Source organism: Cibotium barometz, chromosome 14 (genome assembly GCF_041138505.1).
Source record: "Cibotium barometz isolate CiBa-2024 chromosome 14, ASM4113850v1, whole genome shotgun sequence".
Lineage (NCBI taxonomy): Eukaryota > Viridiplantae > Streptophyta > Polypodiopsida > Cyatheales > Cibotiaceae > Cibotium > Cibotium barometz.
In genome coordinates, this window is record NC_141059.1 from 36,074,942 (window position 1) to 36,147,030 (window position 72,089).

The following is a 72,089-nucleotide window of genomic DNA, read 5'->3' on the forward strand; positions in this document are numbered from 1 at the left end:
GTGAGCAAAAAGTCCAAATCACAAATAGGGGTGTCTAACCATGTTTGCAAGCTCTTAATAATGCATCCTTCTTGCCCTTTGTGGGAGGGTAACACAATGCTTGAAGCCGTCCACACAAGTTAATGCTACATTGACACAAAAATACTTATTGATAATAAGCATGCAGATGATAATAAACGCTGTTAGATGAGCTTACACTATAATTTAGAGGTATTCCGTACTATGAAAGATTGGTTCTTTAGCTTTCCAGGAGGAGATAGTTGTGTTGTAGAGAAAATAGCGTTTTTGAACCTTTTTCACTAGAGCACAGTTTGTTAATGACAATTTTGTACTCTAATATAGGGCTTATACTTATTGATTGGGGATACTTTGACTAGTAGGCAAGACCCAAGATGTCCTTGAATCATCATAAATGTAGCAAAAGACTACTAAAATCATCATCCCCAAATGTCAATAGCTTAATTCATAGTGCAATTGAGGTCACGATACCTCAAGCCCCATATTCACCAACATGCTCCGTGAATAGCATCATAAATTTTGTGAAAAGGGCATTACCATCCCACCTTCAAACGAAGCTCCAATGAGGGAGTGGGGGGGGGGGGGGGCAGAACCATGGCCATCAAAGCTCGCTCCAACCGTGCTCAAACCATGTGTTAATGTTGGGAATATTTAATTATTTCCTTCATTTTTTCATTAATAGATTACCTTAGGTTAGGGGTAGCTTAGGAAATAAGATTCCAAATGGCATTGATGCTTTGATTCTCAACCATTTAATGCTATATATATTGTGTGCATATAAGAAGAGAGTAGATACAAGTTATTTAATTCTTCAGGCATGTCTTGTGTTTCATGATTTATCTATTACCTTGAATATTTGGGTGTTGTAACTATGATCATATTGCATGTTTAATCAGTAACCTTGGTGTTGGTTTTACCATAAACACTTTTGGTGATCCTGTTGTGTCAAATTTTTGGACATGCTCTAGTCTTTGTTTTTAGTTTCATGATGTGTTGCTTGCATGGATTTGGCTTTGGGTGGATATACCGTTCCCTTGTTTGTTTAAGTTATAGATTTTTCATTGTTTTTTAGGGTGTCCAGTTGTTCTTGATTGCTTTCTCAATCATGCCCTCATGGCGTTCATCTTTATATTTTGCATATCAATGCTTATTCCTTGCATGTCATCATTTCTTCACCAGGGCTACACAATAGCATTTTTCTAGCTTGTTCTTGGTGTTTCATCGATCATATGGAGTTCATCATGTTTTGTGGATCTTCATGCTTGGGTCTTGTAAGTTGTGGATAGACTTCCTTTTCACCCATTCAAGCCTTTTGTCCCTTGCATGTGGCTTTTTGGTCGCCTTCCCTCACAACGCCCCTTCTGGCATAGCGAATCTTCTCTTACTAGTGGGAGAGCATGGCAATGACTTTTACTAAGCCCCAGTTATCTATCATCTTGTTCTAAAGCCACGGTTTTGGCATACTAAGACTAGCACTATAAATCTCGTTAAGGTAATCATTCTCAAGTAGAGGAAAGCTTATAGATGTAGATCTAGGCAGTTATGGTGTGGCACATAATGTTGTAGTTTTTGGTCTCTTGCTAGCTAGACTTGGAATGGATTTGTGGATTCTAGGTCATCCACTACCTTACCTATTCCTCTAGAATCCTTAATCACTTCTTAGCTAAAAAACATTAAAAAGCCTCCCAAACCAGGCCAAACTAGCTCTTAGGTTGGGAGATGTGAGCCCACATTCCCATAAAAAAAGACGAGTCAACACGCGTAAACTTGGAGATGTGAGCCATGAGTCTAGAGGGGTAGGTATATGTAATATTAAACCAACCAATTATTATTGCCTTAAAGACTTAAAAGGCATACCTACTTGTTAGCATCCACAGGATCACACATGGAGCTATGGAGGATGAAATATCATCATAGTGGAGTGTGTAGGGGAGAGAGAGAGAGAGAGAGAGAGAGAGAGAGAGAGAGAGAGAGAGAGAGAGAGAGAGAGAGAGAGAGAGAGAGAGAGAAGTAATAGAGCTCAAGTATGAGAGAGAGATTGCACAACTTGAATGGTACTCATTGTGAGAATGAAGGACCCAAGTACATGCTTTTATAGGCACCTAGGCCTTATCTTAACCCTTAGATAGAGGTGGTTCACACCTAATGTGTTCACACCAAAAGACTCAATAACTCTTTCACACTACTGAAACTCTGTTGATTCCGACACTCCCCTCTCAGAGTGAAGGTGGTGAAACCCGAACACAAAATAACTAACCTCCAACTCCATCACATCACTACATAGAGGCAACCTAGCCATGCGCATGTCCTATGCCATAACTATTCTCTCAATCAACTTATTGCCGAAGCTGAGATTATTACTTAGTCAACCCCCGACTCATAACTGGGATAAGAATACATCTTTGATTTTTATAGCATCAAGGCTTTTACAACAACTCCAAAAGACATCCAAAATATTCAGATTTTGGGGGACAACCTGAGCAGAGAAACCTTGACTCATACAATAAATTAAAATAAAAAATAAAGGGAGAATCCCCCCCTCGATGACCAAAATGCTGATAAAGATCTCCTTGATGTCAATGTAGTCTTTGATCTTCTTCATGTCGATGTAGATCTTGATGTAGATGTAGCTCTTCATCCTTGATTTCATTGTGTGATGAAATCCATGTAGGCAAAGATAGATCATGTTCTCAATGTGTTCATGAAGCCTCACATGATGATGATGATGTATATCCCTTTCAGATGATAATGCATTAAATCTACTTAAGGGGGTCTTAGGCTTATCAATGGCCAGTATCTTGCCCTTGTACAATTGATTTATAAGCATGAGAGATGAGTTAGATAAAGCATTCAAGCTTTTAAAAATCCCATTGTCCTAAACAATGCTAATACAAATTTTATACCCAATTTTGGATTAACAAATTGACCACTCAAATCAAGGGGTAAATCTGATTTAATGCTTTATAGAGGTTTAGCAACACTTGAATGTGAGATATGAACCACTAATGGTCCTAAAAACCTCAGATGATTAGTACTAATCAAGGTATTAGTGAAAGCAATCCTCTATTAATTGAGCAAAAAATATCCTAATTTGTAGAGCACCGTCAAAGGGGCAAACCAAGGTGATTTCTCAAGATGAAGCTTAGGGAAGCTATAGTAGGTCCCTAATGGTACGATTGAACCCTTGATAACACCAATTAATGAATTGAATTAGCACTAATTACTTGTTTAGTGATAGAGGGCTGAAAATGATGATTTGCTTGAATCTCCTCCATCTTTGATCATTTTGTTTTAAATTTTGATTTATGAAGAGATTATACCATGATATTGAAGACTCTAAGAGCAAAGAGATTGATTCGAAGTAGAGGTGCCGATCTTTATCAATTAAATCTATGTTTTTTTATTTTTTTGGTCTACTCCTTTCGGCTTCTCCTGTGGACCAAATAATCTCAAACTTTATGAGATTGTTACTCTTACTATAGAGTAACTACAACTAAGAGCACTCGGGCCAATCCAAAGTGATAAAATGATGAATTTGCGATTAGTGTTAGCTTTGAGGTCCTAAGAGGTTTTGGCGAGATGTTATGTGTAGAAAGAGAACCAGTCAAATAACCAATAGGGGGTAAAGCTGCGTTTTTGCAACAAGAAAGAGGAAAAATGGTAAAAGGGTGATTAGTCACTAATCATGATTATGATATGTGATGAGATGAGGCTAATCAAGCTGAAGGAGAGTGGATGTAGGCTTTGATACCATGTTGGAATTCACAGGATCACACATGGAGCTATGGAGGATAAAATATCATCATATTGGAGTGTGTGTATTGGAGTGTGTGTGTGTGTGTGTGTGTGTGTGTGAGAGAGAGAGAGAGAGAGAGAGAGAGAGAGAGAGAGAGAGAGAGAGAGAGAGAGATTGCACAACTTGAATGGTACTCATTGTGAGAATGAAGGACCCAAGTACATGCTTTTATAGGCACCTAGGCCTTATCTTAACCCTTAGATAGAGGTGGTTCACACCTAATGTGTTCACACCAAAAGACTCAATAACTCTTTCACACTACTGAAACTCCGTTGATTCCGACACTCCCCTCAGAGTGAAGGTGGTGAAACCCGAACACAAAATAACTAACCTCCAACTCCATCACATCACTACATAGAGGCGACCGAGCCATGCGCATGTCCTATGCCATAACTATTCCCTCAATCAACTTATTGCCGAAGCTGAGATTATTACTTAGTCAACCCCCGACTCATAACTGGGATAAGAATACATCTTTGATTTTTATAGCATCAAGGCTTTTACAACAACTCCAAAAGACATCCAAAATATTCAGATTTTGGGGGACAACCTGAGCAGAGAAACCTTGACTCATGAATGTGAGATATGAACCACTAATGGTCCTAAAAACCTCAGATGATTAGTACTAATCAAGGTATTAGTGAAAGCAATCCTCTATTAATTGAGCAAAAAATATCCTAATTTGTAGAGCACCGTCAAAGGGGCAAACCAAGGTGATTTCTCAAGATGAAGCTTAGGGAAGCTATAGTAGGTCCCTAATGGTACGATTGAACCCTTGATAACACCAATTAATGAATTGAATTAGCACTAATTACTTGTTTAGTGATAGAGGGCTGAAAATGATGATTTGCTTGAATCTCCTCCATCTTTGATCATTTTGTTTTAAATTTTGATTTATGAAGAGATTATACCATGATATTGAAGACTCTAAGAGCAAAGAGATTGATTCGAAGTAGAGGTGCCGATCTTTATCAATTAAATCTATGTTTTTTTATTTTTTGGTCTACTCCTTTCGGCTTCTCCTGTGGACCAAATAATCTCAAACTTTATGAGATTGTTACTCTTACTATAGAGTAACTACAACTAAGAGCACTCGGGCCAATCTAAAGTGATAAAATGATGAATTTGCGATTAGTGTTAGCTTTGAGGTCCTAAGAGGTTTTGGCGAGATGTTATGTGTAGAAAGAGAACCAGTCAAATAACCAATAGGGGGTAAAGCTGCGTTTTTGCAACAAGAAAGAGGAAAAATGGTAAAAGGGTGATTAGTCACTAATCATGATTATGATATGTGATGAGATGAGGCTAATCAAGCTGAAGGAGAGTGGATGTAGGCTTTGATACCATGTTGGAATTCACAGGATCACACATGGAGCTATGGAGGATAAAATATCATCATATTGGAGTGTGTGTATTGGAGTGTGTGTGTGAGAGAGAGAGAGAGAGAGAGAGAGAGAGAGAGAGAGAGAGAGAGAGAGATTGCACAACTTGAATGGTACTCATTGTGAGAATGAAGGACCCAAGTACATGCTTTTATAGGCACCTAGGCCTTATCTTAACCCTTAGATAGAGGTGGTTCACACCTAATGTGTTCACACCAAAAGACTCAATAACTCTTTCACACTACTGAAACTCCGTTGATTCCGACACTCCCCTCAGAGTGAAGGTGGTGAAACCCGAACACAAAATAACTAACCTCCAACTCCATCACATCACTACATAGAGGCGACCGAGCCATGCGCATGTCCTATGCCATAACTATTCCCTCAATCAACTTATTGCCGAAGCTGAGATTATTACTTAGTCAACCCCCGACTCATAACTGGGATAAGAATACATCTTTGATTTTTATAGCATCAAGGCTTTTACAACAACTCCAAAAGACATCCAAAATATTCAGATTTTGGGGGACAACCTGAGCAGAGAAACCTTGACTCATGAATGTGAGATATGAACCACTAATGGTCCTAAAAACCTCAGATGATTAGTACTAATCAAGGTATTAGTGAAAGCAATCCTCTATTAATTGAGCAAAAAATATCCTAATTTGTAGAGCACCGTCAAAGGGGCAAACCAAGGTGATTTCTCAAGATGAAGCTTAGGGAAGCTATAGTAGGTCCCTAATGGTACGATTGAACCCTTGATAACACCAATTAATGAATTGAATTAGCACTAATTACTTGTTTAGTGATAGAGGGCTGAAAATGATGATTTGCTTGAATCTCCTCCATCTTTGATCATTTTGTTTTAAATTTTGATTTATGAAGAGATTACACCATGATATTGAAGACTCTAAGAGCAAAGAGATTGATTCGAAGTAGAGGTGCCGATCTTTATCAATTAAATCTATGTTTTTTTATTTTTTGGTCTACTCCTTTCGGCTTCTCCTGTGGACCAAATAATCTCAAACTTTATGAGATTATTACTCTTACTATAGAGTAACTACAACTAAGAGCACTCGGGCCAATCCAAAGTGATAAAATGATGAATTTGCGATTAGTGTTAGCTTTGAGGTCCTAAGAGGTTTTGGCGAGATGTTATGTGTAGAAAGAGAACCAGTCAAATAACCAATAGGGGGTAGAGCTGCGTTTTTGCAACAAGAAAGAGGAAAAATGGTAAAAGGGTGATTAGTCACTAATCATGATTATGATATGTGATGAGATGAGGCTAATCAAGCTGAAGGAGAGTGGATGTAGGCTTTGATACCATGTTGGAATTCACAGGATCACACATGGAGCTATGGAGGATAAAATATCATCATATTGGAGTGTGTGTATTGGAGTGTGTGCGTGTGTGTGTGTGTGTGTGTGTGTGTGAGAGAGAGAGAGAGAGAGAGAGAGAGAGAGAGAGAGAGAGAGAGAGAGAGAGAGAGATTGCACAACTTGAATGGTACTCATTGTGAGAATGAAGGACCCAAGTACATGCTTTTATAGGCACCTAGGCCTTATCTTTGACCCTTAGAGGTGGATTACACCTAACATGTTCACACTAAAAGGCTGAATAACCCTTTCACACTACTAAGACTCTAATTATTCCAACACTACTTATGTCCTTTGAGGATTTTCCTATTATATAACTTGTACCAACTACTACAATCTTCAAAAAAATAATATTTTCCTTTGTAATTATTAGGCATTAAAGCATAATTATTGACCAATAATTACACACCAACCCTATGATAGGCGCATTACATAGAAGTTTATGCCACAAGTAGGCATATTTAATAAAAATAAAATACATGAGCCTAGTTCATACAAAAAAGGTGTGAGCCTATATACGTGAACTTGTATACTCGAGTTTGGAGACATGAAACTTTATGCGTAAGCCTAGACACATAAGTCTAGAGGCATGAACCTAGAGACATGAGCCTAGCAAAAGAAAAAGAGAAAAAATAGCCAAAACACTTAAACAAAAAAAAAAACCTATTTTGTTTATAGCTTGAGCAAAACAGACTTGTCTGATATCCATTAAACACCTTCTTCAAGAGCATTAGAGATCTTTGATGAGATCTCAATATGGACTAATTTGTTGGAAATGATAATACATATGACTGTAGCGTTAAACCACATTTCCTCAAACCAACCAAGCCTTCAATACCAAAACAACAACAACTAGCACTCATTAGAGTGCTCCCCTATTAAGAAGGCTAAATTCCTTTAGATCCACCTCAAGAGAAAGAAATGAGCTAACTAAATGTAGACATGGGTGGAGAACCATCAGAACACTTGGAAACAGAAGCCGCCATGTTCCTCCAAGCTCTAAATTCACTAATTGTCTTTATAAACAATGCCATAAACTTCATCAAAAGAAAGCATTTCGTTCCAAGCTCTAGTGGAGAAGTGGAAGCAAGACCAGAGGAACCTCAAGGTTTTCTCCCTTTCGAAGTGATCAAACCATGCCCAACGCCACAATGTTTCAAACATTTGGTATTGATCTTGAACTAGGCTCACAACAATCATATTTACGGCATCAGGGCATGTCTCTTTTATTGTACCATTAGGGATAAGTATTAAAAAAAAACCCGATAGCAAGAATACACAATGCAAGCAAGAGTCCCACTTTCCATAGGAGCCAATTATAGACGCTTCTTCTCCACAATAGAACAAAGTTCTAGTACTTCTCTATTTGGACAAGGAATATAGAACACGAGGAAGGGTAACGAACAAATGTTTGGGACTACCTCAAGACCCATAAGGCCACATAACGTGTCCTCAGTAAGCCACACTGGCATAGGACAAGTGCCATTGAATACCAAACCCTAAAAATAGAGGGTTTGGTGTGCAACCACTCTCTTTACATTCCACCACCAACACCATGTGAATATGCATAAGGCATGCTTAGGATGGTGTTTGAAATGGGAAGGGAGTTTTTTACCGATAATTATTCTCTTCCTTTGCTCAATGAGGCCATATGGTTATCCGAAACCTTGAAACCCCATTGAACATATGTAACATGTCAGAATGGAGATGAAGGTACCAACACACATAAAGATGCACGCAAACAGAGATTCAAAAGCATAACACTCAAAGTAGATTGATGAGAATAAGTGAAGTGCAAGTGATGTGACATGATAAGCTCATTTACACATTTACTCATACAACCCTACTACATTTCACAACCAAGATTGGCCAGGCACCTTATCTTTGGTCATATATAGATGGAGCCCCTTTGCCAAATGGTTTTTAATTGAAATTACATCATGGGAAATCACCCAATGATTAATCGTGGTTGTAGCCCAACAAGCAACCCAACAAGCAACCCAACAAGCAAATGGTGACCAAAATGACATCAATACCTGACAATAGTACTCCTGTGAAGAGCACCACTATCACATTTAGGGTCGTAGGTGGGTGATCCTCTAAATGGGATGTAGATGAACCATTTGATACATCTGTTTATTGATAAAACTTTATGAGCAAGAGGCTATCAGGGTGCCTTATCTATCTATGAAATATGAGGCAAGACATTCAATTTGGGGTCTCCCAATTAAGCAAGTTTTTGCACAATCCTAAAAGTAAGCATTGGCAACAAGCTCCAAGGGAGTATTTTGATACTTACAAGGCACTCATTAGTCCCTATGGCTATTCTATATTAAGGGGAGTGATATTCAGCTTCATGCTTTCAGTGACTCCAATTACAATAGATGTTATGACACACGAGTGTGCTTTTATCTTGGTGATTCTTGTGTATCGTGACTTAACACGTCAATGATGGCCACTTTGAGTTATGAAACTGAGTGCATGGCATCTTTTACAACAATTAAGGAGTGTATATCATTGAGACACATTTTAATAGATCTTGGTGTTGGAAACAACAGCCCTCCCCCTACCTCCATCTCAGGGACCTAGTGTTTCATACTCAAAAGCACATTGAGGTGCATTATTATTATGCCATGAAGAGGCTCATTAGAGGAGAGATTAGCCATGCTTATGTTTCTACACACAACAATGTGGCATATATTCTCATGAAATCTCTCTCATAAGAGAAGCTAAAAGCTTTTTGCAAAGCTTTGGACTTATTTCTATTTGGGGATTGATCAACCTCATGATCCTTGTACATGTTCACATCATCACTATAGGGGGATTTGTAGCCATTTATATGGTAGTGATATGTGCTAGGGCACTTTTTTTCTCTCCTTAAGAGGTTTTTCCCCTCAAGCATGTGTACACACGATTATGAATGAGTGTGTAAGTGACCTTACCATGGCACGTCACTTGCACTTCACTCATTCTCATCAATCTACTTTGATTCTTAGGCTTCTCTTTATCCCGAATTTCTTATATCTTTGTGTGTGTTGCTACCTTTGTCTCCACCACTCTAACACATTACATATGTACAATGGGGTTTTAAGGTTTTGGATAAACATATGGCCTCATTGAGTGAAGGAAGAGAATTGCTTGTCCATCCATGTGACAAAAGCCTTGACGAATTGCTGATAATGTGATGGGCACTTTTTCTCTCCTTAGGAGATTTTTTCCACGAGCAAGTATGCTTTAAAGATCAAGGGCCTTGTTGAATCCCTTGGGTCCATCAATGTATCAATGGAAGATGATGATTTAGTGAGTGTCTATTTAAATGCGCTTGGCAAAGGGTACAAGTCATTCAAGATCTCCATTGCAATCAGAGAGAATATTCCCAACTTTCAGGACTTGGTGTCTATGCTCATCATAGAAGAAAAGTCTATAGGTGAGGACTCTTATTCACAAAGTAAGAACACATCATAATAGGCCTTCTAGAGGCAGAGGTGGAGGTCGTGGTCGAGGCAAAAGTGGTGGCCAACAAGGAAACCAGAATTCTAGACAACAATAGTCTAATGATTTGCAGCAGCCAGTAGTACCAATCATACACGTGGAAGAGGCCAGTGTAGAGGCAAGGGTAGCCAAAGAGGCCGAGGTGGTTGGCAAAGAAATTAGAGTAAAAATAGCATAGAGTGATATTATTATGGCAAACCAGGGCGGTTGGCAAAGGACTACTATAAAAAGTAGAATGACAGAGTAAAAGCCAACAGCAAAAGACCAAGAGAGCCAAGGAAGGAATAAAAGATCTTCATCAAGCAAAATCAAGGAGATCTTAAGCAAGTAGCAACACTGAGCAAAAAAGGAGCTACCAATCACTACCCTAACCTAATCAATGCATATGTTGTAAGACACCAAATGAGTAGGCAAGTCTATGTGTTGTAAGCACACTTTACCACCTAAGAGTAGCTAGAAGAGCACCTAGGGGAAGTGATGCAAATGTAAACACTCCTGATGACCACGTGAGAGTAGCTAATCAAGCACTTAGGGGGAGATGTTCCATGTCTAAGTGCCATGTCTAAGTGCAAATGTCAATCCACCTACCACCTACATTAAGGGGGGTGAAGTATTTGTAAACCTTGCATTTGACCACCTTGTAGTACCCTAAGAATATGGCACCAAGGGGGGGTGTTGAGAAATGTGGTGCAGCGAGCACAAGGAAAGGTAGGGAGTAAGTTGAGTAAGCCAAAGAAGACATTCTCCATCAAGAATCCACAACATGAGCATGTAAGAATTGTCCCATAAGGGGGGGAATGTGGTGCCAAACGAGCACAAGGAAAGGTAGGGAGTGAGTTGAGTAAGCCAAAGAAGACATCGTCCATCAAGAATCCACATGAGCAAAAAAGAATTGTCCCATAGAGTGGTGCAAATCAAAGTTGTACCGCTCTCATATAAAAGGGGTCATTTTTAAGCAATGAAATAAGAAGCAAGCTCTCAAGCCTCTCTATGAGTGCACATCTCAATCTTATAACGTAATTGTGCTTGAGTCCTCTATGTAATTAGTTTAGTATAGTTAATCATAATGTTTATACTTAGGTATCACCCACCTTAGCTTAGCAATCATAGTCTAATCAATGTAGGATTATTTAACCCTCACCATAGCCATGCACTCCCATGTTTCTCAACAGTACATCCCATATGCTTTTGCTTCATGTGCTAGTTCTAGCAATGACCTTGTGTAGAGCTCTGACATCTCACTTGTCATGATTTCCCCACTTGCAGTGTCGCTCCTTGTAGGCCCATCGTCGACCCTAATCTCTTCAGCACACACTTTCCCCATTAGTATCCATGACCTTGAATGAAAACACTCACTATGGCACTTAGGCCACTGGCTCCCACTTTCGCGAGATGACGATCGCACCTCATATGGGAGCGGTGGATCATCTTCATCAACCACAACGATAGTACCGCCACTTCCTCATGCATCCTTCCCATGCCATTCTCTTGGTCTTGAATTAAATTCCATCCTCTCTATGTAAGACCCAATTATAACGAGGGAGCTATGGTGGCCCTAGCCTACTTTGATACCCTTGAAATGATCTCGACATCAGATAAACCATGTATGTTATGGGCTACTGCACCTCCAAAGAAGGAACTCTATGCATTCACCTTTGGAAGAAGCAATAGAACACAATCGTCATAGGGAACTTACCAATGCTTTGAGCTCGTGTCCCTTGAGGTCTCCAAGCTCACTTCGAGAAGCTCAAATCCTCCAAGCTTTACTTCCATGCGGTCACCGTAGAGTCGCTCACACCACCACACAAGGTAATCTCTCTCTCTCACTTCTCTACACAATCATGCATGCATACAAGCATAGAGAAGGCATACAAGCATAGAGAAGGCACATGTACTAGAGTACTCTCTCACATGCATAGAAGCATAGAGAAGGCACATGTACTAGAGTACTCTCTCACACTCTCTCTCAAGACAAGGCAAGAAGTCTCATAACACAAAGGGGGATTTTCTCCATTCATTATATGAGAAAATACCTTATATACAATTGGCCCTTATTCACACTTGGGCACCCAAAACTTACTAAATAAAGACTTAGGTGGCCAATCTCTCATAAGGTTACAACTTTTATAGTGCCTTTGCATGACACTTATTAATGTCCTCAAGAGCATAATTGTTAATCCTAACTGGGATTAACATCCCTCCCTACTTGATGTAGGTTCTGTCCTCAGAACTTATCACCAAGGCCTAAAGACTTGGTTGCCGAACTCATGTGATGATAGAAGTTACGGTGTGATTGAAGCTTCTTTAGGGTTCTTCAAAATGTAGAGTGTGATCTCCAGAACTCGGTGTCTACCATATCTTTAAATGTTACGTGTATGTACATTGGTAAACACCTGAGGTGATGATAGTATAACATCATGCCTCTATCAGTGGGACCTTGGTTCATGTTGAATAGGAGTTGATCTGCATCATATCCATAATATCTCTCTTTGGGCTAGTCAATAAGGACCACGATCAACTTCAGCAATCGGACACTAGCCACAAAAGCAAGATCCAAGATGTGATGCCATGCATGTATCCAAGTTAGCAATTGCTTCATTTGCTATCCTATATTTGAAAATGTTGCTAGCAAAAATAGAGAAAAGTTGTAGCACATATATGAATCTTGCTGCTTGGCATCATGGAATTCCAATGGTGTCCATCTTTGTTGTAGTGGCATATATAATGGGTCCACTCTCTGTGTGGGCGGAGCACACATGTACTGGTGACTATATTCTGGAATTATCAAGTACTCTTGCCACCATGCTGGTTGTATACCAAAATCTTCAATTCTAGGGTTTGCATCCTTTGTAACAATTGTTGTATAGCCTCCTTGTGTATGGACTAGATGTGCCTTCCTCCACCTGTGGAAGCAGTAGCTGATCATGAATGTTACAATCCTAATTTCAAGTAAATCTGCCAAGTGCGTGTTAGCTAGTTTTGTATGCCTTACCACATTTAACCATAAGGTGCCTTCTCCAGTTAAGGGCAATAATTCTTCTAACTTCGGCTTTGGTGCTCGGAGAGGGTATGGTACATAAGGCTGCTTTGTAGGTGTATCCTCAGAGTATGCTTCTGGCAGGATCTGCCTGGTAGGTTCAAAAGGTGTTATTTGCACTAACACCTTAAACATTAACTTTAGCTTTAACAATGGATTCCTTGCACTGATGAATCCTTCACATTCTGCATAGCAGACAAAGACTCAAGAATAGTATCGTCAGTAAAAGGCTCAAGAGTATCTTGTGGTAGAGTGTGACTAACCTCTTGAGTTAGCTGTGGTGGAGATAGGTGGGGTGTCGGCAACTCCTCAGGGGCTAGAGTGTTAGTGGGAAATTCTAATGGAAGAGAAAGAAGACAGGAGAAAATGCAATCTTGTCAGTAGGAGGAATACTAGGGTATGGATTTAGTAATTTACTTGTACAGATGAAAACACCGGATAAGTTGGAAGATTAGATGAACTTGGTGTTTCCTCTTGACTCTCTCTAGAACTAGGGGGTGGGTAGGTGGGTTTGTTGAGCTTCATAAACTCTTGGAGGTCTATGACTTTCCGCAGGAGATATATCAGGATATTCAATTTGTATTTTATCAAAGTTATAGACAACTGTGGTCAGCATGGCTTCTAGATGTTTATGTATATAATGATACATTTTAAGAATGCCATAGGGATGGTAGAGGGTAGATTCATAGAGGCTTAAATGTTGATGTGTATTATACACTTCTAGCCATTCATGACTGATTATCCCACTGATGTGTATTATACACTTCTAGCCACCCATGACTGATTATCCCACTGATGTGTATTATACACTTCTGGCCACCCATGACTGATTATCCCACTGATAACGTCTAGCTACAATCTCGTAATTGGCCGGTGTAACAAGAATATCATCTGGTACAAACAAGTCAAGTTTATCGACACTCTTGTCCAAGATGTTCAAATTTTGCAGGACCCGACACCAACTATGTAGGTTGAGCACAATAGGGTGTAATGGATATAAGAATACATCTTTGGGATTGGTTAGTACTAGGTCCCTTTGAAAGATGCCCAAAATAATGGTAGGGTCAGCATCAGGGTCAACATCATGTTCTCTATAAGGATACATCTTTGGGATTGGTTAGTACTAGGTCCCTTTGAAAGATGCCCATAATAATGGTAGGGTCAGCATCATGTTCTGTATTTTGTTTAATTAGTGTCAAATCTCCTAGGCTTCAATCTTTAGACATATTTATTTCATATTGAAGTAAACAGAGTGTTAGTGTAGACAAAAAGAGAGTAAGAGTTTGAGGAGGGGCCCAAGGAGTCACCGACAACGAACCTATCTTTGAGGCTCACGCAAGAAGTAAGCGCAACTTGTCGGTAGGCTCCTACCTTTCACTTCCTTCCCGGATCACTAGTTGTCACTCCAATTCTTGTATCCTTGAGTCTTTGGTGGTTAGAAGTTCTGAAATGGCCGTTTCTCTGACCATTCTTGCTGCATCTAATTCCTCAAATCTTCTTGTGGGTACCTTCTTGGGCTCGTTTAGCCGAGGCTTCCAACTCTTGAGTATCTGCAATCTTCTAAAGCCTTTCAGCATGCCAATGCTTAGTTGGCTTGGAGTTGTTGGGTAATCTGTAGCATTTCCTATTTGTGGGTATTAATCAGTGTCTCCATCTCTAAAGATTTGACATTGATTATCTCATTAGGAGCCCTTATTTTCTCTGCATTGGCTTTGTTTGTTTGTTCCCATTCTGTCTAAAGCTGGAGCAATTTGTGATCAGCATCTTTGAGAGCTATAGATATAGATGTCAAGTTCTTTTGTTATTCGCGTCGTCCTTGGCCTGGAATGTACTTTGGACCTCCTGAAGCTTTTGAGCATGGATGCTGGCTTGTTCCTTAGTGTGTGCAACTTCTCTTTGAATCTATTCTTTGGCTTACTCCATTTGTGCCTTTAGGTCTATATTTTCTTTAATTCTTTGTACTAGTGTCTAGTAGAGAACTAGATTATTGCTTTCCAGTGTTTGGTACATTACTTCTTGCTATTCGGCAGCCTTTAAGCTTTTTAAGATCACATCTTGATAAGTTGATTCTGATGCTATTTAAGTGTTCCTAGAGTGTCTGAACTTGGTTTGTGGCGTCTTGGGCCTGTTTCCATAGTGTTGCATTTCTATCTTGAAGCATGTGAGTGGTCAGTAGATGACAACGCCACACTCGCTATTCTTATTCCCAAATAGAGGCATTGGTTGTAGCTGTGCCTTCCAATTCATAGTTTGGTAATTGTAATAGAATGTCCAGGCCCTCTACAGTCTCATTGAGTAATTGCTCATAATTCAAATTATGTAAGAAGAACTTTTTTGGAATTCTATCTGCATCCTCCAGCCGATGTCGTTTGTTGGGGCTGGTTGCTTCCTCATTTCTCTTTCTCTTGGCTACATTCAGTCTTTCTTCAGGGACCTCTACAAGTGTTGAGGTTGCCTCTTCGTGGCTTTGGTGCCCTTCTTCTTGCAACTTCTCTTGTTCTGTAGCTTTTTTTGTACCCAACTCAACTGATGCATGTGGATCTGATGATATAATGGAATTCCAAAGTGGGGAGAGGTTTTTGAAAATAGTTTGTGATGGGCTAGGAGGTGGGGTTTGTTGATGTATTTCTACTGCTGTGCTTACTGGAGTTTCTGATAAACTTAAGCCTTTGGCTTCCCTTTGCTCCAATACTTCCTGATAGGTAGCTATCTCTTGGGCCAGTTCTGCTTTCTAGGCATTGTGACTCCTTTGCGACAGCAGGTATTATTCCATGCATCTTCCTATCGGTTTTCTTCTTTCTACTCTTCTTGAGCTCCTTCATGATTTCCTTGGTCTCTTTTAATAATGCCTGCCCTTCCTGTAACTCTCAAGAGGTGAGTGCTGGTGGTTCTACTTGTGCTGCTTGCTGTTCCTGCTCTTCGTGCACTGGATCTCGAATAGGGAGATGTGCTACATGATTCAGCACCTTGGTCAGTATAAGTAAGGATTATAAACCTTTGACTGGTGTGTCTTTAGGTAGTTTTCCATCTCCCTATGAATGTACCATGCCCAATCATCTTCCTTTTCTTCATGCACCTTGGCGATTCTGTTAAGGGGAACCCTGGTGGTGGCCACTAGTTTCACCTACATCATGAGAGACATGGCTCTGCACGCTTTCTCTGTCACCTCATCTCTGATATTTTCATATTTTGCCCCGTTGGAATTGTAAGAGCTTTTCTTCATCATTGTGTCCAAGGGCATCTTCTCGAAGTTGTGAGAGTGGATCTTTATAGATGGTGGTAACTGAAGGCTTCCCGGATCAATTTCTCTGAGAGTAGGACCTGTTCTGTGGTTCCATTTGCTTTGGTAACATTTTCTCTCTTCGTGGCCTTGTCATAGGACTTTAGATACTCCGCACACAATTCTGGATTGAATGTACCGGGGAGACACTTTGCCATTCGTCCCAGGCTTACTTTCTCTAGTTTGTCCTTGACTTCAGATTCTTCCAAGATCTGCAAGCACTCTGGGCTGTGGTACTGCAGAGCTATCTTCCCATGGGTAGTATTGCTTATGAGATTGATCCATGGAATGCTTGTGCATACTATCCCAAATAGCTTAGTTTTGGGCCACAGGTTGGTCTCTTCTTCCTGCTTATATTATAGGTGACCCAGTTGCACTAGCTTGTGTGACTGTCGGAGTCTCCTCGACTTTCGGTTCAGAGGTCGCGGAGGTTGACATCTGTAATAATGATAAGAACGTCAGTCATACTGACTGGTGAGAGCACGTGGTTGTTACCTCTTTTCTCTTCTTCTTCTTCTGCTTCTTTAAAAAAAGAAGACATGAAAATGAGTGTGTGTAAGTGTTATATTCGATGAGGTGTGTTAGTGGTATGAGAAATAACAAGGTACGAGTCTATAGGCGAGAAGGTGCAAACCGTGAGAATGTAGGTTTATGCACCGTGAGATAGTAGGGTACGAAACCGATGAGATGGCTAAAACCATGAGAAGGGTTAGCCGCCGTGAGGTAGTTGAACCGTGAGATGGGTTGAAACCGTGAAACAGTTAATCTGTCAGAGTGCAAGTTTATACACCATTGTCGCATTATATGGTAGAGTGATGTGTGTGAATACATTTAGGACCGTTGGGGCACTTTTTCCCTCACTAGGAGGTTTTTTCCCTCGTGCGTATGTACACCCTCTTATCTACTCATTTTGGGCTATGTACTTATCTTTTGTATCCGGCACACATTTGTTTATTTTAATCTAGTGAGTTTGTATGCTCACAAGCTTCTCTATCTTGTGTGTGTGCATTGTTGCAACCCTAACCCTAATTCCAACAATTGGTATCAGAGCTAGCTTCCTTGACACTTGATCTAGTAGTCTGCCTCCCTCCTCACACGACCCTGTTTTTCTATCTCCGATTGAAATACCCTCTTTTAGGAGAAGAAGGTATATACTGTAATGTGATGTATACGAAGTATACAAAGTTTTCAGGGCCCATGGCACGATTAGGGCACGTTTTGAGCACTGTAAGATTTTTGCAAACGTTCTGGAGAGGTGTCATTTTGGATTGGTTTTGCTCGATTTTGGGTGTTTGGGCTGTGCAGCGGGAAAGATTTGGTGTGCAGTAGCATCTACAGTGTCTTCACAACAACATTGACCATCATAATTTTGCCAATAACACTCTATTCTCTACTCTGTGTTATTTTTCATACACTTTGCAAGCGATTTAGTCAGTTAGTAGCCATTCGGAGTTGCATTCAGTGAATATTGAGTACTTGTTGGAGTGTGTTGAAAGATTTTGCATTTGGTAGGCAGTCATGGCTGGCAATAGTGATGTATTCAACATGTTGTTTGATGAGGTCAAACTTGATGGACTGACTACCCATTATGGTCCTATATGATGAGGCATGTACTGGTTGCTATAAAGGCCTTTGGAATGTGGTCAGTGGTAGTGAAACTCATCTTGTTTCACAACTACCAGTCAACCAGGTGTTGTAGGTACATCTGAAGTAAAATCTCATACAGATGTGGCTCCTCCACATGCACCACTAGTACCTCCCACTACTGCTCAAACGAGATGGGATCGAAGAGATGCACAGGCACATGCATTGCTTGTACTTTCTATGAAGCGAAGCATTATTCCTCATATTCGGTCATGTAAGACTTCAAAACAGCCATGGGATGCACTTGTTGCATTATACCAAGTGTGAAGCACGTGCTGCATATTTGCGCAAATAGTTGGAGTCTAAGCACATGAATGAGGGAGACTCAATGGATAGCTTCTTGACTAAGATCAAAGATTTTAAGGAGCAACTCATTAGTGTGGATGAGATATATCCTGATAGTGCATTGGTGCCCATAGTTCTCAATGCATTGCTGGATTCTTATCAGAGTTTTGCTTCTACCCTTAGACTCATGATGAAGGGAAATCCAAATTTCCTTACATTTGATGAGTTGGTTTCAGTACTCTTGCAAGAGCAGTCTAGGCAAAATAGATCTGTTATGCGAGTTGGTGACCAAGCTTTTGTTGCCAGTCAGAAAGGCAAAGGTAAAGCTTCTTTGCATGGTGGCTATAAGCCAAAATCAAAATCCTCAAGTAAGGATGTAGAGAAAGAAGGTGATAAGCCTAAAAAGAAGGTGATAAGCCTAAAAAGAAGGGCAAGTGTCACTATTGTAGGAAACTAGGGCACTACATAAATGAGTGCAAGAAAAGGCTAGAGAAGGAGAAAAAGAAAGAATTGGGCATGGCTGTGTGGCTGATGCATTTGCACCAAGTGTAGAGATGAAGGAATCTACAAGTTTTGCTCAAGATGATTGGGCATGGACTGTACATTGCAGTTATGACCCTTCTATTCATCACGATGTATGCATGTAAATGGTAAAATTGGATGCTTGGTACTTTGAGAGTGGTGCTAGTAAGCACATTACTTCACAAAAAAATTTATTCTCATCTCTGGAATCTGTCCCAAGTGCAGGAACCGTCACATGTATAAATGGTTCCTCATATCCTGTCAAAGGAGTTGGTAGAGTTGTGCTCACTACGCTGTAAATGGGGGCGCATTTACTCTTTCTAAAGTTTTATATGTGGCTAGGTATTAAGAAGAACTTGCTGTCAATTTCAGCCTTAGCCTTGTCAGGCTTGATGGTGAAATTTATGGATGACAGATGTACAGTTAAGGATAGAAATGATGGTTATTCTATCATTGTCTCAGGTACCTTGTTTCATGGCCTATATAAGATGGATGTATTTGAGAAGTTGTAGCATGATGCTTGCTCAGTCTCCATGACTCGTGTAATGAGTGATGTAGAATTATGGCATGCGCGATTTGGCCATTTGAATTATGCCAGTTTGTTATGCCTTTAAAGGCATGATATGGTGTTTGATTTGCCAACTCTTGAGACCCCTTCTAGTAGACATGTATGTGAGGGGTGTATTCTTGGTAAAATGCATTGGGCATCATTTCCAAAGGATGGATCAATGAGAGCTGTTAAGAAATTACAGCTTATACATAGTGATGCATGTGGTCCTATATGAGGATACCATCTATTGGGGGATATCTCTACTTCGTCACTTTTATTGATGATTACTCCAGATATAGCTAAGTGTATCCATTAAAGTAGAAGTTAGGGTTTTTTATGTGTTCTAGGCACTTTGTATCCATGGCAAAAAATGTACGTGAATGTAAAGTTGGCACCCTTTGTTCAGATCCAGGGCGGGAGTATATGTCCAAGGAATTTCATGCATATATGGTTGAAAAATGCATAAGGCATCAATGTACAGTGCCATACACACCTCATCAAAATGGTGTGGCTGAGAGGAAGAACAGGTCTCTCATGGAGATGGCACGATGTATGGTGAAAGCCCAAGATTTACCTCATGGTTTTTGGTTAGAGGAAACTATGTGCGCAAAGTATGTGTTGAATGCCCTACCAAGGCCTTGTAGTCTAAAACTCCTTATGAAGCTTGGCATGGCAGGAAGCCTTCTGTGGCTCATTTGCATGTTTTTGGTTATCTTGCTTATGTTCTTGTACCTGAGCAACAATGCAGTAAGCTTGATGATAAGGCAATTAAATACATATTTGTGGGATATAGTTCAAAAAGCAAGGGATATAAACTCTACTATTCGGCCTCAAAGTGGATTTTGGTAAGTAGAGATGTTGTTTTTGTGTCGAAAACTCAATTTAGTACATGCTTTCATGCGAAAAACAACAGAATGTATGCTCACAGAACATGTTTGATTCACTCCTACCTTTGTTTAATGGAGGGCCGCCATATGTAGAGCAATTGAATGCTTAACCAAGTGCTGAAATTTAGCCTTTGCAAGTGCAAAATCAGCCTTTTGATGAGGCAATTATTGAGAATGTAGTGGATGAGGAGAGAGCAGCCGTAGAAGAATCTAGGCGTATGCCAAAATGGCTTATATAGACATTGAGGGATAGCAAGTTGGCAGCTCCTTTACCTACTAGCAGAACTCGTACAGGTTCTCATCATGCAGATATGCTCTCATTTCTACTTTATGTAATGAGGAGGAACCTGTTTCCTTTGAGGAAGCATAGGATGATGATCATTGGATGCATGCTATGTAGGATGAGTATAAGTCTATACTCAAGAATGACACCTGGTATTTTCCAGATCTACCTCATGGCAAGAAGGCCATTAGTACTAAGTGGGTTTACAAGTTAAAATGCAAAGCAGATGGTAGCATTGATCACTATAAGGTTAGACTTATTACAAAGGGGTATGCCCAACAACAGGGCATTGATTATGATGAGACCTTTGCACCCACATCTCGTATGACTACCATTAGGTGTCTCATTGCTTTGGCAACACATCATGGGTGGAATGTACATCAGTTGGACATTAAGACTGCATTCTTGAATGGTGATTTACATGAGGAGGTGTATGTATTGTAGCCTCCTGGTTTTGCATTGTGAAAGGAGAAGAGTCTAAAGTATACAGGTTGAAAAAGGCCCTTTATGGCACTAAGCAAGCTCCTAGAGCATGGTATGAGAAGATTCATGCATACTTGGTTGCAAATGATTTTTGCACAACAGTCCAACAAAGAGTACCCTCTATGTGAAGAGGAGTAAGGACACATTTTTGGTCATCGTTCTATACGTTGCAAATGATTTTTGCACAACAGTCCAACAAAGAGTACCCTCTATGTGAAGAGGAGTAAGGACACATTTTTGGTCATCGTTCTATACGTTGATGACATGCTGCTCACGGGACCCGATATAGATCAGATTTTAGTCTTTAAGGCTGCAATCATCGTTTGATATGTTAGATTTGGGGTCCTTGCATTACTATTTGGGGATTCAGTTTATGCAGAGCAACAATGGCATTGTTATGCTGTAGTCTAAATATATACAGAAGCTATTGAAGAGATTTAATCTTGAAGATTGTAAACTTGTGGCTACACCTATGGATACAGGTGATCGACTTAGTCTTCAAGATGCACGAGACTCTTTTGATGCTAGTTTGTATTAGCAAGCTGTTGGATCCCTTCTTTATGTGTACAACACGAGGCCAGATATACAATATGTAGTCTCACAGTTGAGAAGGTTTATGCATAGCCTAGGTACGAAGCATTGGCATGTTATTAAGTAGGTTTTTTACTATTTAAAGGGCACTCAGTATTTTGGATTATTTTATCCAAAGGAGGGTGAGTCACAGCAGCTACATGCTTTCAGTGATTTAGATTGGGCTGGATGTTATGATACACAAGTGTCCACTAGTTGGTTTTGCTTTTGCCTTGGTGATTCATGTATATCATGGCTTGGCAAGAAGCAGCCTACAGTGGCCACTTTCAGTTGTTCTGAAGCTGAGTATATAGGGCAGCTTTTACAACTATAGTTGAGTATGTGTGGCTCAGACGTCTTATGGTGGCTGATTTGGGTGTTGGATAGTCGTCTAGCACTATGATTTTCACTGACAGCCAAAGCGCATTAGCAATTGCAAGGAACCCAGTGTTTCATGCTCGCACAAGCACATTGAGGTGCATTACCGCTATGTTAGGGAAAAGACTCTCTAAAGCAGAGATTATCTTGGTCTATGTGCCTACACATGACAATATGGCAGATTTATTCACGAAGGCTCTTCCTCGTGAAAAGTTCAAAGCTTTTCGTAAAGCTTTGGGCTTGCTGCCTTTCAGGATTCATCAGCCATACCTTGTACATGTTCACATCATCACTCCAGGGGGGATTTGTAGCATTATATGTTCACATCATCACTCCTCCTCCAGGGGGATTTGTAGCATTATATGATGGTAGTGATGTGTGTGAACACACTTAGGACCGCCGGGGCACTTTTTCCCTCACTAGGAGGTTTTTTCCCCCGTGCGGGGTGTGCTCTCAAGGTTCTCTATCTTGTGTGTGTGCATTGTTGCAAACCTAATCCTAATTCCAACAACTGTGAGATAGCAGGATATGAAACCCGTGAGATGGCTAAAGTCAGCCGTGAGGTGGTTAATCCGTGAGATGGGTGAAACTGTGAGATGGGTAAAACCGTGAAACGGTTAAAACCATGAGAGTGCAGGTTTATGCACCGTGAGATAGTAGGGTACAAAACCCATGAGAGTGTAGGTTTATGACAAAGTCCTGCTTGTAACTTTTGTTTTTTGATCATTGAGAGTTAAATGGTGAGTTATTATCTTATGTTTGAGTGTAGAAAATAGGATCAACACCACACGTATGTAGCAATCATAGTTTGGGTCGTTTGCAAGAATTAATCATGACATGCAATTTGATTACTTAAAAGAAGGAAAGAAACAAAAAGAAGAACACAAAGGCAAGGCACAAGCTCCTACCTCAACTCAAAGATGCCAAATACGCGGGCAGACGAGCACTTGGGAATGGAGAGAGGGGAGAGGCAATGCTTAATGATGCACACGATGAACTTACTTGCAAATGTGGAATGTACAAATAAGGAAAGAATTTGATTTTATGGCGTAGTCGTCGGACTGGGCGGCTCTTTAATGAAGTATGCCACATAGCATTCCATGATTGGTCAAGGGAAGGTGACCGTTTCACGCTGTGAAGTAATAATGTGGTTCACGACGTGAACTGTTTTTTGGACTGTTTCATGGCGTGAAACGTTTTGGACTGTTTCACAATGTGAACTGTTTTATGCTGAGTGCATGCAAGGTTGATACCCTATGTTCCTTTCATGCTCAAACACTTAATCATGTAGTCAAAAGTTGGTTGAATGAAGCGAATGATCATGTTTCATGGCATGAATATTAAACATTTTTACCTTGTATCCATTTTTGAGCAATGGATACCTTTATGCTTCCTTTTTGTTTATTGCCACAGAAACCAATGTGGTACTTTGGCACTTTTGGGTATTTGTTGTTGTAATCATTTTAATTCTGTGTGAGAGTGCTTGATCTTTCCCTCCATCCAACTGAAGAGTGCCTCTACTAAATCTTGTTGATTTGGATTTGTCTCCGTCTCAATTGATTGCACTTTTTCTGTTTTCTTCTCATTAACTTTGTCCAGCTCTTTTATTTTGGTGGGTGCAGTTGGTAGGAGTGCTATCTTTAGTTCACTGTGTTGAATCGGCTTCTTTCTCCAAACCAATTTTTGTGCCTTCTTAGCATTTGTTTTAGCTAGGAATTGGCTTTGGTTGCTCTCACTGTTCCTTCCTATGTTTCTGAAGGTATTCGCAGTAATGAACTTTGGGTGGGATTTTGGCACCCATATTGTTGTATTACCATGGTAATAGCCTTGTGTAGCTAGCAAATCCCTTTGAATCCGTTGCTTTTGAGTGCCTTGTGGATGGTGGATTTGTTTGGAAAACTGTTAGCTAACATTTGAAGGCCATCTCTGTCCCTTGTCTATAGCTCAAACTTTTTGCCATGATTCCTCAATTACTTCTTTTGCATCACAGTATATCTGGGCTCGAAGTTGATTCTTAGGCACCCACTGCTGAATTATTGGTGATTTTGGTTATTTTTCACGTAGGGACTATGGGGTGGATGCTTTCTCTGGTACACGAGCTGCTTTTACTGCCATTGGTGTTTCCATACCATTAATCATAGCCTGCTTTCCCTTGTTTATTGGACTCCATAAGGGCATGGTAATGACATTGTTGCCCTTGTCCAATTGTGCCACCCTCTTTTCCCATGGATATTACAATTACTGGCACGTGCAAATCCAAGATCGTCCAAGGATCATTTCTTCCTCCATAGATCTTGCAGGCATAACAAACACCTTTCCAACCAAGAGATTATTTCTGATGGAAATATTAACACTTAGAAATCCCAGAACTTTGGTAGTTGACAAGTGCACACTTCGTACTTGTGCATTGGTGGCCTCAAGGTGTGGTTTGCCTAGAGCTTCCCATGTCTCATAAGAGATAAGATTATGACTTGATCCCGTATCTATTAGTGTAATGCTCGTTGCATGACTTTTAGTCATAGAGACTTTCACCTTGAGACGTGCTGGCTCAATGTCTAGGTCATCCTCATATCAAGGAGGGTTAGTGAAGCCATGTTCACATGCAATACTCTCTTTTGGAGTATCTCTCTTGCCTTGGCTTCTTCCTGAGCTTGCTTAATTTTTCCTTGCATAGCTCTTTCTGTTGTTTTAATAGATGCTCTTGCACGAGTATCTCTTGGGTCAGTGGTCCGTAATGTTTTTTAAGCTTACTTACATTGATGTAACCCTCCATTTGTATGCCCTTATTCGTTTCAATTCTGATTGACCCTTGAGGTGTGATTTTGGACACTCGAAAGGGTCCTAATCCTTTGTACTTGAGTTTCCTTTTTCTGGTGCTTCCAACACCATACATGAGAATGAGGTCCCCTGTTTTCAGTAATTTTAATTTTAGATTATTGTTAAACCAGCGCTTCTTTTGTAATTTTTCGACCCATAAGACCATGTGATGCAATTAGTCGAGTTTCATCAAGTTTCTCTAAGTCAACCAACCTTTTGGCTAATACATTCTCAGTTAATCGTTCTTGCACCACAGGTACTCCATAGGCATTACTGCCTCAATGTCATAAGCTAGACGAAAGGGAGTATATCCCATTGCTACCTTATATGATGTTTGATATGCCCATAGAGCTGCAGTTAGCTTATGTTCCCAATCTATGTGACTTTCTTCTAATGTTTTTGTCAAGATAGTACACAAAATCTTAGTTGTACTCTCTGCTTGACCATCTCCCTGTGGATAATAAGGGGATGACTTCCGGTGGACTACAAGGAATCTAGAACAAGTAAGTGATCAATCACCTCATTAATGAAGTGTAAACCACGATCACTGACTAATTCTAATGGGCATCCGAATCTCGAAATAATTTGTTCATATAAGAACTTAGTCATTGTTTGTGCATTAGCTCGCTTAGAGGCTCTGGCCTCTGCTCGTTTTGTGAAATAATCTGGGCCACGATCAAATATCCGGCTTGTGATGGATGCACAACTTGACTAATAAGTCCAACAAAATCAATTCTCTATTTCTCAAAAGGTTGTCTTACAATAATAGGGGTAAGTGGCATCCTACCTCTTTGTTGCAGAGAATAGCAAATCGTTGACACTCTTCGCATCTTTTTACAAACTCCATGGCATCCTTGAATAACGTTGGCTACCATAGTCCTGCTTGAAGCACCTTGCGAGATGTAATTTCCCAAGTGAAGTTTCCTCCAGCTATTTCTAAGTGTGCTTCATTTAATATTGTGACAAATTATCTTCCCGCACACATCTTCTTAACACATTGTCCTTACCTAGCTTGTATAATTCACTAGCAATTAATTGATAAGATGCAGCCAGCTTAATAAGTCGACACATTTTATCTTTTTTCAAGGATCATTCTTTGCGAAAAACTATAAGCTAGATAATCAAATATTTCTTTGCTCCATTCAAGCACCATGTCTAGTTTGAACAAACAAGCATCTGAGAGGTCATCTTCATCGACACCAATTGCTGGTTCCCCATTTGGAATTCTGGACATGTGATCAGCCAACACATGCTGTGTTCCCTTTTTCTGACCATGACCGTGAAGTTGAATTCCAATAGTAATAACAACCAGTGTCGTGTGATTCTTCCCGTGGTGCAAGGCTTATTCACCAAGTATAATAAGGCATGATGGTCCACAAAGAATACAAATTTGTTAGCCCCAATAGGTAATGTCGATACTTCTTGACAGCATAAACCATGGCCAAACCCTCTCATTATGTGGTGGTATAATTCACCTCTGCATTATTCAATTGGGGATTAGCGAAGTAGATTGGGTAGTCTAGTTTGAACTCATCAGGCTGTGCCAGTACACATCCTATAGCGAAGTTCGTCGATGTGTACATGGAATATAAGATTCCAGCTAGGTGGTCTCAGAATTTTGTGCACTAGCCAGTTCTTCCTTCAATTTGTCATATGCTTCTTGGCATTCTTCAGTCCATCAAAGACAATGAGTAGCCTATATAATGGTCTGGCAATTTCAGCATAAAATACTATGAAGCAGTGATAGTACCCAACGTGGCCCATAAAGCTCTGTACACCTTTGTAATTTGTGGGTGGGGGTAGTTCCAAAATCAATTTGACTTTGCCTTCGTCAGTGGATATATCATTCTTAGAGACAATGTGTCCCAAGATCACACCGTGTTTAACCCAAAATTGGCATTTTAAAGGGTTTAACGATATACGATACAATTAACATCGTTCAAACACCTTTCTCAAGCAAGACAAATGGTCTAACCATCGGGAGTGTGCACATAGATCATCAATGAATACCTCCAACCACTTTTGCAAAGTAGTCTTTGAAGGCTCTGTGCACATTAATCGTTGGAACGTTGCTGGGGCATTGGTGAGATCGAAAGGCATAACTTTGTAAGCAAACGTTCCCCACATTATATTGAAGGCCATTTTATGCTGGTCCTTGGGTGCTATAGACACCTGATTGTAACGTGAAAATCCGTATGTAAGCTTCTTCACCAGTTACTCTCTCAAAAATGTGTTCCATATAAGGCAGTGGGGTAATGGTCCTTCCTAGTAGCTACATTGACCTCTTTGAGATCCACACAGACCCTAAGTTTCCCTTTCTTCTTTGGCACTATCACGATTGGTGATAACCAATCGTGATAGTGCCATATAAGGCAGTGGGGTAATGGTCCTTCCTAGTAGCTACATTGACCTCTTTGAGATCCACATAGACCCTAAGTTTCCCTTTCTTCTTTGGCACTATCACGATTGGTGATAACCAATCTGTATGTTCTATCTCGTAGATGAAGTCCGCAGCAATGTGTTTGTCAATTTTCTCCTTTACAATTGTTGCATATTTAGGATTCATCTGGTGGGGTAATGGTCCTTCCTAGTAGCTACATTGACCTCTTTGAGATCCACACAGACCCTAAGTTTCCCTTTCTTCTTTGGCACTATCACGATTGGTGATAACCAATCTGTATGTTCTATCTCGTAGATGAAGTCCGCAGTAATGAGTTTGTCAATTTCCTCCTTTACAATTGTTGCATATTTAGGATTCATCTGGTATGGTTTTTGCCTAGTTGGTCTTGATCCGTCCATGATTGGGATCATGTGTTGTACCACTTGAGGTGTGGTACACCCTTCATCTCTTTGTAGTTCTAGGCAAAACAATCCTTAAACTCCTCAAGGAGAGCAAAAAGCTCATTTTCTTCAGCTGGAGTCAAGTCATTCATGATATAAACAGGTTTGGTTTCCTCCCCTGGCTCTGTAATATCAATTTCCTTGACCTCAATTGGGCCATCGATTGGACCACTTTTCGTTCATCAATTGTGTATGTCTTGAAATGGACTGGCACACTGAAAGTAGGTCTGGTTTATCCTCATCCTCGCCTTTTGTTTTAGCCATCACCTTCTTAGCCTTAAACTTGGCTTCCGCCAAAGCCTTGTTTAGTTTTTGGCGCCCAGCTTTTGTAAGCTTAGGCGTTTCCAGTTCTTGAAGGGTGACTTCCTCCCTATGTTTCCCTTCAAGGGATATCTTGCTTAACTCCTCACCCCAATTCTTAGAAAACTCATCATGTACCTTAGTAGCTTTAAGGTATCTCAGTCATTGGGTATCCGTGGTTTTCTTCGTAGTAGGGCATTTCGTCGAGTGATATACTGTTTATGCTTTTGCCATCTTCTAAGACGTTGGGCGCACTGGTACCGCCTTGTGATCCAGTCACTTCTATGCTTGAAGCTTTCTCCTCTGATTCCTCTTCAATGGGTTGCCAATTGACCATATAGACAGAGGTAGTAGGAACATTCCTAGATTCAACGTATTGGGTTCCTCAGGGTTGCATAACATCTATGGTGGCTAGCACACGCATCCAATTTTCACTGAAATTTGGAGGAGGTAGTGATGCATACATTTTTGCTTCCTCTTCTTCCTTTGAAAATTCTGCCGTGGGCTAGCATACTTGTACGGATGTGGTTCACTCGGTTGTGACCGAATCATTACCAAATAGTTGCCCTTCCATGGGGTGTGCTTTCCACGTTCGTAGATCTATCTTTAGGATTTGTGAGTCTCTTCAAACATACACATGATCTAATGCCCATTCGTGTACCAATTTGGATTCCCTCATGACAGGTCTCCCCAAGATTATGTTATATAAGTTTGGTTGGCCGCAGAAAGTCCATTACCACAAATGTATGATGGTAGCGGAACATAAAGAGTTTAAGTCGCACATTCTCTAAAAGCCCAATGGGTCTTAAAGATGTTCTATCTACCATTTTAATGATAAGATTCGCTCTTTTCAGATCGATTTTTCCCAATTTTCCAACATCGTTTTGTGATGATGTTGACTCCCGCCCCACCATCTAGGATAGCCAATGCTTTGGTATCTATTTATGAGGATGAATTGGGATTGTAGCATTAGTGTCGTCACTTTTGTAATACTGTCCCAATTGACTAACCGATATCTTGACGAATCTAGGCATTCTTTCCCCTGCATGTTTTAAGTTTCTTTCTACTAGAGGTGATTGGATCTCCTCTGCAGTGGGGCTGTTGGCTTTAATCTGCCCTCTACCCATTCTTTTATGTCCACCCACAATGTTGGTGAACTACGTAAGTAGTTGTCCCAATGGCATTTGTACGAAAGTGGATAGTATAGCTGCGAGACTGCCTATGTCTCTGGGCTTTCTAGGTGGCGAGTGAGGGTTCCTTCCACTTGTGCATCTCATATCCATCCCTAGGGAATGAATGAATGGACACATCCTACTCAACCTCCTCAAACATTCTTGACATAAGATTTCCTTAAGATCCTTCTTCAGACTCTTCTGGAATTGGAGTAGGCACGCCCCAATTCTCTTTCCCTTATCAGTTCATTTCTTGGATATATTGTATCTCTAGCCTGGTTAGCCCGTAATTTGGCTTCGTGAAGTTGTTGACACTCTTCTACTAGGGCCCTAGCTTCATCAAGCTTTCTTATCTCTTCTTCAGCATTTGGGTATTCACCAATTCCCTTAGGGGTTTCTGGTTTTTCTCTTTATGCCTCTTGGTTAAGCTCATCTGATTTGGGCATTTGATCACTCTCTTCTCTTGATTGAGTGGATCTGATGTTGATAATATCTTCTTCAGATCCATCCTGAATTATGACCCTGGTGTCACACCAGCCTTCTCTTGGCAGTTCTAAAAGTGGTGGCCTCTATTGGGTTCTTCCCTCCCCTAGTTGGGCTTGGGCTCGCGTGTTAGGACATTTAGTGGCGTGATGTTTCCAGGCTGCACACTTATGGTCTTAATAGTGGCTTGGTTAGAAGTGGAAGCAGAACCACTTGCGCGGTATGGGCCGTCTTTGATCAAACGATCAACCCCACATTTAGTACAAGTTAACACTGGTATGTCATTAGGTGGTGCAGTCATTTGCTGAGTTTGATGCGTGTAAACCACATTCTTGTTAGGACATTCTGCTATTCGATGAGGTCCACTGCAACCAAAACATTGTAGTGGCGCCCTTCTCATATTTGCATTTATGTCCTTACCTTTCCAGTGTACCATGGTTTGGAACACTGGTATTGGCGTGTTATTTTGTAAGATATAAAATTCTGGTGCAATCTCTGTAGCTTTCTCATAGTACTCACCATTGATTTCTACCTTACACACCATTTCAACTTCCTTTGATGGCTCCTCAATTAGCACTTGGTTGATTTTAGCGTGGTGGTTGTGGCGGTAGAACAGGTGGCGACAGAGGTAATGTGTCCTATATTCAAAACATCCCCCTAGATAAATAGGATGGGTTTGGCTATCTTGTAGTTGTCGCAGTGATTTGCACGGCTGATGCTGGTAAAGCCAGTGGTGCCTCTGGGTGTCAGTAGTTGTGCTATGGCTTGGAATCTCGGATACTTGCACATGGAAGTGTCATGGTTCCCTAATTTTACACAATGAGCACAACAAAGTAATGGCCTTACTCTTATTCGTGGGCATTCAGTGGTAGTGTGATTCATTCAGCACATAGAACACCATACCAAATCTCTACGCGGGTAAAGATGGGTATGCCCATGCCCTGATGCTTCTCTTCCATCCTTCACCTTCAATTTATCCAGTAGGGCATTACTGAGTTCATCCACAGTCATGTTCCCAACTTGATTGCGAGTTCCTGTTTCTTGGTGACTTAAAACTCGCGAAGTCGTTGTTTGGTGAAGATGCCTTGACATCTTTAGGTTGTGGCAATTCATGCATATTGTCTTCATATTCGATTGCCAACTTACAACATGCATCCAGAGTAGCCGATCGGGCTAATACTAGATAATCATGCATTTTGTGATCTCGGACTCCTCTCCGGTAGTAGGGCAATAACTGATCTCATCAGTTAGCCTCTCCCATAGTTTACATCTTGAATTCAAGTGCTTTAGCTGGGATACATAGTCTCACAACATAGACTTATTTTCTTTCTATTTGATATTATGCAGTTGTGCCACAGGACTCCATCAGTCACCACTTTGGGGGCAAAGCTTGGCACAAACACATAATTGGTGCCAGTGCCGAGGAGGCATGGTAACCTCCATACCGCTTGTGGTAGCTCTTTTGCTCCCTGGCACTGGTAAGGAGGTTACCAGCGCTGAGGAGGCATGGTAACCTCCTTACCACTTGTGGGGGCAGCTCTTTTGCTCTTCAAGTCCTATGTTCTGCCATTTTCAAGCTCTTCAAGTCCTATATTCTACCATTTTCAAGCTCTCTGTACATTTCGTGTAGAGAAAAGTTTAGATAAGGTGTGCATTGAGGAGGGTTGAAGGTGTGGATTTGAGAGCATTTTTTGTTGCTTTTTATTGTTTTGTTTATTTGAAGTGTTTGGTTGTGTGTTTTTTGTGGCATTAAGTGATTAGAAGTATAATTTTGCATTCTCATGTGTTATGAACCTTGGAAAAATATCATTAAATAGGTAAAATTAGCTGTTTTATTTACATTTAAATTTGGATTGTTGTTGTTTTTCTATTAATTAGTGCATTACATAATCACTAGTAATTAATTAAGCATTTTTCTTTGCATAATGATGCACACTAGCTTATTTTTCTCATTACTCACTCAATTGAGCTCCAATTCAAAATTGAATATAGATCTGGATTTCCTTGTAGCAAAACAGTGAAATTGAGTGATTCCTTACATCAAAACACCAAAAACGTGCACTTGAAGTCTTGATAAAAATCTAGTGTATTTTTTACATTAGTTTTTCATTTCTGCTAATTTCTCTTGGTTGGTGTTTTTGTTGCAAATTTTAAGTTGATAGGTGAATAATCCCTCATGGCCAATCCTTCATTGTATCATCATTTCTCATTGAATTTGGTGAATAAATGGAAATTTTGGGTTGAGGTAGGGAAATTTGGGATCATTTTTACATGGCTACCACTCATTTTTCCACACCTTGGATGTTTACCCAAATTTATTCACCCTTGCTAGGTTTAGCTAAGATCTTATGCATGATGAGAATTCTACCACATTTGAATGAATCTTTTGAGCAACTTGTTCTTGTTTACCCAAATTTATTCACCCTTGCTAGGTTTAGCCAAGATCTTATGCATGATGAGAATTCTACCACATTTGAATGAATCTTTTGAGCAACTTCTTACTAATTAGGGTATGCTCTTGCAAAAAAAGTATCTTATGATCAATAATAAGTAAAGAGAACATTTTAATGATAGACGGAATCAAAGAATGAACCGCAATTAACAATGAAAACATAGCCTTCTTATTCATCATTTCTTTAGTCTCCCACATATTTACTTTATTAAACAAGAATTTTTTATAAGATATGCCATTTATTTATGTTTGTATTACTTATTTTCATGAGAAATCATTAACATTAGAGATTTTACCACATTATTTATGAATCTTGACATTGACACATGAATCTTGATAGAAATCCTTCAATCTTCCATGTCTTTTGCATTAAAAATCACCATAGGAATATTATTTTGTGTTTACTTAATCACTCAAAGCAAGGGAATGAATGTATATTCCCTCAATCACTTAAAGCAAGGGAATTAATGTATATTCCCTCAATCACTTAAAGCAAGGGAATTAATTTATATTCCTCACTTAATCATGCCAAGAATGACTAAAAATAAGAATTCTTATGTCTCACAACCTCCATTTCATGTGAAAGGGTATCTTATGGCATATAGTTTCTTGGTCATCGTCTTGTACGTTGATGACGTGATGCTCAGGGGCCCTGATGAGGAAAAAATTTTAACTTTCAAAGTTGAATTCCATTCATCATTTGAGATGTCAGATCTAGGCCAAGTACATTTTTATTTGGGCATTTAGTTCTTACAACGTGCAAATGGCATAGTCATGCTGCAAGCAAAATACATATAGAGATTGCTTAAAAGGTTTAATCTTAAGGATTGTAAGCATGTGTTTACACCAGTTGAGACAGGTGCGAGGCTTAGCATTCAGGACTCTGGAGAGCCTTTTGATGATCAAAGATTATATCGGGCAGGCTATTGGTTGCTTGATTTACTTATGCAACACGAGGCGAGATATTTAGTTTGGGGTTTCTCAGTTGAGCAGGTTTCTGCATAGCTTAGGCTCCAAGCACTAGCAAGTTGTTAAACGGTTTTTTTGCTACTTACAAGGCACTTAGCACCTCGGATCGTTCTATCCCAGGGGTGATTCATAGTTGCATACCTTTATAGATTCGGATTGGGTTGGATGTTACAATACCTGAGTGTCCAGTAGTAGTGGCTTTTACTTTTGTCTTAGTGATTCATGTATATCATGGCTAAGTAGCCAATAGTAGCCACTTTCAGTTGTGAAGATGAGGATAGGGTAGTTTTTACAATTATAGTTGAGTGCGTCTGGCTTAGACGCCTTATGGTTGATTTGGGTGTTGGGTAGTCTTCCTCCAATACCATTTTCACTGACACAGTCATAGTGCATTGGCAATTGCACAAAACCCAATGTTTCTAAGCAGCACAGTAAGGTGCATCATCACTATGTCATGGAAAGAGTCTTACACGAGAGATCAGCTGGGTATATGTACCTACACACAATAATCTGCATATTTATTCACAAAGGCTTTTTCTCGTGAAAAGTTCAAAGTTTTTTGTAAATATTTGGGCTTATTTTCCTTTGGGAATTGATCCACCTATCCCTATTGTTAACCCATTCCTAGGGTTAACAAGAGCTACCACCATTATCTTATATCAAGGAGTCAAGGTAGATACACCAAAGGGTCATACATTCAAGATATGAAGCAATGGTGTCCAAAGCTACAACTTGGACGGGCGCTCATAATGGTGTGAAAGAGTATTTATGGTAATTACCACTGCATGTAGGATGAAGTCCCAAGTGATGTACTTCATGGATATATTATGAGAGTAGTCATTGTAATAGCATTACGCCTCTTATGAGCCTCAAGTGCCCGACCGGCCCCACAGTTTAAGTGAGTGTGAACACTTATGGCCATGTATATAAGTGAATTTCTCTCATAATACAACACTCTCCCATTGTGTAATTGAGTCTCTCTCTTTCTAATCCTCTTGCTAATATCTCTCTCTAATGCATGCTAGTGAATGTGTGTGAGTGACGTGAGGTGAGAGGAGAGACGAGTACCCGTAGTGCAATGCGATAGTGTGTGACAACACTCTTGCACGGGAGGTGCAGTGGAATTGCTTCTCAAGGAGTTGTAGAGCTTGGAGACCTCAAGGGTTACGAGCTCGGCCATTGGAAAGATCCTCACGACAGTTGCGGTTCACCAAGTAATCTCTTGTTGGATGTGTTTCAAGGGGGGTTAGGGTGAGCTATAACATTTTTGGTGCCGTTGCAGGGGAGCCATCCCTTGGCTCATCCCTTGGCTTTTTCCATCATTTTTTTTTCTAATCGACAAAACATTGAAGTTCCTGGTGGTTACTTTAGCAAACAATCGGTGAAGATGTGGAATTTACATTCCATGTTACCCTAGATTCCCTTAAGTATGATGTCGTCCTTGGTGGAACTTGGATACATGACTCGTTGCATTCAATTGATGAATCCATGCAAACAGTCACTTGAACACTCTTGCAGGCATTGTACAATTGCTTACGGGAAGAAAATACCTTGGAGGAGCTGGAACTTCCAACATATCTTACTGAAAAGATCCCTCAGATTTTGGTTGGATTGGAACTTTCCAATAAAATCAACATAGCTCAAGCACATCTTTATCCAACACGAGAACACAATCTCATGACCCTTGAGTTATGGGATTTGTTAGGTCAACCAACCCTCACGGCTCATCATGGAAAGAATTCCCTTTAAACAAGACTTGAACATGCCATGTTTGGGTTACTTTGAACATAAAATGTATATTGAAACTAGCCCCCTTACTTGCAAGTTTTTTGTGGTTGAGTATGTGTTGGAAGCAGATTTAATCTTGGGGGCATAATGGACTATTGCTATCCAAGTACCACTGTGCTTTGACAACGATAGGGTGATCATGATGGTCAATGGCACAAAGTTGATAGTACCATATTGCAAGGAAGAGGATCCAACCCTAATGGATTTCTATGATGCTAAACACAAAAAGTTACAAGCCTCTTTCACGAAAACCCCTCTACACAATGACCGACTCCGATAAAGCATCTGCTCCTTCAACCCCATCCTCACCAACGAAGCTCGATGCTAAAACCTCTCAGTCAGCAGCTATTCCTCAAAAAGTTCCCCACGCGCAACCATCTGTCTTTTAACAAGGAACTCAAAGAAAAATCCCCGGAGCCAATGCCTCTTTATTAACAAACCTCACCAAAGGAGATGGCAATATGCTCAAAACCCTCATCATCGAATGCCACTCTGCAAGAGACTTAGACCTCATCATCAACAATGCCCATGAGTCTGAAATCTACAACCTTAGCACCAACTAATGTGAAGGAGGGCTCACAATCTCCCACTTTAACCAAAAAGAAAAATCCACCAAGATAACAAAAATCAGGGTATCTTAATGGTGTCAAAATGTGGGTGGAGAAGCAGCTATTTGTTACTCAAGGCTACTCGAAGGTGCTAATCAAAATGTGGGTAGAGAAGCAGCTATTTGTTGCTCAAGGCTACTTGAAGGTGCTAATCAAATTTGTGCCTCGACAATCAAAGCCTCTTCCTCAACGCAGCACTTAGAGGCCAAGGAAAAAGAAACATACTCCACCACACCGTCCACAAAAGCCTATGGGACTTCCTCAAAGAACTCTGCCAAGTTAACAAGTGTGGGTGTCGGAAAGATTACTACAAGCACAAGGGTACTACCAAGATAATACCAAAGCTCGGATTCCCAAGCGCATAAAAAAAGTCCCCTCAACCTGTTCAAAGAAACAAACCTCAGCACTAAAGGCATCAAACACCAGTTTATAATGTACCTCAAAGATGGGTGCCTGTGCATGGGCTTCAACAACAAGGATACTATGATGGTAATCCCATCATATGGTTTAGGGTTTAGGGTTTAGGCTTATGAGCACATCAAAGACAAACTCACAATGCTCTTTTCACCCCCTCTGGATGTGAAATGCAAGTGCAAAAGCTACGCGCGGCAGACATGAGAACCTATTCTCTCAAAAAGGAGATTAGCCACAAGAATCTCTTGCTTGCAAGGTGGTAGTAAAAAAAAAAACACACACAAAAACAAGGGAGTAACGCATATGGCAACTCCCAAAGGATCTTCAATAGCCATTATATCTTGTTGAGCTTATTGCTTACTAATCTTTTGGCTATGTTAATGTAAACTACTCCATGAGTACATATCCGCACTCATGCACTGGAGGACATTTGCACCAAAGCCTCACCATTGTAAACTTCTAGTAGGTACATCTTTAGATGGGGGGCCATGGTGGACGAAAGATTGGTTAATGGTACAACCCATCGCTTGAAATTTTTCTTCAAATTACAAACCTCTCCAAATGACGCTGCCATCTTCACAATTCAATGATCCTTAATCCTTAGTGAAGATATCTATATTAGCCTTGTAAGTCGACGTTATTCTTTCAATCCTCTCCACCAAGTGGCTACTTCAACACAGAGCAGTTCAATAAGAGTCTATATGACTCACTTCTTGTGCTTCATGTATATCTGCTTCATAAAAGCATGAAAAACACATGGGAAGAAGCATGCAGGAATAGGTCCTACTCAACAACATTTGACAAGAATCCTGCCACACAAAGGGACTTCATTTCTTCAAATGATGAATGTCGCTTCAATGAATCAAATGAGAAATTGAGAATCACCATCTCGTTCTGATGATTATGTCTATGTTCCTTCGGATCCTTCCCTCTCTTCTCTCCCATTATTAATGTCTCTTAGCATTCCCACTAACACAAATCACATGTAACCTTGCTTATGATTTCTAAAAACAAAGTAAGCAAAAAACACCCAAAAAGAAACATGCTCACATAAATATTAAAATGCAATCATTTATAAAAACCCCACCCCGCCACCCCGTTAGGAATTCCCAATAAACCACTAACCTTTTCATTCACTAACTAGCTTTTCTTATTCCTTCCGGAGGAGCAAAGACCATTGAACATTACTCAACATCAAAGCCATCGACAAAGCTTGTCCATTCTCCCCACACAAAAGTCTTCAACGCGATCGCCATCAAGAAGGGGGGAATGTTAACCCATTCCTAGGGTTAACAAGAGCTACCACCATTATCTTACATCAAGGAGTCAAGGTAGATACACCAAAGGGTCATACATTCAAGATATGAAGCAATGGTGTCCAAAACTACAACTTGGATGGGCGGCCGTAATGGTGTGACAGAGTATTTATGGCAATTCTCACTTCAAGAGCATGTGGTAGCATGTAGGATGAAGTCCCAAGTGATGTACTTCATGGATATATTATGAGAGTAGTCATTGTAATAGCATTACACCTCTTATGAGTCTGAAGTGTTCGGTCGGCCCACAGTTTCGGCCCACAGTTTAAGTGAGTGTGAACACTTATGGCCATGTATATAAGTGAATTTCTCTCATAATACAACATAATCTCCCATTGTGTAATTGAGCCTTGCTCTTGCTAATCCTCTTATTAATCTCTCTCTCTCTCTCTAATACATGCTATTGAGTGTGTGTGAGTGATGTGAGGTGAGAGGAGGGACGAGTACCCGTAGTGCAATGCAGCAGTGTGACAATGCTCGCGGGAGGTGCGGTGGAATTGCTTCTCAAGGAGTTGTAGAGCTTGGAGACCTCAAAGGTTATGAGCTCGGCCATTGGAAAGATCCTCATGACAGTTGGGGTTCACTAGGTAATCTCTTGTTGGATGTGTTTCAAGGGGGGTTAGGATGAGCCGTAACATTTGAATCTTTCCTAATGTTAGGTATTATGGAATTTAAATTACAAATGTTGAAAATAATGGATATTTTAGGTATTATTATTTTCTCCACGCTTGACATGAAGTGTCCTAAAAAATAACTTCATGATGACTATCTTATTAGCCATATATCATCTACAAGGCCATTCACCTTATGATTCACAATGTGGGAGATAGAGGAAGGACTAAGGAAGTGTACAATAGAAAAGATAAATGTCTTAGCATATGGCTTGCAATTACTTGTAATTAGAGAAAAGCGTGGCATCGCCGCTCCAACTATACCATATATCAACACATTTTGATTTTGTGTGAGTTTGTCATTGAGGTTAAGAGGGAGGGTGCCATCACTGTAAGGGTTACAAAATATAATCCATGTGTATTGTTGGATGACTAAGTGCAAGTATTCTCATGTTGTCTTGGAATGCTATTGTTATTAGAAGTAATACTTGTGTGATATACTATGTGCATGTTATGATGAGGTGCTAGTGTTGATTGTGCTTTTTAGTGAGGTTTAGGGTTTTGTGGTGTCATGTCATGTCATGTAAGAGTGAGGGTGTGAGCATCATGATGAGGAATAACTACCCTTCTAGATTGGGATTTCTTTGTGGGATATAAGCAACGGGAGAGCTCATGAACCAAGATGAGTCGAGCTCCCTTGGGTCTTTTTACTTCCCCAAATCAGCAACTCCCACTCTTTGTTGTAGCTTGGTGGCACACGAGGTAACCTTATTTATGTCAATGTTGTTTCTCCTAGAAAATCCTGCCATTGATCATGTCTTATTTCCCACTAGTTGCCCTTACTCCACAACATAGACCAAGAATGTGCGTTATGGCTCTTTGGATCCAATTTAGTTCTCCTTGGTATCGCTCATTGGATCCAATTGAGCTCTCTTGGGTATCTAGCACATGCACAAAATATTCATGTCTAAACTTTCGAGCGTGCACATGAAGGTTTCTTGTCTCAATAGAGCCTATTGTGGACTTTAGCCTTGGATAGATCAATTTCCCACCAAGAAATAATTTCTTAATGTGGTAGGTAATCAAAGATGGAAAATAGAAAAAAGCTCATAAGAAATGGTGTTTGTCTTCACCTGGAGATTATGTACAAGTTGAAGAGGAGCCTTTGCCTTGTTGGTGCTTCTTGCTCATTCTACAAATATGCATTATGTATGAGAGGGTAGGGAAAATAGAAAGGACCTCATAAGCAATAATGTTTGTCTTCACCCAGAGATTATATACAAGTTAAAGAGGAGCCTTTTCCTTGTTGGTGATTCTTGCTCATTCTACAAGCCGCACAAATATGCATTATGTATGTGATGCTGGGATATACACCCAATATTCATGCCCATATTCTAAGGTTATTTGGGGCACATAACACCTTGGCTTTACTCTTGTAAAGGGCCTCATTTTTGCCTAAAAGAAGGTGCCTATTTTCCATGCATCTAGGAGACCACCAATGTTTGACTCTGGAGAGCATCTAGAGAGAATGTAGGAAGAGGGCCTTGACATCATCCATGACTCATTCCATGCCTTGTACCCAGCCTATTTAAGAGGCACATCTTCATGAATGCTACACACCTGATTACTCGTACCTTGATGTTGTGATTATGCTAATTATGAGTGTTTAACATAGTGCTCTTGATTTACTCATAATCTCCCTTCATTATGTTCAACCATGAGCTTTCTTGTGGTCTATGAGCCTCCATGATTATTCAACACGAGAGTATTCAATCAACTTACCTGGCTACATTTTGCAAGAGTTTTGAGTCCAAAATGCTTGTTGGATGGCTGGTTCTTCAAGCAACGAAGATCAAAAGCTCAAAGAAGCTATTAATCTTTGGACCATGACTCACGTTACTCTATTTGAATCAAACAGAGACATGGCGACAAGAAGTACGAAAACAATTAGAAAATGCTGGCCTCGTGCCAATCCTGTGGTGGCCAACAGACCATGGGCAGCCATGGCCTCGTTTTATTCTTTGGTGTCTTGTGATGCCCAGTAGGCCTTCATGCCCATCATCTTTTTACTTTTGAGAAGCTTCGACACAACAAATCACTAATAATCACCATTCAGCCTCCTCGTTGGTTGCTTGCCTACCACCCATTGCTCTCCGGCATTAGATTTTGTGCACTGGTGAGCTTTCGTGTTGACCAAAGAGGCAATCTATGCCTCTTTTTGGTCCACCGCAAGTTGGTTTCCTCTCTACGGCTCCAAGGTGAGCAAAGTTACAAATGCATTTGCCAAGGAGGTAAGGTGATCTACAAAAACCTAAAGTGAAGAGAGACTATTGAATCGAATGGCCATCCAAAGGTGATTTCTTAGTGGGATCACCAGATGTGATCAGTGAGTTGTATTGAGAGCAACCTTTGCTTCAATACCAAGTGTGCTCCTCATCTACCTTCCTACGCTTGATCATAGCTCAAGGAAAGTGAAAATAGGTTTTCTTCATGGGAGGGGTGTGTGTGTGTGTGTGTGTGCGCGCCCGCGCCTCATCTACCTTCCTAAGCTTGATCATAGCTCAAGGAAAGTGAAAATAGGTTTTCTTCATGCGAGGGGTGTGTGTGTGTGTGTGTGTTGGGGGGGCGGGGTGTGGTTAGGTGCTTTGGTGTAGGACGGTTCAAGCAATCACCAACCACTCCGAGAAAAACCAGCCAGTATGTGCAGAACATACAAAAAATGAGATACCAAGCCCCGTAGAAAGGAAGAGTTCTGAGTGCAAGAACTGGTATTGATGCAAAATGTGGTAGGGTTACGGAGACCCAAAATGGCAAACTTAAAAGAAACAGGTGGGCTTCAGATAAACAAGCTAGCTAGTCCAAAATAGACTGCGTACTCCACAATCCAAATTCTCAACCACCTAAAATATTCCATGCATTGCACAAAAAAAGGGTATGGAGGCAATTAAAAAGCCATCAAGCGGCTGATTCCTTGGGGGCAAGAAAGTAATGAACTATCACACATTTTCATTTCACCATTTTCCAGCTCTTCAGATGTCCAATCAGATTTTGACCCACAAATTTGGGTCAATGAGTTTATTGGCCTAGCTTCTAAGTAAAACCAGGACAGCCCTCTTGCTTGGATGAAGCTTTCCTTGGCCAACCTGCTCGCTCACACTCGACCACGTATACAATCTCCCCCATCATGTGAGCTTCGGGACATCAGTTCTTCATGACAGAAGGGATATGCTCAATTCCACATAAGGGCTACACAAACTTAACCTTTCAGTCACATTTTTTTTTGAATAATCCTTCCTGCTTTTGTTAAATTAGCTGCATACCACTGCATTACATGTGAACTGGCATGCCCCACATGAAGAGTTCCATGTCGTGCTTGTAGAAAGATCAAATATGCTCTGAAATAAGTAAGCGAAAGGGGACCTATTTCACCAGAAAAGCAGGCTACATATGATGCAAAAAATTGCTTTCATCATACAGACCAAAAAGCCTACATAACTTTTACTTTTTGCTCTTTGTAGGGTAGGCAAGACATAACCCACCCAATAATGCTCTATACAGGTGAAAGTCAGAATGGGAACCAACCAGGGTAAACCCCCAATGGACAGAGCTGCTTTCCACAAGCCTGGCACATCAAATGGCCTATGGATCAACTTCAACCTTTGGTCTTTTCTTTGGATGTTCCGATTCTTGTGAAGACCCAGTTTCCTTACTTTGAGATGGCGGTACTCCTGTACTGAGTGTTGCCGTCTGTTTGCAAGAGCAACAAATATATCTCATATTAAACAACACACAATAATTTGATCTTGATTGGGTGACAGGTCAATTCCCGTAAACAAATAAGGCCAGACGCATGTACCTTTTTGGAGCTTGTAAGTACCGATGAATCACCAGGCTTTCCCAGGTTGATCTGAACAGATATAGTAGCTTGGGCCAAATCTACCCCCGAACTTTGTAATGCCTGTGTTAACGTGTCTAGCAACCTGGCAAATAATGCAGAAGACCAAGACTGTCTTATTATATAATCACTATCTTCACAAGTGCTACCATGTAAGAATAGGTACTAACTGAGTTGATAATGTGCACGAATCAACTGCAAATTTAAGCACAGCAACAAACCCTTGTGAGTAGACACTTGATATGTTGATCATGCCACCAAGGATAGCAGGTCGCTCTTGGTCATTTGCCCGAACCTCACCTTTGTGCTCTCCTTTAGGTCCATCAATAACACCATGTACTGGCCTACCATGATCTTTTCCATCAAGACCATGTGCTGGTCTACCGTCATCCTTTCCAGATTCCTTCGAAGTAGAGCCAATGTCAGTTTGGTACATGTCTATTACTTGACTTGACCTCAATCGTTCTTCCAGTTCTTCGTCTGGCCTCCTATGGCCTGAAATGGGCGGATTACGCTCGGGGCTTGTGAGCTTTTCATGGTCTTGATCAGGCACATAAGTAGAAGTTTGAGGTGCCAATAGGTTGCTCGGTTGTTGCAACTGTGGCAAAGCTGTGGCTTCTACTTTGTTGTAGACAGAACATTTGGCTTTGATTGCAGCCTGTTCCTCCTGATGAAGCAGATGGCCAAACATTGTTTGCCCTTCAGGCATTGATTGTGGGACGCTGTGAAACATGGGGGTAGGCGCTCGTTCTAGTGTCGAGATAGCCAGAGGTTGTGTGAAAGTCAGTGGTGTGGGCTTACTGACTAGAGATTTGCTCTCATAGTTTGAGAGGCAGGCTGGTGCCTGCAAAAGCCTGTTTGTGAGTGTAGAAACCTGCGCCATGCTGGACATCAGTTCCGAGCTGGTAATGCCGTTTTCACATGTTACCCTCAATGGACTTGACCGGTTTCTCATGTAGCCATTTGAATCGAGGGCTTCCTTGGTATCATAAGTGACCGTGGACACTAACGGAACATACGAAGCATTTGCCGCCCCATCTCGGCGTCCAGAATTCCTCTGTGCAATGAACAGAGAAAGCTTCAGGACTACAAGCCCTCACCTTTCGTTCTATAGAAAAACTTAGACATCATTCAAATCACCAGCATCTACAAATGTAAAGGTCTTTCAAATATATTACTACCATACAAACTAAAGTTACGCACATCCCATGAGATAGTTTTTGTCCTCTCTTGGTGTTGCCCCCCGTGCTCTACAGCCTCGTACTTTTTAACCTTTTCGTGCAGCATTTGTATGTATTCAATAACCTGCTAAAGCAAAGATTATGAGAGTGTTGATATATCACTGAACGGATTGAAACATCTCAAAAACTGATGAAATGAACCAGACCCAAACCTCTAGCAAGAAAGAAGCTTTATCCCTTTTTTGGTCAGCATTTGGTAGCAGTTGTCGCAGCATTTGAAACCTGAATAGGTAGCAAAATTAAGAGGGTCACATGCAACTACACTACTGGGCGGGGTTTGGACAAGACCCAAGGCTAAGCTGGACAAGGCCTAAGCTGGTCCACTGGGCTTATGGTGGTCATACGGGCATGCCCATTCGTCCCTCTTACTTGCTGTCACAGGTGTGCTTGAACTACTGTTTTGTTGAGTTCAATAAAGCACCATGATATTACCTGTCATTAATTTTGCTGCGTCTGCGTTGTTCTGTGGCTGAATGTTTGGACCTTGGCGTAATCCCCTTGCTATCCATACTTTTCCCTTCCAGCTGCTGTGTTGTATCACCTGCAGATGTTGAAAGTATTAGGTGGATATTCGCAATCTAGTCTTGAATATTCAAAAACTTTCACATGCACCAAGAATCAAGTGGTATAATATACATTTTTGGTAGTGGCTTTCTTTCTTTGGATTATAGCCATGATCAAGTGATTCATCATCCTCATCGTCATCGTCTTCGGACAGGACTCTTGCGAGTCTTTTATTTCCATCCAGTCCCTCTAAACCACCTTGCTGCTGCTGCTGCTGCCAGTGCCTTCAGCATGGTAAACATGCAAAACTTCAATAGTTGGGATATCATAAACCCACATTAAGACCAGGCAGTTTTCCCACATGAAGCTACTGTAACAACATAAAAGGAAAGAGATCTGGGTCATACTTGTTGATGGGTATGCCAGGCGGAACATGGGCTTTTGCAACATAGGTCATATCAGAAGACCTATACTTTGACTGAAGATTTGATGGTAGCTCTAAGGTTCCATTAACAAGAGCATAAGTAGTCTGCGGGCCAGCACAGTAATCTCCACTATTTGTGTGAGGTCTGGTAGCACCTAGTACAAATCCATGTGGCAACAGATTGCTGCTACCAGGCTTTATGCTTTTCTGCAGTGGCTGTAGAAGATCTTGTGTAGTTACAGAAGATTGTGATCCTGCCACAGGACCAAACATGAGCACAAAACAAGTGATAAGGAGAAGGCGTGCAGGGAAAAAAGAGAAAAGAGAACGCGTGCGGGGAAAAAAAACGGAAAGGGCGCAGGGGCGGGGGGGGGGGGGGTGTGTAGCGCACAGTTATACATATATAAATACAAATACTCACACATACATACATGTAAATGCACACAAGATATCAAGCTCACATACACACTTAGACATGAGTTCATACAAACTCGCAGACACATGTACATCAGACCCAAACACATATGACACCGTACATCAGGCCCCAAACACACTTCACGACGTGTCATAGATACAAGTACATCAGGCCCATACACATAGATATGAAAACTGCACATTAGGCTCATATACACATATCTAAATGTACACTCACATCACTTGTGCACACACATGAATATACCGCACATCCAGGCATGGAACATAAATTTTGAAAATTTTGTCTAGATCAAACCACATGACAGTACCATTTTTTGTTACAGTTACAATAGAAGATGTGCTCCCACTGCCGCACAGCGACAAAAAGTCGTGAATTGTTGCTTCCTTTCCTGATACAAGGATTTTTCATTTTACACAAATTTTGAGGGATAAAAAACAAGGTTGCATATCAAGGGAGAGGGCCTTAAAGAGAAGTAAAAGTAAGCATGATCTGGTAACCTTCAGTGGCAGCAGGTTGCTGCAACTCGCGGACCTCCAAATCCAAGGATTGTTGAGGCAAAGGAGGGGGTCCTTGTTGTTGAGAGCTGGGAATCCCAGACTCTAACTGAGCCATGGCAGCCTCTTTGGTACTCTATCCAGCCTAGTATCGCCCTTAAGTTTCCTCAGAAGAACATGGTGTTGGTATAGGACCCTTATTGTATAGACATGGAGTTTGCTCAGAAAAATTACCAAAACCCATCGGTATACGACCCATACTTTGAGGTTACATACTTGATTTACCTGCTGGGAACAGCCTCTGTTTCAGCTATGGAAGGTGCCAAATCTGGGGACCCAACGTAGACTAGAGAGCGCCCACTTCGCAGAAACCAGAGATTTGAGGACCCAAAACGGAAAAATGCAGACCCAAATCGCTAGACAGCGTAAATCTGGATGGCAATGTGCACACAGAGAGAGAGAGGGGGAGGAGAAGAGAGCCGGGCAGGCGCACGTGACCGAACCGGTAAACCGCCAGCTGGCGGGTGCCCCTTCCGCCTGGCCGCTCACGCGTCTGTGTCCTGCCCATCACGTGGACCACCTCGCTGCAGGAACCGGTTGCCGCACCCACGTGCACAGCCTGACGCGAGCCGCCCCCGGCCACCCGGGGCCCCACAAGTGCACACTGCACACATCCCATCGCTTTATGACGCGCACGCACGTGCTGTTCACCTGCCTTTTCACGCACCTGTGGGCCCCCCGCCTTGCAGTGCAGCGCAAGACCCTATAGGCTGTTATCCTGGCTGCCTCCATCATGTGATTCATGTGTCCCGACTCCCCTTTGCATCATCATGCATGATTCATTGACCCATGATGTGGCTCAAGATTCCCCTTCCACACGCTTACAAGAAGGTAACATCTTCATTTTTTGGTTTCATATAGGGGCATCCCCTGGCCACCTTCCACACCCTCACAATGCTTCAAAGACCGGTCTCTGTACTAACTTTAGGCCAAGTCTTCAAATCTATTGGATTTCACCACACTCCAATGCATGGCTAAGACAACCAGCTAACGGAAGGAAACGGTACGATAGCCCATCCATGACATTCAATTTTTGGCCCATCTAGTCAGGAAATGTGATGTGAGAATAGTTTAGTAATGGCATTCAACTTTTAGCCCATCTAGTAAGGAAATGGTGACTTGAGAATAGTTTAGTAATGGCATTCAACTTTTAGCCCATCTAGTAAGGAAATGGTGACTTGAGAACAGTTTAATAACACTAGAAGCCAAGAGTACTTCCCAGATGCATATTGTGAATTGGATGTCATTTGAGGCTCAAAATACCTAGCCTATATATAGTATAAGAGTGTCCAAGAAAGTTTACCACTAGGTTAAAACAATAATTAGATAAGTCTCTCTCTCTCTCTCTCTCTCTCTCTCTCTCTCTCTCTCTCTCTCTCTCTCTAAGTCCACATGCCCTCTCCCACCTTTTCCATCCCTCCCTCACAAGTCACGTGGTCACTTGAGACCTCCCTCCCCTACCTCTCCCTTTCTAGCAACTACCTCATCATCACACCCATGTTCAAGAAGAGGTAGTTGTAGGTGTTGCTTCCCCACCCTTGAACACTTACAAGAAAGGAACTCTTTGCTCACCTTGAAAGCACCACATACAACTATTATTAATGCATCTCTAACTAGCCTTCACCGTGTTTGTGCACAAGCCCCTAGCCCCCCTCATGATATTTTGTAAACAATTAGTCAATCTTGGTGCTAAGTCTTAAATTTTGGATAATTTGCTTAATCGATTGACTACCTTACCATTTACCCCACAATTCTTAATGCTAAGGTTTACATTTATGCAACCTTCTTATGCTTCATGGGTACTTGTTCATAAGATGTTTAGCCAAAATAAATATTTAAGTTAAATGACTATTCGTGTTATTTTATGCAAACATGAAAATCTTGTATATTGCAAGTACAAACTTTAAAACATTTTTAATGTTTCAAAAAATTATATATGTTGATTCAAGATCAAGAGCATGCATATTACTTCTATGAAAAACATACGCAAATCAAGCTGTGGTCACAACTTTACCAAATGAAGTATCTTGTTATTTATGTGTTTCTCTCAAATGAAAGCATTAATACATGGGTGTGTTGTGGATAAAGATAAAAACTTTTCACATGAAGGTGACTTAAATTCTCAACATCCTAGGTTTGATGTATGATGGTGGTCAACGTGCATAGCCGACAAGACATGGGATTAAACCTCAACATGTAGCTCTTTAACTACCTTTGACAACCTTATCAAGATTCCTTATTATTAAATGCATCAAGGGGGAGGAATAGGGAAGAGTAGATAAAAATTATATGATCAAACCATACACAACATGCTTCAAGCTTCCAAAGCCACTTTAATGGTCCTCATGTGGGTTTCATGTAAAGATAAAGCATCTTAATACTACTAACAAGGTGGCAACTTCCATAGTCACACTAATCATATGATAAAATCCCACCACATATTTAGGAAACACTTTAAGTAAAATGTGACAGTATATTTTAATGATTGTAGTCATTTTTCTTGAGAGATTTACATACACACCCATACATATTTTGCAAATCTATGTTTAAAACTTAGGATTATAATAACATGAATTTACACTGAGCTATCATCCACATTATAAACATATAGCAAAGGGGCCTTGACACCTAAGATTGACAAGTGGATCAAAGGTGATACCCTAGCCACATGTTATGGCCATTGAAGGAGCCACCTACTCCCACTCCTTTGGCCCATTTCCTGTTCCCTTTCCCATGGGCCACCACTCCTTACCTGTAAGCCTCTCTCTCTCTCTCTCTCTCTCTCTCTCTCTCTCTCTCTCTCTCTCTCCACACACACACACACACATACAAATGTGTGCATGCATGCACACACATAGGTGCATGTGCACATGCACACACACACACATGTGTACATGCATGCATGCATTTATGTATGTATGCATGCATTTATGTATTATATTTGTGTGTGTCTTTATGTGTATATATGAACTTAAAACCCTTCTTTCATGTAGGAATTCAAGGGTAAGGGGGTTGTGGAGCTCATGACAAGTGTGTGTGTGAAAGAGAGAGAGAGAGAGAGAGAGAGAGAGAGAGAGAGAGAGAGAGAGAGAGAGAGAGAGGGTATGGAACATCAGGAAAAGTAGGGCTTGGTGGAAGGAAGTAATCTTATAGGGCTGGTGGTCTAAGATTCCATATCAAGGGAAGGTGTTCCTATGATGCATGCTAGTTGGAGGCCTACCATTGGGGGATCAATTTGCGAAAGCGACAAGTTGCTTCTAGTAATTGTGTGTTTTGTACTACATGCTTGGAAACATGCCTGCATCTTTTCATTTCATGTCCAGTGTGGTAAAGAAAGTGTGGGAATTCCTTTCTCGTGTATGGATTCTGTTGACAGATAGGCTCGTAAAGGTTAAAGATTGGATTTTTGGCAAGATTCTGAATGGGCTGGATAACCCGTAACATTTAGTTTTCTTTCATTTTTTCAGGTGGATAGGTTTGTGGTATATCTGGTTAACTAGGAATGTCTTTATATTATGCAAAAGTGGGTATTATAGCTCATAGAGGTTGTATAAAAGGGTTACTATTGTGGCAAGTCTCTTCCTTGGTCAACTCATTTGGTGGAGAATGACACGGCTATATATTGGATAAGGGTACTCCGAGCTACACTTGTGGTTCGGAGTAATTAGTGAGGGAAAGCCAGTACATCACATGGAGGCCATGTGGCCATTTGTAAAGTAATTTTGGTAATATATCTTCTATTACGTAGAGAGAGAGAGAGAGAGAGAGAGAGAGAGAGAGAGAGAGAGAGAGAGAGAGAGAGAGAGAGAGAGATTTTATCAATGTCTAAAAAAGACCCAAAGTGTGATGAAATAAGGGGGCCATGGCCTTGTGGGCTAATGGTCATGGGCCAAATATTGTTTGCATATTGTACATGGGCCATGGGCCAAGGACAATAAGGTGTAAAAGTGAATGTGGCTTTGGCATGGGCATGGGCACATATTAATGTAGTGTGAACCCAATGTTTACTATATAAGCCAATATTGGCCATTCACTAATCATTCCATAATCATGATACTTTTACACATACAATTACATGCTTTTATAGCTTTTCTTGGTGCAATCCACCCTTGCCGTGCTTCAAGTAAACAAGCACACATCTATTCTCCCTCCTTGCCTCTTGCAATGGTATCAGAGCTCTTGTTTTGATCCTTTGCTTCATCCAATTTTGCCAATTTTCATGAATTTTTAAAAATTTAGCTTATTTTCTACTAATTTTTGCTTAATCTTGCTTAATCTAGCCTAATCTCACAAGATTGGTTGGATTTAGTTAGGACTTGGTTGAGATTTGTGGGAAACTAGTCCAATTTTGGCCAATCAGGACCAATTTTTGGGCTATGGACTTAAATTTGGGGGGGCGACTGGACCAAAATTAGGGAAAATTTAAATTAATCATTCTGCTAATCTCTATGTTAATCACATTTATCATTCTGTGCTTCCCTTTCAAGATTTCCATAGCCATTACTCCTCACTCATGCCCCGTTTTGCTTCAATTCTTGAGGGTTTTTGTAGAGCTTGATGAGAGGAATAGGATGAGTACCATTTTGTGCAAAAAAAATTAAAATTTTCTGTGGTCTTTTTCCCTCTTCAATTCTACCCGTTTTTGGCCACTTGTGTGTTGCGTTTTTTTAATCATGTTTGAGGCGATTTCAGTCGCATGGTTGCTATGGATCGTTGCTTGCTTAGGCGAATTTATATGCATGTGTTTTTGCTGTGAATCGCAACCGGTTTTGACTATCGTTTGAGGGCCGTTTTAGGCAATTTCATCTCCATCAAGCATGGCTAAGCTTAGCCTAAGCTTAGCTTAGGCTTAAGCTTACATAAAAGCATCGATTGGCAGCCGCCTTCAATGCACAGACATGACTTGTTTTTCCAGCACATATGACTACTGTTTTCTCTAGCACACAGGTGTAGCCATGTTAGTGCCTTTGAGCAACCCGTTTCTAGCCATTATTAGCCATTGTCTAGGCTAATTTCAGCACAAGATTGAAGATGGGGCAGCGGCTGCAATGAGCCATGGACTCTTTACTTGACAAGCTGTAACCTTCTTACAAGCATTGAATGTGGTTTGGTAAGTTTCAATGACTTCAATGTTTACATTCTCATGTCTACAAGAGTTTACCACTACAATGTGAATATGATGCTTCAAGCTTATCAAGATAATGTTAATGATGCTTGATGATCATCATTAAGTGGTGAGCAATAATGCTTCAAGGCTTTTTACATTGCAATGTAGCCTTCATGAAATTGAATGCACTAATTGATATGGAAGGCATGAAGAAAAGTGGGATTGACATATGATATACTTACATGAATGCATTTTGATCAAATTTTGGCATAGGGTATGCCTCTTGAATGCCATTGGACATTCATGTGACATGTGAGTTGAGCTAATTGGTGAGGGATGCCATTCTACGCTTGGGATTACACATACATTGCCTATTGATTTGATGCCATTGGATTTACTTTATTTGGTTGGCTTATATGCTTGGATGGATGGAGACACATGAGTATTGATTGAGTGAAGCATGAGTTCATGCTCTTGATGTAATCGATATGAAATGGTTGGCATGAGTCATGCCTCATATGTGTAAGATCTCCAACTCACTCAGTTGATTCAAGCAAGCACACCTCACCTCATATTGTACCCACTTCATTTCATAGAGTCTAGTATGTGGTGAGGGTACCTCGGGCATTGGCGGAGAGGTCGGGGGAGAGCATGGCTTGAATCCACCGTGCCGTGAGTGCCGTGGTAAAGCAGTACGGTGAAGGACTAGGTATCCGGTGGTGAAGCCATGCCCCAACTTGTGCCTAGATTTGGACTAGGTACGAGGGTGGGAAGAGCTTGGCCCTGGGAGATCGGCAAGCTTTGATGCGCTACACTGAACGAACACTATCGACATTCCATTGCATCCAAGTGGCAAGATCATTGGACATAAGCAACAAGAGGTTGATGGTTTTGATGCATGCGGGCAATGGGGCCCATTGACTTTGATCATTTCTTGATGCCATGAGATGGGAATAGATGCTATTGGTATTGGCCAAAAGATGGGCAAGTCGATTGGATGATTTTGATTTGATTTGGAGATTGCAATTTGGAAGCAAAAACAGGGGAAATGCTGTCGAAATTTCTCGGGAATACCCTGTTTTGGTTGAGGAGAAAAGCTTGATTTAGTTCTTGGGGTTATAATCATTTGCCGAGCCATTTATAGAGCCAATCAAGAGCTTTGTAACAAGCCATAGCTACCCCGAATCGGACACCTCTAGGGTCACCAAATTAGGGTTTCTCAAAAATCTAAAAACCCTAATTCAATCATAAACCCTAATCCATCTTGCTAATCTTTTGACACCCTTTAGTAGCACTCATTCCCTCTTTCCATCAAGCTATCGACTACCCAAATCCGATACCCGAAGTGATGCCAATTTAGGGTTTTACAGAAATATGTAAACCCTAATTCAGTCCTAGGGTATTTTGGATCTCATAACCAGCCTTATACCTCTTTATAGTAATCATTGAGGGCTTTGATTTGAACCAAAAAGTTTTGAATTTCGATAATCGGAGCCCAAGATATAGCCAAATTAGTGTTTCAGCCTATACCTCTGCAAATCCCAAAACAGAGAATACTAGGGTAACCAAAACCTCAAGTTTCTGATCATAATTGTCTAGTAGACTCCGGTACGGATCTATAGAGCCAAAGATCACTAGATTTGGACACCATTTACCTTATCTACGACCTCTTGCATTTTCAGCTCTGCCATGCCAAAAGGGAAACTGAACAAGCAATCACTTGTGCCTCAAGATTTGAAGGATCCGGACTACATGGAGCATGTAGAGAATGTGGAGGAGGGTGAGGCAATGCAAAAGGCTAGATACACTATGGCCAATGAGGAACAACGGGCGATGCCAGAATGGGCTTGTTCAAGAACATCGATAAAGTTAGAATGGACTTATTTAAGAGCGATGGAAAAATCATCTTCATGGATGCACTTCCTCACTCATGATACTATCTTAATCCTTCTTGTAAATCATTCCTGCTATTAATAGGGGACTGCCTTCCTAATGAGGTGTCTGGCTTTATCCTTTCGATGTGAAATCTATTGGTCAAGAAGTAGGCAATGTTTACTCCATTTCGGTACGTGGTCAATGTGGAAAAGTGGAGCATTGAGAATATCATCTTCCACCCCTAGAGGGGGTTCTCCATTTGGAATTCTAAAAAGGTGGTCAACATGGACATGCATAGACCCCTTTTGCACCGTGATGTTGAAATCAAACTCTAAAAGAATAAGCAACCACATTTGGTGATGCGCCCTATGGTGTAAGTCTTGTTAAGCAAATACAGAACACAAATTTGGCTAGTAGGCAAAGCATGTACTTCTTCATGGTATATACCATGGCTAACCCCTCTCTTTCAGTGGTGGTGTAGTTGTGCTCAATGTCACTAAGTTGATGACTTGCAAAGGTCATAGGAAAGTCCATATTGTGCTCCCCAAGTTAAGCTAGCACACATCTAATAGCAAAGGCTGAAGCATCTATATACACATGGAAGATTAAATCCCAATTAAGGGATCTAAGGATGGGTGCACTTGCTAATGTCGTCTTCAGTTTCTCATATACCTATTGGCATTTATCTGTCCATTTGAAGACAATCAGTGTGGCTTATAAAAAGGTCTAGCATATATGGCATAAAGGAAGATAAATCTTTGTAATACCCTACATCTTCTTCAGTTTCTCATACGCCCATTGGCATTTATCTATTCGTTTGAAGACAATTATCAGCTTATAAAAAAGTCTATCATATATGGCATAAAGGAAGATAAATCTCTATAATACCCTATGTGCCCCATGAATCTTCTCACCCGTTTGTAGTTGATAGGTGGTTGAAACTCTAAGACCATGCGGATCTTGTTTTCATCAGTGTGGAGATGCCATTCTTAGAGACCATACGTCCAAGGATGACATCGTGCAACTCTAAGACCATGCAGATCTTGTTTTCATCATTGGAGATGCCATTCTTAGAGACCATGTGTCCAAGTATGACATCGTGTTTAACCCAAAATTGACATTTAAGTGAGTTTAATGAGATATGATAGAGTTTGTAGAGTGGAGTCTACACCTCTCAAAGACTAGTTAAAGAGGAGCAAGATGCTCCTTCCACTTAGAATATACGTATAGGTTGTTAATGCTCCTTCCACTTAGAATATATGCATTAGTTGTTAACAAATATCTCCAAGATCTTTCAAAGGACATCCTTAAGCTGTACACATCAAACAATGGGAGGTGGCAGGTGGCATTGGTTAGGAAGAATGGCATGACGTGATATGTGTAGGTTCCACATTCCATAGCAAATGCAATCTTGTATTGGTTAGCTGAGTCAATTTTCACTTGGTTATAGTCAAAGAATCCATCCAAGATTCTATAAGCTTAGTGATCGCGAACAGTGGTGGCATTAACCTTTTTAAGGTTAGTACACACTGTAAGCTTTCCATTCCATTTGGGAACAATAACTATCAAGGACCAAACCCACTTTTTGTGCACACAAATATCATATCAATGACCTTGTCTAGCTCTTCTTTGACCATTTGACCATACTTGGGATTCATGTTGTAGGCTGTCTATTTTTTGAATGGTTTTGCACCTTCATGGAGAGGGATGGTGTGTTTCACCTCTTTTGGAGAGATTTCCTTCATGTCAGTGTATTTCAAGGCAAACACATCCTAAAATTCCTTGAGCAAGGTAGTCAATTCTCACCACTTTTGGAGAGATTTCCTTCATGTCAGTGTATTTCAAGGCACACATCCTGAAATTCCTTGAGCAAGGTAGTCAATTCTCCTTCTTCTTGCTTGGGGATAAGGTCCTTGGCAATGAACATTGGCTTAAGTTCTTCACCTAGACCAAGTTATATTTCCTTAACCTTGGTAGGACTGTTATATGAGGCATGTGGATTTTCATCTACCCTTCTTTGAGCCTTCTTTTCCATATACCACTACTCCAGGCTCGACATTGATGTTGGTTCCCGAGAGGGATGCCACACTAAGCATGAATAGGGAGGTGATTTTTGTCCCATCTAGTCATGCAAACCTTGTTCCGAGCTTTTGTGGAAGGGTGTCCATGGTTACTAAGACATGGAGCCAATCCTTAGAGTCATCTAGCTCTAGGAGAGGTTTGTAATCTCAGTTCTCATCTTCATTATCCAAGAGCTTTTTGCAACATTTACAAATTAAGTAAAGTAGTTCAAACAGTTGTGTCCAATTCATTAGTGAGGATGCCTCGGCCCATGGGATGATTCTTCCCTATTTTTAGGTTTATTTTTAAGGATTGGTTGCCTTTATGTATATATCTATGATTGGCCAATCATGAAATAGCTTTGCTTCTCTCATGTAAGGCCTTCCGAGGATCATTGTGTGACCCTCTTCCTTGAAAATCCATCACCACAAATATGTGGTGGAAACTTAATTTGAAGGTCTTGATTTTTACATCTTGTAGGATGCCTACGGGATTGGTTGTGTTCCCATTGACAAGCTTGACCACCACGAGGCTTGTGCCTACTACAAGTGGTAGGCTACCTCAAGTCTCCAAGAAGTCCTTGGTGATTATGCTAACACACCAGCACCACCATCCAAGATCTTGGAGACCATAAACTCCTTGTATATGATAGATAACACTGCGTTCATTTCTTCTCTTTTAATTAAGCGTCCCAGCTTGTTCATGTCCCTTCTCACACAATGCATAAAGCCATAATCCATAATCTACAACACACTACATGTGTTGTGTCCACACACTGCTAACCCTAGCTAATGTCCACACACTATGACCAGCTGGATGCGATCATTTATGTCTCACACATGTTACTACCTAACATGCCAGCACATAGTGCAACTAGCACAAGCTGACATCGAGCTTGAATCTCAACAAGAGTCAGAGGTGTCAGCTGAACATAAGATATAGGCAGCTGAAGGTGTACTGGGCTTGGTTTGGTTTGTTTTAGTTTGTGAGAAGTGTTTGTGGGTCAACTGACTATCAGAGGTCTGTCAGATGTCAGCAATCAAACGAGATTGTGGTCAGAGTGATGATCCAGAGTCAGATTGTGAGTCAATTGAAATTAGCTGAGAGTCAGGTGAATGTCTATAGTGTTTGATCCTTATGAGGTTTGAGTGTTTTGATGAGCTGAGAGTGTCAGAGGACACAGAAGAGGGGAGGTCTAACCCAGTTGAGTTAGCTAGGTCAGTCTCAACCAAGTTCAGTTAGACAAGGGTTAGCAAGATGTCCGGCAAGGGTCTGGGGTTGTGGATCTAAGGTGAGGTGATGTTGGAAGATTATTGAGGATCCTTGAGGACTCATTTTTTACTAGAGTCAACCATCAGCCTTCTGAATTAGTTTACAATCAGCTATGAGTCACCTGGGAGTTGTTTTGGTCAGCTGGATGTCAGAGGAGGTCAGCTAAGGCTTATAGGCTAAAGTTTAGAGGTGTTGGAGTCCAATGCTAACATGAGAGAATAGCTGGAGGAGTCAACTGGATTAGATTGAGGAGTGTTGAGGTGTATATTGGTGTCCGAAGGAGTTAGCAAGATGACTGAGGATAGCAACAGGTTTTATTGGTGCCCTTGGAGGAGTAGGGATCCTAGTGTCTCCTAGTTTTGATTCCATTGTATTTTCTTCGTGTGTCTATTGGTGGTGTTATAGAGGCCATCACCCAACCACCACACAACGTCATCCTAGAGCTTACTAGGTCCTCTTAGATGAGGATTAGCCGTCATGTAGATGTATATCCCATCATGTTTTTGTATCAACCAGTTTACATAACATTTGTATATGTGACCTCATGTTTCTATATATGACATCCACTAGTTGTATCACATTTTGTTTTATATATTGGACTATGTTATATTTCCATTTTGTATTTTTATAAAGTTTGTACATGTAAAGTGCCATGCTCTTTTTTGGATAGGGAACCCCTTGGGCACTATGCAAAAAATAGCAGAGCGGCAACATATCGTCCTGCACATCCGACGTCCAATGGTATTGAAACTTTGTGAGTGAAGAGGTAGTAGTCCCATGGACCCACTCACAAAGTTTAACTCCCATCGGATGCCATACGAGTGTGATCTCCCACCCAAACCCACTATTTTTTGCATAGGAGACCCCTTGGGCATTACACAAAAAATATCGGGTGTGGCATCACACCCTCCCACCCATCTGGCATCCAGTGGTGGTGAAACTTTGCGGGTGGAGGGGAAACAGCCCCAACAATCCACTCACAAAGTTTCACCCCCATCAGACACCATACGGGTGTGATGTCCCACCCAAACCCGTAATTTTTTGCATAGGGGACCTCTTGGGCACTATGCAAAAAATAGTGAGTGGCAACACATCGTCCCCGCCCATCCGCCCATCCGGCGTCCAATGGTAGTGAAACTTTGCGAGTGGAGTGGTAGTAGTTCCATGGACCCACTCACAAAGTTTCACCCCCATCAAAATCCATACGAGCGTGATATCCCACCCAAACACATAATTTTTTGTATAGGGGACCCGTGGGCATTATGCAAAAAATAGCGGGTGGCAACACACCATCCCACCCATCTAGTATCCAATGCTGGTGAAACTTTACGAGTGGAGGGGGGTAGTAGCCCCATGGACCCACTTGCAAAGTTTCACCCCCATCGGACACCATGTGAGCATGATGTCCCACCCAAACCCATAATTTTTTGCATACAGGACCCCTTGGGCACTATGCCAAAAAATAGTGGGTGGCAACACATCGTCCCACTGACACAAGTGCCATGGTTCGCGCGCAGGGGAGATTTGAGCCCACAACCTAGGGACTCTTGACCTTCATTTTAACCCGCTACACCAACATGCGATTGGAATTGACAAGGATGCCATTATTGAAAATTTTTAAATTTTCAAAACACCTACAATACTTCTTCCTACTATGCAAAAAGACGCCATTGTTGGAAAGCTAGACACTTGGGATTTGGTTTGAGAAATAGCCACATTGGAATTCAGAGGTTTTTGGAGTCTATCTCTCTTTAAAAAGGAGATGCGACTCCTATTTTTAATGCGATGTAATACTCTTACTTTATGTGAATATACTATTATTATAGTACTCTTATTTGTGTGTGATTATTATATTACATATCATATTACCCCGCAACACTCATGACTATAGGCAATGGGCATACATGCATACATTTTCAATCTTTAAATCAGTAATAATTCATTTCTTTCATCCTAACATTAATGCTTATTTAATTATCATTCATTGACTGAACCTTAGCCTTTTCTTTTAATCAGGTACAAAATCTTTGGACATTGAGCACTCATCCAGCCATATCATAACATAAGTGTTGAAGTCTGGGAAAGAGTGTGTTAAGGAACTAGCTAGCCAAAGCAGACAAGCCATTAATACAACAACAATAATCTTGTAAAGGTTAGGAAGATTTTGATTAATACACCCCATGCACAATAGCTTGAACAAAGCTTTCAACACACTATTGTACTATTATACGTTTGAAGGTTCGATTTAGCACAGCCTTAGCAACCATGCCTTGCAACATAGCCTTAACAAGTTGTCTTGCTCTTTCTTGAGCCATTGGGCTACTAGCTTTGACAATTGCTTTTTATTAGTTGAAAAAAATAACACTAAAATCTGTCTAGCATGTTATCTTTTTTCATTAATACACCTCATGCACACTTGCTTGAAAAATTAAGATTTAAACACTATTATTCTTTTATACACCTCAAGGCTATTCAACACACCTTTTGCAAGATTTTGCTATTATATCTGCTTATATTAACACTAAATTCGTGATCATATCAAGGCTCTTGAAAAAACTAAGATCTTGATCACATCATGGCTCTTAAAAAATTTGAGTAGTAGTGGAGCCTATGGAATCAAAGATTTTGGGTTGAAAAAACTAAAATCTTTATCACATTATGGCTCTAAAAACCTTTGTGTAGTAGTGGAAGCTATGGAATCAAACATTTTGGGTTGATGAAAAAAACTGATTGCAATATAAAATGATGGATGAAATAAACCTCCTTACAATAGAAATAAGAAGACATTTTCAATTTCTACTTTAACATCAACATGAGATAGATAGAGTCTCTACCTTTTTAAGACCTCCAAGGTTAGCACCATTCTCCATCATCATTAGCAAAAGAAGAATTTGGTGTGGAAGGATTTTGAAAAAAAAATATGGAAGACTATAGATAAGAGGAATTTGGGATTAACTGAAAAGAGAAACCAAAAGAGAGAAATGAGTACTCAAAAATGCTTTGCATATGCATAGGATGGCTACACATACACTTTAAAGAAGATGAGTCGTCCATGAAAGAAGAGTTTCCAATTTAATACTTAGAGGGCTATGAAGATGAGTCGTCCATGAAAGAAGAGTTTCCAATTTAATACTTAGAGGGCTATGAAGAGGAGTCATCATCCATTAAAGAAGAGCTTCCAATTTAATACTTTAAAGTGTTTGCACATGCATAGAATGACTATGAAGTAGAGTCCATTTAAAGAAGAGATACCAATTGAATACTTTAAAATGCTTGCAAATGCATAGAATGACTACACATACACTTCAATGATCTTTGGGTGTTTATTTAAATGCTTTATGCATAGTGGGGAAGGAAGTTCCCCACCATGGTGTAACAACCATACATGCCAAGGTATTGTAGCTCTCCAAAATCCTCCATCTATGCCATATATATCATATATAAGCAAAGAAGAGATTGTGATCTCATTTTTAACAACCAATATATTGAAGCTAGATGATGAGTGCTCAATCAGTTTATAGATTATACAATATGAAAGGATGTCTATGTCCATGTTTGCGGTGGGAATTAAGAGTGAATAATCAAGTAAGACACCTATAATGGTATCTTTTTAACACTAGTTTGGTACCAAAACAGGACACTTGAGTGTCCTTTTTTGGGGGTTGCGAAAAAAAATCAAACTCCTAATGTAGGCTTTAAAAACCAAAATGCTTCATTGGGCATGTAGAACATAACCCTATGCTTATGTAAAAAATGCTAAACATATAAAATGCCTTTTTATTTGGAAGTACATAAGCAACAAAGTAGCATATGTCTTGAAAATGAACATTTTTCAGGATTTTTCAGGATTTTTCCAAATATGCAAGCATCATTATCTCAAAAAAAAAATCCAATGATATCAATAGCATTTTTCCCAAGATATTTTGATAGCATACATCAGTCCAAGGAGGTAGAAGTTCACCAAAAAAATCATTTTCCTTTCCTAGAATTTTTTCCAAAAAAGTTGTATAAAATCAGCAAAAGTAACGCGTATTATCAAAACTCAATCACGCCACTAAAAAAAATTGTAGCCCTATCAATGAGAATGTTGATTATTGGTTTTCATGCTTGAGATGAGATAAATAAGCCATAATTTGATGTGTATGACACTAACTTAGCCTCCACTTAAGTAGGTTCTTATCGCCTAGTTCTAAAAAAAACTGTAAAAAACAAAAATACAAAATTTGATCATCTTTTTTCAAAAACTAATCATTACTATGCTTGCACAAGTAGTCTACACCTATAGTTACAACAAATTATGCACTTACAGCTTTCCCCTTTGATGAAAATCAAAATTAGGCTCATAATTAGACATTTTACGTATTAAAAATAGGTTGCGCAAAAGGCCATGTATGAGAAGAGGCCCAAAAAGTGGCTCTAAAGTTTTGAAAAATTCAAAACAAAGTAGTATTTACCCTATATAACATGGGTGCACCTCAAGTTTTACATTATTAGCTTGCATATGGAAGGAGAAAAATTCATGCTCCACCTGTATAAAAAACATCATTTCAATATTAGCGAGTCAAAAATTTATCCAATAATTATCGTTTGATGATTCCAAGATTTAGTTTACATCATGGGCTTTCCATCAAGCCAAGTTTCATGATCAAACTATGTCCCTTCTAAAAGTTATGTACAAATTACTACTATTTTGAAAACAGCAAAAATCATGCGTTTTATCAGCATGCGTCTAAGAAAATTAAAATATTGCCTTGCAAAAGCTAAGAAAAGTGCAATTTAAAAAATCTCAAATTTTTTTTTGGGTCTTGAGGAACATCTGTGGATGTTAAGCATTTCAAAACTCTTAATAGATTGCCCACAAAAATTCAAGAAAAATGCTAACTTTCAGGACACTTTAGTGTCCTCAGGACACTTTAGTGTCCAATTACAGAACTAGTGTTAATGATCTACACATAGTAGAACATTATCAAGCCAAGCCTCACATAGTGAGGCTTGGAGATAATATGTCTTTGTCATGTCAGTGGTAGGAATTACGAGTGAATAATCAAGTAAGACAACTCATATAGTATTTTTTTAATGAATGTGATCTACACATAGTACAACATTATCAAGGCAGGCCTCACTATGTGAGACTTGAGTGGAGACTAGGAAGAAGAAGAAACATGATGTTAAGGGATAAAGATAAGTGACAACTCAAAAGTATGCATTAGAATTGAGGGAGGTGCCAAGAACCACGCAAGAATTTTAATGGAAAGAAAAAGGGAAGAAACGATAAAACCTTCAAGACCATGTAAGGAAGGACATATTATAGGGTTGCAATACCTTATCACGTGAGCAACTCTAAGCAAGATTTCAAAAGGAAGACTAAATGGCCCACCAACCAAAGGCATATGCAAGTAAAACTTCAAATAAATCCACAAGTTAGACTAAATGTTCTAAAAACAAAAGTCACATGCAAGTAAAGCTACATATAGACCTCAAACAAATCTAGAAGGAAGTTCTTTAACTAATTATGATAATTAACAAATCACAAGGAGGCTCTCTAACTAGTTATAATAACTAACACCACATGGATGTCAAGGTTTATTGATGGAAAATTGACATGAGAGATTTACTGAGCACATGTAACTCTGTCTTGGGTAGGGGTTTCGCAAAACACTTGACCATTAATGCCATTAGGGGAATTTTGGTAATGGAGGTTTTGGAGTCTTCAAAACCACCTTACTTATATCTCTCCTTTCCCATGTCCCAGAACCATCATGCTTCTCTTGGTTTGCACATTATCCACTTGGTCTATTTCCTTTTGACAGAACTCATCGTCGAAATAATGTAGTGTCTAGACCTCTACTAGGTCTATTACCTATTGATAGCACTCATCGAAAATGTAGTATCTAGACCTATAGAGATGGTCATGAAGCCTCTTTCTCTTCAGGGCTGATCATGAATTGATCGATGAATGATAAATCATCTAGTCTTTTGTGGATTGTTGCATCTCATATGGAGAGACTTGGTTCTAGAGAAGTAATTCTGCTAGTTCTCCCTCCTCCTAGTTGAGGTTATATATATGTGCAATGGGGCTCCATCTGTCTCCATTGGGCAAGAATCCTACAATGAAAGTATGTCTTAGGACCTCATAGCTAGCCTTTTCAAATGGCTTTGGTGATCTAAAATAATGGCCTACTTTGCCTTCAAGGTAAAGTCTAAATAAATAGATCTTGGGTGGTGGGATCATCAAATCAACCCATGGGCTCGAAAATTGGGCCAAATATTTATAGATATTAAATGGTATCTCCAGTTCCATAAAATGTACTGAGACATAGATTGGTTTGGTTTTTCCCAACTCCAAGCCTTTAGGGGTTATGATGGTTGTAACACCCCTTTCCATTTCAAATATCATCCTTAGCATGTCTTCTACATATTAACATAACGATGGAATGTAAGGAGATGGTTGCGCGAAACCCTCTATTTTAAGGGCATTGGATCTCTTACCCTATATAGGGTTGGTTTCTGTGGTTTCCAAATGGCACAATGGCACGTACCCTGCGTTAGCCTAGCTTTGAGGGTGTAGCTTGTTGGCCAAGGACACATGTTCCTCATCTTAATGGAGAAGAACTTGAACTTGGTTTCATGGTAAAGGCACTTCAATAATGAGCTCTTGTGAAGAGAGGGACTCCTACTACAATGTGTGTGCTTAGTCATGGTCTATTTGGGATGCACATACATATAATTAGAAACTATCTTAGGAACAACACTATTTTTCTATGCACATATGTTGTACATTGGATACCATGTAATGTGTAATGTAAAGGTTTGTCCATGCTTCCTTCATGGAGTTGCAAAACTATCGTTAGTGTAGCTTTGAATTTTTTTGGTGTCACTCGATATCCAATCCTTCTTCTCATAGAAATAGAACACTTTGTCGATGGACTTTCAAACATATGCGTTCTTTGTTCTTGCATTACCATTGTCTATGTGGTCTTTGACAACATTATGTAAGTCCTTCCACCTCTCAAAGGAGATAGTTGTGGGTGCCCTCTTTTTAGGTGGTGTGCTTCGATTTGATAGGAACCGTCGAGCTTTTACACCACCAATAGATGGTTTTGTTGGAACCTTGGCCCCTTTCTTGGATTTCTTTGCATCAACAATAATATTTACATTGTCTCCATGCAAGCCGATCACGGAGAGAAATTTCTCTAGTGCCTTGATTGTCCTCTTCCTTTTGCATATAGGCATGAGTTTCCAATAAAATCCAATGTGTAACAAGACAAGCTTCTCCACCATTCTACACATAGCATGTAGTATGCAGATATGAACCCTAGTCAAAGGAATGTATATCACAGGTTGGAAGTTAGGGTCTTATATTTGGAGAAATTGCCCCATTCCTAGGATCCATTGTGTCTTTAGGACCCATATAGTAAAGACATGGAAATATGGCATTAGGGTCCTTTGTAATGTTATACATACATTTCAGTGTTTTCAAATCACCTGGTGACAAATCATTTGTTTATTTTATGGGGACACAAAATGTATATATAGATATTCAATTAGAGATTACCTGTCATGTGCCATTCAACCAAGAAAATGCTGATATTTTCCACATCAAGTGTTTCACCTTGGTTTTGATTTGCCTTTGTATTATAGCAAAAATGTTGGTTTTATGGAATACCCAATATAGAACATCATGATCCTCTACTATAACTTGTGCTTATAGAATATGACTTGTGTGAAAGCATGTTACTTGAACACTCGTGTTGCTTGTTGTAATGAAGCATACCTCAAATGAGCCAAGCCACCATATGTTATTCTCTGACTGCACACTAGCTTGGATCATCTTTAGTAATTGAAGTATCTAGGGCTCTATTCATCAATGTGATGGTTACTCTTGGTTTTTCACTCTTTGACAACTTCACACTCATCAAGCTTTATCATAAATCTCAACACTCCTCATGTCTCTTGAAGTGTTATATTGAAGACTTGTACCATGGCCTTATGGATCAATCGTAGATCAAAGAAAATGTTATTGGATTGATCATACCTTAATTCATCTATCTTTGTAGTGTATAGTCCTTCAATGTGAAATGCGGTCCCAATTATTGCATCAATTCTCTTGTTTAGTGAGATGTGCTCCTTTGTTACACTGTAAGGTTTTAGCAAGATGGTAGTTTTGATGCTATTTTTTAATTTCTTGTGCACCAACTTGAATATCTCAAAGTATCCTTTTCTACCAATACCATTATCATCCAAACATTTTTGCACATCGTGTAGAGATCTTATTATCAATTAGGGAATTCTCTACAACTAACCTCATGACTACCTTGAACTTTGGAGCCTGCATAATTTATTTCACCATTAAAGAAGATAACATCATGGAGTATCCCTTGCTAGCCTCAAGTGGATCCATGTTCTCTTGTTACGATAACATCATGACTACCTTGAACTTTGGAGCCTGCATAATTTATTTCACCATTAAAGAAGATAACATCATGGAGTATCCCTTGCTAGCCTCAAGTGGATCCATGTTCTCTTGTTAGGATGCAATGAATTCTTGAAATGAAAGCCCAAAACCTTTCCATTATCTCACACACCTCTTTAAAATATCAATACCTACTATAAAACATAATAGAGAATTAAAGGTACTTACATTGTTGTATGGATCCTCTTCTTCATTCCACCACTATTTGGATCAAGCTTTTTAATATTCAGCATTTCTCTCTTTCTTTTCCTCATACCCAAAGATTGTGTGGTTCATCCGTGCTTTCTCTAGGTCTCTTTAGATCCTTGATAGTTGCTTCTTGAGATTTTACTCTTTCCATTATCTTTTCCTAATTATGAATAAAGGATCTTTGCTCTGGTTGAAAGATCTGATTCATATCTTGGACTATTTGGAAAGCTAAACTCCATGCATTGCAGTAGCCAAGTAGACCATATTGACAATCCTCTATATATCTAATCAATGATGTGGGATTTCTAAATGGTGGTGGTGATGATTGTGTAAGAGGATATCTAGGATACCATTGCCCATCAACCCATAAGTCAAGGTGCTTCAATCCTTGCCTCCTCATATTCTCTTTCTCTACGTAACTAATTGGGGTAGGCTTATTCCTCTTGTGTATTGGCTCATAGTCACTCTCTAAATCTATATGCATGTGCTGGAGTCTTCTTGTAGACATGTTTTCTTGAAGCAAACTATGAAATTATAAGAAACACATAGCTTGTGTGTTGTAATGCATTATAAAGGCATACATTAGTAGAGGGAAATCAAATTATAAATCTCCATTTTGCGTGCTTAGTGAAAATGCACAAATTCGATTTCTAAAGAGGGAAATGCTACTAAAGAGGGAAACTGGCTCATTCTTCAAAAAATTTGTCCTTTTCATAGTTATTCTCTTGTATTAATAGGGGAATATTGGAGCATTTGTCGAGACTGTGAATATTCCTCTCCTTTTCACTCATTTACGAGCACGCATTTATTGACAAGGAGGAACTTTCTCAATTATCTCTCTCTAGAAAAAATGCACGAAAAGGACCACAAATCTCGAGATTTCACATTTTCTAGCCTCTAAAAATAGGATGACATGTATTCTCTTACAAGGCTGAGGAATGAGCCCGATTTTTCCCTAATGCTTCCATGGGTCACCATAGCCAATGCAACATCTTTTCTGAGGTGATTGGCTATGACTTTATCTCATCCCCTTCAGAGGCACCACCTCCTAGGGAAGGATTCAATGCACATACCATACATATTAACAAGTCCTGGACCACCTCAAAGTGAGTGTGACTATCGCCCACCACCACGGGACATAGCAGGCCTCGCAACCTTCTTGTCCTTGGAGATCCAAGTTCTGACAAGTTCTCTTTTTTAAGGAAATTCTCAACTTTGGAGAGAATTATAAGACTAAATTAATGGGAATTAAAGATCCCACACAATTGAACCTGAGACGACATACACATTCATTGATGATTTCAGCAGAATGACTTGGATTTACTTTCTCAGAGAGAAAAGTGAAGTATTGGGAAAGTTTATGGACTTCAAAGCTTTTGCAGAGAAGCAATATTTCTCTTGGATAAAATGTTTGAGGACAGATGGAGGTGGTGAATACACCTCACATGCTTTTGAGAATTTCTTGAGAAAGCATGGCATAAGAAGGCAATTAACTTGCAGGTATACACCTTAGCAAAATGGTGTTGCTGAGAGGAAAAATAGAGTCATTTGTGATGTGGCCAAGGCGATGCTCAATGAAAAGAGCATGACAGATTATTATTGGACAGAAGCGTGTGCCACAGGGTGTATGTACTTAATAAGACACCCACAGCAGCCATACATGAAAGTATGCCAGAGATGCGTCTTACAGGTTTTAAGCCAGACATTGGACACCTCAAAGTGTTTGGTAGCATAGCTTATGTGCATGTGCCAGACGAGAGAAGGAAGAAGTTGGATCCTAAGGTAGAAAAGTGTATTTTTGTTGGGTATGCATAGGATCGCAAGGCATATAAATGTTACAATCCACAAACTAGGCAAGTGGTTATCTCACGAGATGTGGTGTTTGATGAACTTGCTAGTTGGTACAAAGTAAAGGATGAGGGTGTCATTGATTCCGTTGATGATGATGTGCATGTGAACTTGCCACAAGTAAGTTCTATTTCTATGTCTGGGGCGGGCCAGTAGAGTCTAAGAGTAGCACTATACGTCCATGGTCAGGACGCTTGAGACATGAGAGTGTGAGCACTGGGAGTAGTGCTGTGGATAAAGGAAAAAAGAAGGTTGAAGAAATTGGCATTACAGGGAGGGTAGCCTTGCTGAACTGAGCGAGTAAGGGAAAATCTGTCTCCATGGGCTCCTTGAATGAGAACCTGATTGTGGGAAGCTGAGTAAAGTCCTCGATTCTGTTCCACGAGGAACCCCATCCGGCTCATAGTGCCCTCAAGAAATATCCAATCTACCCTATCATAAGCTTTCTCAAAGTCTAGGAGTAGCACTATGAGGTCCTGCTATTGCATCCTGGCCAAAGCTATCGCCTCGTAGAAGGTGAAGATGTTGTCCAGAATGCTCTGATCCTGAACAAAGACCCTCTGAGTGTCATGAATTAAGTCAGGGAGGAAAGGCTGAAGTCTCCTGTGTGCTGATGGCCTTGGCCAAAATCTTGTAGGTGGTCCTAAGAGAAGAGTGATGGGTCTCCACTGCCGGATCTCCACTTTATTACCACCCTCCTTAGGAATCAAGTGTATCAAACCCTCTAAAAGCCTCTCTGGCATGGCACCTATGATCATAATCTCATTGAAGGCAGCTTGAAGGCTACCTTCCATGAGGTCTCAATGATAGAGACGGGAAGCTTGTCCGGCCTTGGAAAGTGCTGTCAGTGCCTCCGCTAGCGCCTTAGCAATGAATGGAGTCAATAACAAGGACTGAAGAGTAGGGGGAACCACCTCTCTCGTGCGCCGCTAGACCCTCTTACGCATGTTCATCACCTATGGGGATAATGGGGCACCAGTGAGAAGAGATTGGAAAAAATTCGTGGCGATGGCTCTCTCGTGGGGGTCAAAAACAATAGCTCCATCGCGGCCATGCAACTTGTGGAATGCCATCTCTCCTCCTATGAGGGCCGGCTATCTCAAAGAAATCCCCTGTGACTCTGCCAGCTTGGGTCCAGAAGGAAGCTCTTGCATGGTACCTGTACTAAACCCTCCTCTCCTCTATGGATCTAATCTCTGTGTGGGCAGCAGCAAGCTGACTCTCAATCCAAGGACTATCCGCCGCACAAAGAAGGCCTGGGCCGTATGCAATGTAATGTGGTTCAATTGCATGATAAGATCAAATGCTGCTGGTGAGTCGAACTCAACCTGGTAGTAGCCATGCCCCAGAGGATGAATGTTTGTGATCTTTGCAGGTCTACCTACTAGGAGGCTAGCCTGAATAAGATCTCTGAGTTGTCTGCACGTGGGGCCGTGCTACTGAAGACAATCTTGTATACCAAAGTGGAGGCCTTTAGGGGTGCAATAGTCATAGAGCGAGAAGCTATAGGTTTGCTTCAGAAAAAGAAAGGTAGGTAATGGCGGCCTTGGTCGGGGGAGACGGAGCAGTTGCCATGGAGTGCCAAAATGTGTCAAAAATAGAAAATTGCCCACAAGCAAAGGGCACTGCTGGAGGAACAAAGAGGAGACTAAGAAGGGGAAGCGGAAGGGAACGAGGCACAAGTGGAGGTGGGGGAAGGCAAGCATGGGGGGAGGGGAGGGCGCTGTGAGATGGGAGGAAAGAAGGGGTGGGGGGGGAGGGAGCGCAAAGAAGGAAATGGGTAGAGGGAGAAAGGCGGGCACAAGAAAAAACCTGGCAAGAAGGGGGGGGTGTTACAGAAAGGATATGGGGGCATAGGTGTCGAAGGGAGGGGGGATGGGCGTGGGAGAAACAATGTCGGGCACAAGAAGGAAATGGGTAGAGGGAGAAAGGCGGGCACAAGAAAAAACCTGGCAAGAAGGGGGGGTGTTACAGAAAGGATATGGGGGCATAGGTGTCGAAGGGAGGGGGGATGGGCATGGGAGAAACAATGTCGGGCACGACAAGGGGGCCTGCAGTCGAGTAGGACAGGGGGCGGGCACAGGCGCAAACAGGGGGGAAGGGGGCGTAGGCGGCGAAGAGGGATGAGGAAGGAGAAGAGGGGGGGCCATTTGCTTGGCTTGAGATATCTCAATAGCCCTTCTAACCTGTGCAAAGCATGTATCCAAATTTCTAACAAAGTCATCCATGGAAGATCTCTTCGTTGGTTTTCAGAATGGGCAACAACAATGGTTTGCCATAGATAATCTCAAAGGGAGCTTTGTCTATCAAGGAATGAATGGTGTTGTTGTAAGCAAACTCAACCAAAGGCAAATACTTCTTCCATTGATCCTTCGATTCGAGTGCATAACACTTTAATATATCCAAAATAGTGAGGTTTGCAATCTCACTTTGTCTATCTGTTTGAGGATGATAAGCCAAAGAGAAATTCAGCTTTGTCCCCATATTTTTGTCCCCATATTGTCAAAAAGAGCTCTCCAAAAGAAACTACTAGTCCAAGGATCTCTATCCCCCACAATGGATTTGGGTAATCCATGGTGCTTGAAAATCTACTAAATAAACAATCTTACCATATGCTCTGTGCGGACAGTCTTCTTTACGGGAATAAAGTGGACTTGATTACTAAATCTATCAATAATTGTCCATATTCCATTATTTCCAAATCTTGACTTCGGCAATCCAAAGATAAAATCCATAGCAATGATCTCCCATGGAACATTTGGAATTGGCAAAGGTTGCAATAATCTTGCGGGTTTTGATCGATCACACTTGACCTTTTGACAAACCAAACATTCTTGAACATATTGCTCAATGTCCTTTCTCATACTGGGCCAATAGAAATAGCTCTCCAAAGCATGAGTTTTTGTCAAGATACCTCTATGTCCCATATAAGGTGAAGCATGGCATTCCTCCATTACTTTTAGCCTCCAAAGCCTGAGTTGTTGTCAAGATACCTCTATGCCCCATATAAGGTGAAGCATGGCATTCCTCCATTACTTTTAGCCTCAAATCTTTAGTCACACATAATTGGGTTTGCATCACAAGGAACCCTTCCTTGATGACATAAGAGGTCACCAAGTCTCCATTCTGCAATTTGTTCCAAGTATCCTTAAAATCCTCTCTGTAGCATAGAGGTCTTTCATCATAATCAAGTCCAGATGATATCCCACAGAAACTACATGAGTCATGGGTCTCCGAGATAAAGCGTCTGCTGCTTTGTTGTCTTTACCATGAGTATGCATAATCTGAAAATGAAATTGGGCCAAGTAACTAGCCCATCTTATGTGCTTTTCGGATATCTTAGGCTGACACATGAAATACCTAAGGCTTTGATGATCCGTCTTGATAATAAACTTGACATCCATAAGATAGTGCTTCCAAATCTTTAGGGCATGAATGATAGCCATTAACTCTTTCTCATATGTAGGTGCGGTCTTTTTAGCTCCTTGAAGTCTTCGACTCTCATAGGGCACAACATGGCCCCCCTGGTTCAAGCCTGCACCAATGCAGTCTCATGAAGCATCAAATTCTACCATGAAAGGCTTTAATAAGTCTGGAATATTCAACCATGGTCCTTTGCTATAGCATAGAATTTTAATGCTTCAAAGGATTCTTTTTCAGCTTTGGCCCACTGAAATCCCCCGGCTTTCTTTGTCAAATCATGTTGTGGACTAGCTACCATGGCAAACCACTTGATGAACTTTCTATAGTAAGAGCATAAGCCAAGGAAACTTTGAACTGCATGCTCACTAGTCAACTTTGAACTGCATGCTCACTAGTCAACTTTGGCCATTCCATCTTGACCCCTTCCTTGGACACTATGTGGCCTAGGTAGTGAATTTTTGATAAGAAGAACTCACTCTTCTTGCCGTTCATCACAGATAACTTATGCTTCCACAGTTCTTGAAATACAATATCCAAATGCTTTCGATGCTCTTCCTCATTCTTTGAATGCACAATAATGTCATCAAAGAAATAGCTGCAAACTTTCTATGTGGTTGAAATATTCTTTCCATCGTGCAATTGAAGGTAGCCCGGGCATTGGTAAGACCAAAAGGCATCACCAAATGCTCATAAAGTCAAAAAGTAGTCTTGAATGCGGTCTTGAATATCCTCTGGAGCAATCTTATCTTGATGGTAACCACTCTTCAAGTCAATCTGGCTATAGATGGTGTCTTCATCCAATCTATCTAGGATGCCATCAATTCTAGGAATAGGGAACTTGTTCTTCATAGTGATCTTGTTAAGAGCCTTGTAATCAATACACGTATGCCAAGAACTATTCTTTTTCTGAACCAATAAAATTGGACAGCAAAAGGGTGATGAAATTGGTATAATCAAACCATTTCCCGATAGCTCATTCACTTGCTTCATAATCTCCTTCTGTTGTGCTTGACTCACACGATATGGAGGTCTATTAGGAGGTGAGCTTCTTGGCATGATGTGAATCTGATGATCTTCCGGTCTCTTTGGAGGTTGCTCTCCTGGAAGGGTATCTGCAAAACAATCTTCATATTTATTTAGGAAATCTTTCCTTTCATGATCAAGAGTTGGGAGTGATTCATCACTCTCAGATTCCTTTGGATCTCTGACATATATCAAGTACGAGGAAATAGATTGCTTTATTGCTTTAGGAACTTGTACATGGCTGATGAGTGGAATAAAATTCCTCTCAACTTCTACATCAAAAGTTACATTCTTGCCCTTAAAAGGAAACCTAATCTTATTTCCAGCCCAATTAATGGCCGGATCTATCTTCTTATGCTAGGGCATACCCAAAATTACATCACAATATCCAAATTTTCCTACAACAAAGTTCTCATGATCCACAAAATCCCCAATCTGTAAACAAAGCTTTCCCAAAATAGGGGTTTACCTATGCTGACATTCCCTCGAAGGTGGCACCTGCAAAAATAGGAGCTCCAAACCTATCCGAAGAAGGGAGGTTCATAGCTTCAACAACCACTCGGGGATGGATATAGTGGTGGGTAGCACCATTGTAGAAATGGATAATCATGGGTTGGTTTGCCACTTTGCCCCAAGCTTTGAAAAGTTGCCTTCTCTCTGGCAGTGTATCATCCTGATATTGAAGTTCCTTTGGAAATGCATTGGTTTACGGTGGCTTGGCTTGTCACGACATCTTATAACCATATGCCCCTTCTTCTCGCATTGGAAACACTTTCCTTCCTTGACATACTCTTCAAGTTGCTTACGGGGTAGCTTCTTTCGAGATAAACTAGAGGTTTATCCCCACTCCTGTCCTTCTTCCCCTGTGGCTCATTTCTTGATTGAGATCTTGCTTTGAACCTCTTATTTTGGGATGGATCTTGATTATCGTTCTTCATTTTTCCCCACCATTCAAGGCATGTGTAGGGCCTTGGCTTGTAGAGCTTTGTCTTATGCTTCCTCCAAGGTTTTTGGTCCTGCCACATGTAAACTGCTTACATAAGCTTAGGTTGCAATCCATTGACAAAGTCACACATTTCCATTATTAGTGATGGAATGGGAGTATAAGAAGTAAATTTTAATGAGACGGCAGCTAAAAAGTTATTAAATTAGGTTGCCACATTCTCACCGACTTTTTGCTTTACCTCATTCCATTCTTTCTGCATGTCCGCTTCAAAGTTTGTGGGAAGAAACTTTTTGTTGAACATGGTCTTGAAATTGGTATACGACTTTGGCTCGGTTCCATCTTGTACCACCTTTAGCCTTCAAGGTGGCATCCTTCAAATGCATATACGAACCATACAAAGCTTGGACTTTTCAGAGAAGTCCTCACCTCCAAAGGCAGCATCAAATTGTTTGATGGAGGATAAGGCTTTTTGGGTGTCCCGCTTTCTGTAAAAGACATTGAACTTGAATTTCTTCTCTCCTGACTTGAAGTCCACTTTGTCAGTTGTAGAAGGCTCCTTTGCCTATTTCTTCCATGAGAAGCACAGTGGGTGGCTTTGGATCCTTCTGCAATATTGACTCCTTTGGCCCAAAGATAGGCTTTGGCAACTTCTACTCCTTTGGCTTTGGTGGCTTGATCTTTGATGAAATCTTCAAACATCCAAGCCCTTCTATGGTCTTGTTCCTTCTTGGCTCTCCAAACTAAGAATTCTTCATCTTGGAGAAACTTTCTTAACTGCTAAAAACCTCCATACTCTGCTAGTGGCATGGTTGCTGTCTCATGAGAAATAGACTGTTGGTCTTGGTTCCCATCTTGAAGTCATGGGTTGGCCTCATAGTTGTTCCCTTCAATAGGCCCTTGATATCCCTCTACTCTTGACATGGTTCTATCACCCCAAGAAAGATTTCCTAAAGAGAAATCCTTGCTCTGATACCACCATAAGCCTAATGGGGCGTGTAGTGATAGATTCAACCATGTGTACCAGAGATAAAGATAGAGAGAGAGAGAAAGAGAGAGAGGAGAGAGG

At 40.6% G+C, this 72,089-nt stretch overlaps 1 protein-coding gene across 2 annotated transcripts; it reads right to left on the minus strand.

The window, feature by feature from the left end:
• Window positions 1–40,738: 40,738 nt before the first annotated feature.
• On the minus strand, window positions 40,739–45,401 carry LOC147631961 (uncharacterized). 2 transcript variants are annotated; one of them, XM_086808498.1, is made up of 11 exons: window positions 45,032–45,401; window positions 44,750–44,942; window positions 44,560–44,640; window positions 43,800–44,070; window positions 43,525–43,676; window positions 43,321–43,429; window positions 43,041–43,110; window positions 42,851–42,952; window positions 41,869–42,704; window positions 41,609–41,732; window positions 40,739–41,499 (listed from the first exon to the last, which is right to left on the minus strand). In XM_086808498.1, the coding sequence occupies exons 2-11, from the start codon at window positions 44,862–44,864 to the stop codon at window positions 41,392–41,394; spliced, it is 1,968 nt and encodes a 655-aa protein (XP_086664624.1). In that variant the 5' UTR covers window positions 44,865–44,942; window positions 45,032–45,401; the 3' UTR covers window positions 40,739–41,391. The 2 variants fall into 2 exon arrangements, with proteins under 2 accessions (XP_086664624.1, XP_086664625.1); XM_086808499.1 differs by having other exon boundaries at window positions 44,750–44,902; window positions 45,032–45,171.
• Window positions 45,402–72,089: the final 26,688 nt, after the last annotated feature.

Excerpts from the sequence above, each read along its gene's own strand:
- LOC147631961 (XM_086808498.1), bottom strand. The coding sequence starts at position 44,864 with ATGGCTCAGTTAGAGTCTGGGATTCCCAGCTCTCAACAACAAGGACCC. Across the intron at positions 43,111-43,320 it reads CGCAGCAAAATTAATGACAG|GTTTCAAATGCTGCGACAAC; the intron begins GTAATATCATGG and ends CTACCTATTCAG. Across the intron at positions 41,733-41,868 it reads TCAAGTGTCTACTCACAAGG|GTTGCTAGACACGTTAACAC; the intron begins GTTTGTTGCTGT and ends ATTATTTGCCAG.